This window comes from Peromyscus leucopus, chromosome 9 (assembly GCF_004664715.2).
Source record: "Peromyscus leucopus breed LL Stock chromosome 9, UCI_PerLeu_2.1, whole genome shotgun sequence".
NCBI classification, from domain to species: Eukaryota; Metazoa; Chordata; class Mammalia; order Rodentia; family Cricetidae; genus Peromyscus; species Peromyscus leucopus.
Window position 1 is genome coordinate 51,356,985 of NC_051070.1, and position 72,089 is coordinate 51,429,073.

At 41.6% G+C, this 72,089-nt stretch overlaps 1 long non-coding RNA gene and 1 pseudogene across 1 annotated transcript; both read right to left on the reverse strand.

Moving 5' to 3' along the window:
* Positions 1-29,013: 29,013 nt before the first annotated feature.
* Positions 29,014-30,156, reverse strand: LOC114698809 (annotated as a pseudogene).
* Positions 30,157-67,760: 37,604 nt separating this feature from the next.
* LOC119088574 lies at positions 67,761-68,648 on the reverse strand. Its single transcript, XR_005092244.1, has 2 exons — positions 68,408-68,648; positions 67,761-68,069 (listed from the first exon to the last, which is right to left on the reverse strand). It is a non-coding gene; the product is annotated as an uncharacterized LOC119088574 (long non-coding RNA).
* Positions 68,649-72,089: the final 3,441 nt, after the last annotated feature.

The window sequence follows — 72,089 nt, forward strand, 5'->3', positions numbered from 1 at the left end:
AACTTGCCCATATACCCACTGACCATTTGACCTTCACATGGCAGGCAGAGCGAAGAAGGCTGTTGTCAGCTGCCTCTTCTCAAGATGTGCAGCCATCTTGATGGAGGGAAGGAAAGAGAATAAACAGTCGAGGCATTTCTGCAGAAAGTTTTAAGTAAGCTAATTTTTTTTTTTAAAAAGATAAATACTGAAGGAGTATGGTAAAGTGTATTTTTCTCTTCTAAGGATGTCATGAAGAGGCTTTCTCTTCAATTGCTTCGTAATTACTAGCCTCCCTGGCAGTGAATTACCCTATATTAATTAACTTTATTTATTGCTGTTGGCAGAGTGACTGTACAGCAATTAACAACCTCCTATATTACACTCAGAAGAGAGGTAAAGAGATGCCAAACAGATTAACTTTTTTTCTTCATGTTCTACCCAGTGTCTTTCTTTTCAGGGTGTTGACCTTTGTGCTATTACTATTATGGGAATTTGGTTAGTATGGGTGGAGTTTTGAGGTCCGATAAAGGGCAAAGATGTGGGCACAGCAGCTTAGATGAGTAAAGTTCTCAATGGTAGGAGCTAAACTCCTTAATCCTTGAGGATAAAACACACGATGCTCATTGGAACAGGAAATGGGAATGACCATGGCTGCCATGATTTCTTTGCTTATATCTGTCAGTCCTTATATCTTATGTTAGTGGTGATGGCAGGAAGATCTTCCTATTTCTAATGGCTCAGATTGATGATACAAACACATTTCAGTAAGATGCCTAAGTCATCCAGTGGCACCCTCAGCTTGCCATAGCTATATAAATGCCCACAGCCTTCCTCTTGGCCCAATGCATTAGTCCAAACCCAAGTACAAGTATTATATAGAATCTTCATATCTGCTGAACTTTGCATTGCTTTGTTAAAAAGTTAAGAATCCTATTCTCTGTTTCCTTTTTTATGGATGTCTTCCTTCAGTTACCTGCTGCCAAGTGTCCTACTAAGGTATTTTGTTTTCTTGGGGAAAGGGACTCTGTCCTGAGCACCCGACTATGTGCATCTTATAAAGTACAGGTAGGTGTTTGAACTGAGCCAATTCATGACATTGATTCTATGAGCTGCCATCTGTCTCCTTCCTTGATCAGGCACACATTCATCCCTGGATCCTTTGGTACTCCTTGCCGAATATGTGTCCAGTCATTTTCATGACCTCCTAATAGTGAAGCTACTGGTTATGTGAGGCCCAGCAGCTTAGAGATCACTCTTTGTTTTTTTGCTAGTGAGTATTCTTTGTCTTCAAAAAGCCACATTATTGAATTTTTATCCTGACCAAGTGGCCATGAACTGAGTTGGCTCTGCAGACACCAGCCTTTTCTCCTGTGCTTGCTCCATTCCTGGATTCACACAGGATGGCTTTTATACTCTCAGATCTCTAATATCATGAATCTCATTAGTTCGAAGAGCACCCACACAAAAGATCGGAAAGATAGAGATGCAGAGCTGGCTTGGGCTTGAGATCTCTATAGCCGGTGTAGAATAACTAAGTAAACTGCATTTTAGACCTTTAAAATATCATCTTAGGTGGGTAGGTAGATTATTTAGTGGATAAAGCATGTGTTATACAAGTGTTGAGACCTGAATTTGAGTCTTCAGAAACCACATAAAAGACAGAGGTTATCTGAAATCCCATTGTTCCTAAACAAGATGGGAAGCATCATTTGAAAACATGTATACTCAGGCATGGACAGTTTGAACCTTAGATATTATTATTTATTGTATCTGCTATTTGACCATAGTCTTGAAGTTTAACACACAGAAAATTCTTATTTCATAGATTAGGAGTCAGAAGTCAGAAGCCCATTCTGCAGGGCTAACACTAAGATGACAAGGCCATGTTTCTTTCATACCTTGTCAACTGTGATTTTGTAAAACAATATAATGGAACAATACATTCACACAATAAGATATTGTGAAGCAATAAAAATGAACAAAATTCTACTACATGTGATGATATATGTTATATAAATATTGCTTATAATCTAAGAGACTGGAACTTTTGCTGGACCTAATAGCCAGAATTAATAATATAACATTAGGTCACTTACGACTTAAGGTTGCTATTTTACTGTGTTTTTGCTGTGTACTCAGCCTGTTTAACCTGCCTTTATGAACATAATATATGAACTAAACTTCTCATGTAATCAATGTTTATAACCTAAGCTAGTGTAGAGAAGTCGGGCTAGAAATTGACATCAGGTACACGGAACTTATGGATTCTAGACTGATGTTCCACTTGACTGTATATTGGGAATTCTGAGACACATTGGGTTCAAGAGTGTTCTCTACTTTTCTTGTTTAAGACCACAGTGGAGAGTGTTTATCTAGTAGTCAATCTTCCATCAAAGTACAATTAAGTTTTTTTCTAAAACCCATTCTCTCAGGACATTCCTAGCCATTACAACACTAAAATCCATCATCAATCTATTGTTATAGCATAAAAGACAGGAAAATGTAGAGAAAAAAGAATATATGTGTGTGTATACACATATAAAGCATAATGTATCATTTATGCATATATAAAATGCAATATACATATATAGCATATGTTATATGTACATGCATACATAGAATATATTGAAAGTACACACATACATAGCATATAATATGTGAACACATTTTAAAATTATATTCAATATAATATTTGCACACAAACATATAATGTATTATATTTGCAATACACATATATAGCATCACTTTTGAATTCTTCAATTCGTGGCAGGTGGTAAGTTTAAAACTGCATGAATTCCCCCTTTCTGACTTTAATGAGAAAATGTCCCTATTCCTACAGTTTTCGTTTGGGTTTTCTTTTCAGTCAGAGTCTTGCTATGTCACTCATGTTGGACTCAAACTCAAGGTCTCCACTTGCTAGGATTACAGATTCATGCTGCCATACCCAACTCACCCATTTCTATAGTTGAATGGTTAGTTAATATATTTTCATAATTTCAAAACTAAAGAATTTGAATATAATTTGGATTATATTCCATGAGTTTGATAAAAGTTGATTGTCAATTTTAAGTGACTACCAATTTTTAAAATTTGAACTCATCTGCTGGAATTAGATATCACTCTTGTTTAGAGAATGCCATGTGTTGCAATTGCTTGATTTTTTTTGCCTGTTGCATGATAAGACTTCATAATGGTTCATAAGCTCTGAAGAAAGATGTTTTGCATAAATAGGATAAAGACTTTAATGCTAATATATTGAAATTCCATTATTACTATTTAATATCTTTTGTCCAAAATTTTTCTTTGTTTTAATATTAGAAGGGTGACCCTTCCTATTTTAAAGTATTAATTTGACATATTGGTAGATTTCCTCTGATTTTTTTTATTGTTTCTGTCTTGTTGAGTTTTGTCTTAGATGTCTTTATAGCACCAGTATAACTTGCTTTATTGTTCAGACTAGCCTTTAAATTGTATGACTCAAGATTACACATTTTGTTTTTATTTCCAGATTTAAAAAAGCCCAGTCTTAATTTATCCCTTCATACTTGCAGCTTCCTGTCTTTCCTGGATGCCCTTCATTATATGGGCTGTATTTACATAGAATGTCGGGAACCAAAGTGATTGATCACCTTGTGCTAGATGGGAGGTCTTATAGGTACTTCAAACATTTTTCCAGGCCAATGTCATTAAAGTAATGTGGCTAAAACATCTGTGGCAACTTGATGTTTCTATTCAGGCTTTTTATATTAGCTACTATTTTTGAAACTCTATAATCTGATATTACAATTTGGAAGTTCTCAAAGAGTGTTTCCAGTTCTATACTCCTGACTTATCAAAACAACAAATGAAGAGGTCTGAGGCTTTCAGCCTCTTAGAGAGTGTGGGGCATTTCACTATTTCCATTTTCCCCCTTTTCTTTTGCAGTTTGCTAATGCAAATTTTTACTGTTTTACACTTACTAATGAAATCATAGCAATACTATCAGCTTCAATTTTAGATGCATGCACTTCTCCCCAACCAGGTTAAGGATCTTAAAACTGACTTCTCTTTTAGTGGTTAGAGGACTTAGCACTCCTCTGTCATGTAGTTGTTCCCTTCATTAGCTCTAGATTTTTTTCAACATAGTATTTACTTTCAAGTGACACTTTTTTTTTTTTTTTTCAAAAAAGGGTTTCTCTGTGTAGTTTGGGTGCCTGTCCCAGAACTTGCTCTGTAGACCAGGCTGGCCTTGAACTCAGAGAGATCTGCCTGCCTCTGCCTCCCAAGGGCTGGGATTAAAGGCATGTGCCACCACCGCCCGGCAACACTTTTTTTTAAAAACTACATATGGCCATTAATGTTTTCTAGACACATATATTTGCCAAGAAAACTTGAATGCTATAATTATTCCTTTATACATTTTCTTGACATTCTTCAAGAATGTTTAAGTTTTCCCTTTTTACCTTTTGGCTTTGTTGTTATTTTAAAAGAGAATTCTGGGACCAGTAAGATTATTCTTTCAATGACTGCTTGAATTAAAGCTCTTGGCCATGAAAAGTAAAAGATGATTCTCACAAACTTAAGAAAACAAGATTGACTGAGGGGATTATGGTACAGAATCAAAAGAAGAATTGAAATCCAGGCTTTGTGAAGGTCAGAAACTAGGATAATTACAGCTGCTTCCTGGATCTTTCTATAGAGTGAAACTATTAAAGTGGTTTACTTCGAAGACTTCTAGCAATACACTGGTTTTTGGTCAGGCATCCTTTCCTGGGAGACAGCATCATCATGGTCTCCACCACAATATCAAATGACATTGGCCCTCATTGTTCAGCCTCTGATAGGCTGTGAATCACCATGGCACCCTAGAGAACCCCCAAAGGTTAAAAAAATTTGAGAGCTGAAGGACAGCTTTAATTAGTGCCTCCTGGTGTACTGTCATCCTTAAAAATATTTTTATTAATTCTTTGAGAGTGTTATGCAATGTATTTTGATATCATTCATCCTCCATTCCTCCTCTTAACTCTTCCTCAATCCATCCTCACCTCTTTTCACAACTTTCTGTCTCTTAAAACAAAATCCACTAACTGCAGTTTGTGCTCTTCATATAATCCTGCATGTGTTACTTCCATAAGGCATGTTCACCTTATCAGAAGCTACACCATTGAAGAAAACTCTTCTTCCCCTGTAGTTTCCACAGCACCTCAGTTCCAGGTGGAAGCTTGTACACTCTTTCTCTCTGTGTACTCCAATGTTGATTGAATTGTTTATTCTGGTCCTGTGCAGGCAACCACAGCTGTGTGCTGCAATCATTTCCTGTACATAGGACATTGTTTCACATCCACTCCAGTCCTTGACCTCTGCTCCTACAATCTTTCTTCCCTGTCTCTTCTGTGATGGTTCCTGAACCTTGGGAAGAGAATGTGATATAGGTGTTCCATTTGTGGTTGAACACTCTACTGACACTTACTCTTTGCACCTTTATCAGTGTGAGTTTCTGCATTAGCCTTTGTTCACTGCACAAAGAACCTTTTCTGAAGAGATCTGAGAGTTGCACTTAATCTATGGGTAGAGATACAAATTTAGTGAGCAGTTTTATATCATGTCTATTTAAGCAAAGTAGTAGTAAGTTCATTCCTGGGACCCATGAGTTCACCAAATCTTGGCCAGACTTACAGAACCAAATAAAGGTTTCTTCCTATAGAGCAGGTCTTAAATTCAAGCAGAAGTAGTTGGTTACTCTCATAATGTTCATGCCACTATTGCACCCATGAATGTATCTTGGATCACTGATCATTATGGTAGTTCACAATTGGGTAAGACTACTGACTTTTCCTCCATCAGCTTCCATAGCACGATCTGGTACTGTGAAATCTAGCTATCAGTGAGAAAGCTTTCTGGTTATTACTAACTTGATTTTCCATGTCCTGTGACTAATGAGTGTAGTGTCTTCAACAATGGGGTCTTACTATAGTGGGGGATAAATAACAATGGCAATAGCCTGTTTTCATTTGAGGGTCTTCCAGACATCTCTGACCAACAGCCTTAGTGTATTATCCCACATCCAGTATTGGACTTTTTATTGGCCAACTAATGGCTAATGAGATGAACATAATATATTGTATAGGTTAACTATAGTTGAACTCTTTTAATGGATATATAGAGAATATATATATACCCACTCTAAGAACTGAGGAGATCTCAGACCACCAGGCTCTACCTCTGGTAGATTATCAATTTTATTACAATTTTATTTTATCTAAAGATTTCATTTGAACAAAGATCTTCTGATTCTCTCACTTGCTCTATTCTTCCATCTCTCTGCCCACTTAAGGCTCCCTCCTCATTATTCCCCTTTCCCCTTCATATCACCTGTGTTTCATCAATCCTTTTAAGATCTTCATTCTCTCCTCACCAAAGTTCCTTTTCTACTTTCCTGTATCCTACAGGTATTCCTGGTTAAATTCACAAATCTAAAAATTCAATGTATACACTGTTGGTGAGAATTAAATTTTTACAGACACGTAACAGTTCTTTAGAAAACTAGAAACTTATCTACCATCATATGATCCAACTATACTACTCCTGGCCATATACCCAAAGTACTCTACTTTCTACTACAGATCAGCTCTTCATCTTAATGTACAAACCTCAATTATATTTTCCATTTTCCTTTGTCCAAATAAAGTAACATATTCACAGATACCAAAAGGTGAGTGTTGGACTGAAGGGAACATTATTCAGCTCATTACAGTATAGAACATTAATATTAATGATACTCCAGTTTTTCTAATTTCAGTGGTTTTCCACAAATGGCCTATTTGTAGTATAGAATTGTATAAGTTACATTTGCATTGCTGTGAGCAAAATATCTGACAAATATAACGCAGGAGAAGAAAAATTTTGACTTATTATATTAGTCCATCAGAGAGGGGAAAGCATGACAATGTTCATGGTGGAGGCTCCTCACATCATAGCTCACCAGGAAACATAGAGAGTTCCAGAATCAGGGCCAGGCTGTAACTTTCAAAGGTCAGCCTCCGGTTGCCAACTTCCAGCTGGGCTCCAGTTCCTAAAGGTTCCATAGCTTCTCAAACTCCTGCCTTCTGCTGGGGAACAAAACATGAATCTGATTCAAACCATAACAAGGATCCAATCCAGTATTTCACAATTCACCCTGCTACCACACCTGTCTTCATGGATTTCTCTGCTGCAGAGTAATTTCTCAGCTCCAAGGATACATAGTCTTCTCCCCTTTATTTTTTTGTCCTTTCTAGCATTACCCATTTCTCTTTTCAATGCATCTGTCATATCTTGCTCCATTTAGGTTCTTCTGCCTCAATTTCCCCCTTTTTTTCTTTATTATGCCTGTCTGCTCTTTCAGAAAGCAAACATTTCACATCCTATTGAACATGCCAGACAGTTTTCTGGAGTCTCTTTTTTCAATCTTGCAGTAGCTGTTGTGGGAGCAATGCTCTTCCTCTGAGTGTTCTGATTTTGTTCTCAGTGAAACATTCAGATATGCTACAAAGGAGCTGCACTAGGTGTTTGCCAACAATGCACGCATCCTTCCCAACATATGTCCACAGTTCGGGTAGAAGAATCAGTTCCTTGGCTCAAGTGGTAAAAGCTCTGGGTCTCTCAATCCTAGAGAGGCTGAAGAAGAGTGAGTGTTGCCTGTCTGATGCCAGGTGGTCTTTTTGAGAGGGAACATGAGTAGATAGTTACTGCCATTGGTTCTCTATGATTGCAGAAGATCCCTAAATTTCTGTGAATAGACTCATTCTTACAGTATGTATTTATTGGTGGGGCAGTCTTTCCCTTGGTCTAAGGCTTGGGATGGGTTTATAGACTTCTGACTCTCTAAGGATGGTGCTAGTTTAGAGATGTATACCATAGTAGGAAAGAATTGAGTTCAAATTCTACCATGTGCCTTATAATGACATTTGAGCCCTAGATGGGTCATATCTATTACAATAGCCCCCAAAGATTATATTGGAACTGAAGAATTCTTATTGCTCAATGAAGCTAAAGTCATTATGAAATAATACCATAATTCAGTACTTATGGTTGTGGCGATGCTAATATAAGCAGATCTGGTGCCTTGACAGTTGTACAAAGGGCAGTGCACTTGTAAATAGGGTGGTGAGTAATGGCAGCAAACTCTTACATCATGTTTCCATAATTTTCACTTATGCTTGATTCAGTCTTATCTTGTGTCCCTTATGGCCCTAGGAAACACACACACACACACACACACACACACGCACGCACGCACGCACGCACGCACGCACACATGCATACGCACATGTGTGCACACACACATATACACATGTAGGTGTGTTTTGCACAATTCCCTGTATGTTAGTAATGCACACTCCACAATACTTATGAAACTATGAAGTCGCCTGATGATGCATTTCTGGAAGTAGCTTATTCTTAAGTAACATGGGACAGTGTTAGCTTAGCCACATGCATATATGAAAACAGAGAGGTGGCATTTTCCTCTCTGGAGCTCCAGTTCTGAATCTGTTAGCTACCTTTACTTAAAGATTGTAAAACAGCTTCCTGATGTGCAACTGATAATCATTAAATCTCACATCATGAAAGTGTATAGCTGGAATGCTTTGACATACGTGTCTCTGAAAACTGTCCCCACAATCAGGGCATGTGGACACCTACCATCTCCTCTATTGCAGCGCTTCTTTCCCACATCCGTCCTCACCTCCATCTTTGCCCCAGGCAACCACTGCTCGATTTTATGCAATTGTACATTTACTTGCATTTTCTATCATTTAATTCTGGCTATTGTCATTCACCATAATTTTGAGATTCATTCATATCACTCCAGCTCTTTACAGTACCTTCTTTTTCACAACTGAAGTCCGATTTATATTTTCGTTTTTTATATAGATAATGCTTTTCATATCACAGTTTGAGGGGGAAGAGAAGCAAATCGAGATCACAAAGGGTTCTTCTTTTACATTTTCTTCCAGAAGTTACACGGTTTTAGATTTTGCATGTAAGTCTTGTGAGCCCATTCTGTTGCTATCACAAGATGTCACAGACTGGGAAATTTGTGAAGAACAGAACTCTGTCTCTTATCCATGGTAGTGACTTTCTCATCCATTGTGCCAAGCCTTTCCTCTATGTTGCTGACTTTCCTTTCCAGGTCTCAGGTTAAATTCATTTCTTTCTCTCTTGCATCTTATTTGAGGTCATTGATTATTTTTACAATCCAATTATTATTGAAATATTTAACTAGTAATTTATCTATTTCAGTATTATTGAATTTAGGAGTTGAGAGATTATAATCTTTTGAGGGAAGTCATGTTACCTTTTCATGTTCCTCTGTGGTGTAACTTGTACATCTGTTTGTTTTAATCTCACATCTGGCTTTATTGGGGGACTTTGTTTTGGAGCAGCTACTTTTGATATAAGTGTGGGAATAGGGAAGAAATGAAATAACATAAGTGGATAGAAAAAATAGAGGAGAAACAACTTTAAATAAGTAAAAGGAAAAATAAGAATAGAGAGTTGTAGAAGAATGTTAGGTAAGATAAAAGAGCAACAAACTAAAAGTCAGATAGATGTGGGGAGAATAAAATATAAAAGTATGAAGTTTTTTTTAACAAAATGAATTTAAAATACTACAGTATAAAGAAAAGTGTGGAAATTCAGCAAAAAGAAAAGAAGAAAACACCATGAAAGGAAAGAAAACAGATTTCCCAATAATGAAAAACAATGTGCAAACAAAAGTAAATGTATGAAATAGAATTTAAAACATAGTTTATAAAGACATGAAAAAGTAAAAATATTGCTGAAAGTATCGTAAAAAGACAAAAATGATAGACAATAGGCAAAAGGAAAAAAAGGAACCAATGAAGTACTGGAGTGGCTTTGTCCTGAATCCTTGGAATGTGCCTGTCATATGCATGGTGTGGTCGAGCTGTTGAATTTGAGTACTCTTTCCTTTCCTATGGTTTATACTGCTATTAAACCTGGGTTGGATGTTGGACAACAATCTAATGCACAGGAGACTCATATTTACTTTTTAGTATCCCGTCTTTTCATTGTTTGGTCTGGGCTCTGATTAGTGTGTTAAGGCACCAATCTATTACATAAGGGCATAAGATGTACATAGGAAGGTATTTCTAATAACTAGAGTTTCCCTGAAGGCAGTGAGCTTCCTGAAGACATATTAGCATCTGTGAACAAAATTCCTATTCATGAAGACTGTGAAAGCAGCATGGTGACAATTGTTCTCTAGTCTAAAAAACTCTAGGGATAAACAGATTTTCGTTTCTGTTCTGTACACATTTAACATTCATGTAGAATCTGCTTTTCATTTCTTTCTTTTTTTTTTCCTAAAAGGTATTGATTCATCTCTTAAGCTCATAAGGTAACAAGGCAAGAAAAAAAAAGAAACTGGTGTCTCTGCTTTCGTTTTGTGCATCCTTTTTATTTTAGGTCAGAATCCTGCTTGTCCCTTTACAGGCCATATTCATCACTTGAGGTGTGTCATCCTACCCAACCTGCCTCTTCCTGCTTCAGACTGAAGGCACAGAGATAACTCAGTCTCAAACCTTCAGCTACCTGGGCTTTGAAGAATAGCCAAACCTGAATCAACAGACCAACCTTCAGAGACTGATAATTATCCACGATCGTGGGGCTGCATTGTGGAGCAGAAGCAGTCAACTTGCAGGATCTAGATTGTTCCCATCAAGTGATGACAGCATTGACAATTTCTCAGACCATGATGAAGAACCAGAACTGAGACACTCATCAACCAGACACTGCACCATAACCAGGGAAACTTACTCATACATCTCATTTATCCCCTTCCCAGTTCCTTCTCTTAAACCTAGAGCCTATGTCAGCTGCCCAAGATGAACTTGGAGTCACTGGACCTCCTTATTCGATCCTCTAATCTTGCATTATTTCATCTCCTCTGTCTGCTGTTTAGCATTTCTTGTCTTTGTAATTGGCAAATTGGCACAAGTGACTGAGCTTAGTTTGTTGGTGCTGCCAAAGCCAATGCTTTTGTCCTAAAACTTCCATTATACGAAGGAGAAAGTGAGGGAAAGGTAATCTCTGAGGTACCTCCTTAGTTTAGTGGTCAGGATGTCAGTCTCATATTTCTGATTCCTGCCATACATTTAATGGCTCCATCAGTATTTATTATCCACTCATTCTGTACAGGCACTCTATTAAAATGATAGGATAATAAAAGTCAGAGGGAAAAGTCAGATGAAAGGAAAATGTAGAAAGGTACCTCTAACCTAAGCAACTTGACATCTGCACATAGTCCTAAATTTCTGTACATATTCCACAAGGAAGATGCAGTTATATATATAATTATATAATATATATATATATAATTGCATATTAAGGACTTAACCCTCAAAAGCTTGTGATAAAATTAGAAGCAAAATTAACAAAGCAAACAGTAATATTCTATTATAAAAACTTTAAAAACTATACTATCACATGAAAAGCCCCAAAGCATTTCATGGTTGTCAACTGGATTCTGCAGAAAATTAATTTCATGAGGCTAAATGTCAATGTGTCTAGAGTGATCAGAGGAAACTCAGTGGGAAGCCTAAGTCTTGAGTTTATAGAAAGTCTCAGAATCGCATCCTCAGAGGAGGATGACAATTTCCAAACCTCCGAAGTCTTCCTTGGGAACATTCTTCTCTCCAGATAATGAGCTGCTGGGGAAGGGATGGCATTTTCCCTCGTGTTTGGTAGGACATGCTGGAGTTTAAAATAGGAGTCTCCAAGATGGTCTGTGGGTGATGTGAACAGCAACGTAAGTAGCCTTGTTATTATTAGGAACAGATCGTTTTAGGTTAGTGGATATGACTATTCTCTAAAAATGCAATGTCTGAGTCACACCATGGGCCTTTAATTTCAAGTGGTTGCCCTTCACCAACATATAAAGTCTAGCAATTCTCTAATTATGCCAAGGACTGTCTCCTACTTACAGCTGACTTGTGACCCAAAAAGAGAAAGTTGTCTTTTTGTCTTTGTATGGGCAAGTGTTTGTGTGATTCATTTCCAGGATAAGTTAAGGTAAATCAAGATCAAAGCTATCTGTCTAGTGATATTAAATGGATCCTCTTCCACAAGGGCACAATTATGTGTTCTTTTCCTAATACTGTCTAGGTGCTGAGAGACATACTGCTTTTCCAAAATAAAAATCCCCTTTGCCAATCAGCTTGTGAGAAGTCTGAAATTATACCATCATTGACTCATTTCTTTCATTTTCCCTCTCCCTAGGTTGTTTGATGTGTAAGCAAGTAATTCATGCTGAACAGCTAGTAAGAAGTCAGACCTGCATGTAATAGTTGATTTGGGGAGGGAAAGTAGAAGGTACCATGAAAGCAATATGCTACAGCCCAAGGGATCATTGATTCTCTTAGAATACACCTATTTGTGAAACATCTTAAGTTAGCCTAAGAGGGGAAAAATGCAGTGTCCAGCACAGCTCACAATCCTGAGTCTTATTATGCCCTCCCAAGGGGATGGATCATATCTCCTCCCCTGGAAAGGCAGAGGGGAGTGAAGGCTGGGACTTCTCTAGGAAATCCCCTTACTGGGAGCCTCCTTGGGCTTTCTGCAGCTAGGTCTTCCTGCTTTCCTTATTTGTGAAGAGAGTTGTACATACCTATGCCAAGTTCTCATTGAGTATGTATGTCGACATCCTCCAAAGATCAGGGACTCTGCCTTCATTATCCTTCATTATCCCACTGACTTGTAGTTAGCAGAGCAGCCAATCAGACTAACATCTTCCCCATCGGTTAAATCCTGAGAAACACAACATACCTTCACAGAGCTTAGGGAAAAGGGAGACATGAAAAAAAATGAAACAAAACAAACAAAAACCAGCAAATACTTGGAAATGGAAAAAGAAGAATATCAGGAAAAATTTTTTCTATCAAAGGAGATCATAGAAATTTTCATGCAAGCCAGGCGTTGGTGGCACACGCCTTTAATCCCAGCACTTGGGAAGCAGAGCCAGGTGGATCTTTGTGAGTTCGAGGCCAGCCTGGTCTATAGAGTGATATCCAGGAAAAGCTACACAGAGAAACCCTGTCTGGAAAAAAAAAGAAAGAAATTTTCATGCAAGTGTGTGAAAAGTCTTCAATGATACAATAATCATCTACTTCACACCATGAACGATGACTTCTGTGTAAACAATGATGGCAACCACTAATATCACAACCAGGAGAACATGGGGCCTGAGAACTGAGTGTGGCTTTCTGAAGACGGACCAGAGATTCAGTTACATGAAGGCAGCCAGAACACAGACAGAAAATAGTACAAGAGCTTCCAAGTAGCTAGAGAAGTACATCTTCAAGTGGTCCAGGCTTCTCTTTATTCCTGGAAGTCTACAAGATTAATAGGTAGTCAGATCTCAAAAGCATCTGTTCAGGAGAAACAGCACAGAAAATCTGGTGAGGATTAGAGATGGATAATATAACGGAGACAAACAAGCAGGATGACTGAGTAGGATTAAAGAATCCATAAAATGAGTTCTCATTCAGAATGAGCAGCAAATGGATGAAAGACTAAATGAAGAGATCAAAGCAAAAGATTTGTCCATGGAGTGAGATAACATGGTATGTAAAATAAAATAAAGTTATGTCTTTTAGATCAACTTGTTCTTACGAATTGTTTTTGAAGACAGTCTAGCTCTCATGGAAGGAACTCAAGGGACAAGGCAGAGACTCAATTGCTTCCAATGCTACACTCAAGTAACTTGATCCTGAACCCTACCAATAAGTTCAGATGAGGTTCTCATTGTTACTGTAGCCTCTGCCAGAATTCAACCAGGCATCATCTTGGGCAGATCTGATGAGCATCTTTGGGATTCAAAGTATGAACAGCCGCTAGACAGGAACTGACCTTTTACTGAGCCCCAAGCAGTGATAGAAGAGAGTGAATTGCATCAGCTGCCTTTCCAGAAATTGACAGATTGCTGCAGAAGCTTCTCACTGCACTGAATTGACCAGATGTCCTGAGATTATAACAACAGAGCTCATCACCAGGAGGAAAGTCAAAGATGGGTTGTTAGAAACGTCGACAATTTGAGTGGATTAAAGCAAAGGGCCATTGGAGATTTTACTGCCTAGGTCCAGTTTGGTAGCTTGGTTTCCAAGTTAAGCTTTAGAAGACAAGGTTAGAAAAGTAACTGATCATTCATAGAGGCACAAGGGTCACTAGAAATCATCCGCTTGGTACCCTGTGCTGAGTAATATTTATCAAAGTTCCTTTGACTTTCAAATGTGTGTGTACATAGACTGTCTTCTATAGGGGTCCTCAGAGCCACCCTCCTCTTTTCCAAACTTGCTTCTGGTCAAGGACTTGGGTCTTCAAGAGTAACCTCCTCACTTCAGATTGGGTTAATCTAGAGCAAGTGGACAGAGCAAAGAGACAGATGCTTTCATTCCCCCCTCCCCTTCTCTGAGCTAATTGTGTGACTCCCATACCTGGTCCTGTCAGACACAGTATTTTTCAAGTTCCAGGTTCTTCATCCCCAACCTCTTTAAGGCAGAGTAATCCCTGTTGTTTCTTCTTTTGGGTTGCTGAACATCTTCAGTGATTTTCCTAAATCCTGCCCACATCTTTGTAAATAGTTCTTACCTACAGTTCTTCTAGTCTACTTTTAAAAGCCATCTCTTTCTTAGCCTACCTTGTAGATACAACCACCATAGACCCATTTTCCAGCCCTCTCCAGAGCCTTTCCTGCCTGCTGAGCAGAGCCTTGTCCAAGGAGTGACTGTCAAGGACAAAAGGCCCAGCAAAAGCCATTCATTCATCCCTTGTTGATGCACATCTTTCTTAGCTAAATGATAAAGTACTCATATCTTACTAATAAAAGCCACTGCTGTTCATAAAGCTCTCTTCCGGTAATTTCTGAAGTGCCTTTCTCACCTATAACCTAGTCATTACCCACCCACCTCACAGAGCTGCAGGTCAGAGAGCTGAATGGAGTGACCGACAGTCCACGGTTACCAGTTGGGAAATGGGAGAAACAACATTTAAATCCCAGACCCCTGACTCCAAGCTCAGGGCCCTTTCTACCAAAATGTGCCTCTGGATTTTCACTGTCATTACACAGCTCATGGTCACCACGGTGATGGGGCTCTAGGGAGTTGACAGTTGCTGTATTACATTGATTCTTGAGAGGAGCAATGTAGAAATCAAAGGACTTCTTGCTCTTCTGAAAATCTAAAGTGTTTTTTTTTTTTTTTTTTTTAGTTTTCCTCAGCTAGACGACAAGGACAGAAGAGAGAATTTGTGAATGGAGGATAACATGAAGCAAGCAGGCAGGAACAGCAGTCATCACTGTCGTTATTTTGACTGCTGAGCATGGAGGCTCAAGAGATTAATTCTTAAAAACAACCCTATCAGGTATTGATGGTTATTTCCATTATATGGATGGATATGGAGGTTGATAATAACGCAAAGAATTTAGAAAGTCAAAAATCCAAATTTGTCTTGTTTCAAAGCCTGGAGTATTGGTCTTTGGACTTTGGCCTTCTCTACTGTGGAAGGCACAAATTGATTTAGGAAAATATTTCTTATTTGTTTTCTTTTTCTAGTACAGTCTTCAAACAATACCCAGGCTATCACAGAAGGACTGTTTCCAAGTACCAAATGGTAGCTAGTCATGACTTCCTGTGTAGGCTGAGCCAACTTCTCCCTCAGAAGCCCTTGGAGAGTTTGGAAGGAAGGGCAAGTACCACCTTTGGTTTTCTTGTCTGTAGCAAATTCTGGGCCCCTCACACTGAAAGATACCTGTTAGCACTCACAGTTGGGTTTCTGTGCATACTTGGCCTTTTCTGCTGATTAATAATTGAAAAGAGGTGGATGGTAAACCTCCTGCTAGTGATAATTACCTAATTCCTAAGGGGGAGGAGGAGCTACCTGGGGCTTTATAAATATTGAACAAGATCCTTTCATCTCTGTAAGGCTCCAAAGCCTTTGACCACATCTCAGGAAGCTGTTTTATGGTCCCCCTTTAACCTGGTGGCTATGACACCTGGAGTCACAGACTCCACCAATCAGTGTAGCAGAGTAGGGCAAAGTGTTAGCCCAGAAATGCTTTCATGGCATGGATGGTGCGTGTGTGTGCCACCACTTCTAGGCCACTGTTCTTTTCCTTCCAGAGCGAAGAGCCTGCAATCAAGAGTGTATCAACTTCTCTCTTTTTAATTGTTTAGTCTTTGTTTTCACTGCTGGGGTCACATACTCCTCCTGTTCGCAATAATACTTGGACCTGGAGCTTGTGATAAACGAGTCAGAGCAGTTAACTTCTTAAGATAAATAATTTAGCTCAATAAATAAGTGAAAGTCTACAGTGTCTTCAGCAGCTCTGGCAGCTCATTCATCTCCCGTCTCCTCAGTGTGTCAAGTTGTGCCACGCGGCTGGGACTTTCCCAGGCTGATGGCCTTTTCCTGTCCTGACACAACAAACAGCATTTTGTAAGAGAGAGATGTTTCAAGTGCTTCCTCCGTGCCTTTGCAATCACTCGGAGGAGTCATTGAAACAAGCAGCCAATTTGCAGGATAGTGCAGCAGGCAGGTGGGGAGGCTGGGCCAGCTCCAGTCCCTCCTCTGACACTGGGTGCAGGTGCCCTGGGAGAGGACAAGGTAAGAGGCAAAAAAACAGCTTGTAAGCAAGACAAATTGTAGATCGAAGAGTTTGTGGCTGGGTTGGTGTCCCAGGCTCTCCACTGGAAGTCTTGCCTGGTTACAGGAGATGGCCAGTTCAGGCTCCATATCTGTTATTGCTAGGAGTCTTAGCTAGGTCACCCTCATATATTCCTGGGAGTTTCTATTGCTCTAGGTTTTTAGCTCATCTTAGAGATGCCCCCAGATTCCAGTTGTATCTCCCAGTAATCTCTCCCTCTATCCTCCCTGACCTGATCCCTCCCGTTCCCATCCCCATTACCCCTTCCAAGACCCTCCCCCCATTCTCAGTCAATGTTCATTCTATTTCCCCTTTACAGGGCGCTTCATGCATCTCCCCCACCCCAGCCTTCCTTGTCACTTAGATTCTCTGGGTCTGTGGGTTGTAGTGTGGGCCTTCTTCACTTATGGCTAATATTTATTTATGAGTGAGAACATGCCATGTTTGTCTCTCTGGGTCTGGGTTACCTTATACGGGATGATCTTTTCTAGTTCCATCCATTTGCCAGCAAATTTCCTAATGTCATTGTTTTTGACTGCTGAGTAATACTCCGTTGTATAAATGTACCACATTTTCTTTATCCATTCTTCAGCTGAAGGGCATCTAGGTTGTTTCCAGTTTCTGGCTATTATGAATAAAGCTGCTATGCACATAGGTGTGCAAGTGTCCTTGTGGTATAGTGTCCTTTGGGTATATGCGCAGGAGTAGTATGGCTGGGTCTTGAGGTAGTTCAATTCCTAATTTTCTGAGAAACTGCCATTTTTATTTCCAAAGTGACTGTACAAGATTGCAGTGGTAGAGTGTTCCCCTTGTTCCACATCCAAGATGGCACAGAAATTGTGAGAATGACCAACTAATAACTGTTACAGTTGGAGACCCATACCACTGAGGGCCAGGACCCAGAAGTGAGATACCCCAGAGACCTAGGATAGAACCAAACATGAGTGGCAAAGAAAAAGGTCAATGAAATGATTCCTAATGATATTCTGCTGTACTCATAGATTGGTGCCTAGCCCAACTGTCATCAGAGAGGCTTCACCCAGCAACTGATGGGAACAGTTGCAGAGACTCACAGTCAAACATTAGGCAGAGCTCAGGGAAACCTACAGAAGAAGGAGAGGAAGGATTGGAGGACCCATTGATGTCAAGGGCACCACAGGAAAACCCACAGAACCAACTAACCTAGGCTCATAGGGGCTCACAGAGACTGATCTGACAGCCAGGGAGCCTGTATGGGACTGACCTAGGACCTCTGCATACATGTTACATGCATACATGTTACAGTTGTGTAACTTGGTCTTCATGTGGAACTCCTAGCAGTGAAAGCAGGGGATGTCTCTGACTCTGTTGCCTGATTTTGGGACCCATTCCTCCTGATGGATTGCCTCATCCAACTTTGGTGGAGGAGGGGGTGCCTGGTCTCAGTGCAGTTGATATGCCTTGGCTGGCTGATATCCACCTGTATCTGAAGAGAAACAGTAGAGGAGGAGTGGATGGGGGAGGGGGCTGAGAAGAGGAGAGGAGGGAAGCTTTGGTAAAAAAAAGGTTGTAAAAACAAGAAAATAAATAGTAATAATAACTAATAGGTAAGACACAGGGAGACAAGGAAGCAGGAGGAGATCTGGAGACAGAATATGAAATCCTGGGAGAAATAAGGAAGGCTAAGAGTGAGCATGCGTGCTGGCCAGGGTTTCTACAGAGAGACAAACCAATGTGAATATGATGGATGGCAGTTCTAAGCATACACACACACACACACACACACACACACAGAGAGAGAGAGAGAGAGAGAGAGAGAGAGAGAGAGAGAGAGAGAGAGAGAGAGAGAGAGAGAGAGAGATTAGGGAAATTGGCCCTCATGATTTTGACCAATGAGTTGTATAACATCTATGAGACAGAGATCTTCCAACAGTGGTGGTGCAGCTTAATCTAAGGACAAAGGCCCAAGAACTTGAAGAATCTTTACTGTCTCTTGATGTTCAAAGGGCAGAGAGCTTCTGAGGCCCAAGTGCATGATGGGTATGGGGGAGACTGTTTCAGCTCCAGTAGAAAAAGCAACTACTTTTTTCTCCTTTTCTTATTCTAACCAGCCTACCATTTGGTTGGATGGCACACATCATACTGAGATCTGGTTCATTCAGCCAAGAGCTGGTTCATTCAGCCACCTGACCAACAAGCCAGTGTCTCCCAGATAAACCTTTACAGTTGCACCCAGAATTAATATTTGATCAGTTTTCCAGACATCTCTTAATCCAGTCAAGTTGACAAGTAAAATTAACTATTTTACCCTTCATAGCAACCTGAAAAAGTAGGGCAAAGGGAAGACACCGAAGCCATGTGGAAATTAGCATCACATGAGGGCAGAGTCAGGAACCGAAGTTCAGTGTTGACTGCCTGAGGCCAGTTGCTTCCCGTTCTGATCTCTTTCTGTGTCTCTGCAATGAGGATAGAAGCCTGCTGCACAAGGGCCAACCAAGCACTTTGTGCAGGCCATCTTACTCCTTGGATACATTTGGGGGGGGGGGCACACTGGTCATCTCTTAAATTTAAGATTCCTGGGGCTCTGGCCTGGTGTATTCCATCTCTAAACCTGTCAGAGACGAGCTCAGGAACACATGTCTGTAAAAAGAGTCCCATTTGAAAAGTCCACTGCCATCCCTTCCCTACCTAATAAGGCAGTCGCTTTCCCGCTCATGCCCATCAGAGGAAAAGATGAAAGTTCTCCCAGCTGCCCTTTGAAAACCATAGAAAGGCAAGGCAGGAACAGACTGATGTCAGTTTCGGCCAGAAAATTCACCCCTACTCTGAAGAGAGCTGTTCTATCAGTGCAAAATCCAGCCGGGTGGGCACCACAATCCAATTAAAGTAATTGCTGCCTAAATGGCCCTTGAAGAAGGGACATAGTCACTGAGGGCGGGGAACAGCCTCCTTCAAGGAAACTGGATGGCTGGAAATCGCAAGAAACAATTTCTGTAGATGGAAAATGAACGCAATGAATCTGCGTGCGGCAGGAAATCTTATGAGAAAATAAGGCTTTGGGAGGATTTATTGAAAGACATAATTGCAACAAGTATATTGATTTTACATAGATAAGAAAACAAATGTTGGCAGGGATTGAATTTGGTTTATTACATTTATTTCCCCACAGAGTTAATGCATTTAAAGACATGGTTTATTTTTCAAATGGAGAAACATTGTTTTCAGAGACCTTTATTAGGTTCGTGATGATTCCCCCAACTTCCCTTTCCAGGAAAATTGGTTTGTAAATGGGGTCTGGGGGGCGGGGGAGTGTGGAAGTCCTCTCTTTCTGGGATATTCTGGTACCAGAGACTGTTGGTACTTTCCAGAAAAGGAAGAGCCACTTTCTGGATTTCCTCTTTCCTCCAGATACCCTCCTGAGAGCAGGAGGGAGGGATTGTGGCACACACCGAGCTCAGCCACAGGAACTGCAGGAAAGAGCACTGTCAACATTTAGAAACACCCCTGGAAGCAGAAACCATGGGAACTTATCTTTGGCTTCTATTCTGAAATCCCCCGGACAGCTTCTGTAGTATTGATGGGTTGAAGTTCCCAAGGATTAATTTTATGTCAGAACTTACAATTGGGCAATTATGTCATTATTGTGTTTATTCTTTCTACAACCCTATAGGGTAGTCATGATTCCTGAATTACAATCCAAATGTCCGGCCTCAGAGATTAAGAAATATGATGTGTTGATTTTCCTAATTCCAAAGTTTAAATTCTCCTCTATCCCAGCAACTGAGTTTTGGGACAAGGGGCAAGCAAAGGACTCTTCCTCTATGGTTAGAGTTCAAAGGAGCTAAGATCTATTTGATCCAACAAGGATGGCCCCTTAAGCCCATGATCCATATATACAAGTAAATCTGGGAAGAGGCAGAGAGGAAGGGACCTAGGTGTGAAGAATAGTTCCCTCCCTGTGGGACTTTGACCTTAGTTCCCAGTACTCCATCTCAATGACATCAAATGTCTTGGGCTGGTTTTTAATGGCCATTCTTATGCCTTCTTCTTCCCATTTTGACGGAGCTTAGGCATGCACACACCTACACGCACACATGTGAAGTACATGGAAATATGTCACAAGTACTTTGTAAGCATGTGGAGGAAAAAGCACAACTTTGTGAAGTTATTTCTTTCCCTCCACCTTCCTCTGGGATCCAGCCATCGAATGCAGAGCACCAGGCTTCTGTGGCAAGCACCTCTAACCCCTGAGGTAACTCACTAGCCCAGATTGTGTATTATCTTATTAAACAACTGAGACCCAAAGAAACTACAAGCTTTCCTAAACTCAGCCATTCTCCAGAAAGTTTGGGGTCAGATCCTGTGATGCTTCAGTGCTATCTCAGCCCTTCTCATAACCTTTGGGGTGATTGCAATGTGAGCTGCAAGCATTGGCCCCACCCTTCCAGAGCACACAGAACCACCTCTCAACTGTTTCTGCTCCTCTTCCTCTGATAACTTCGGCCATGTAAATTATTCAGCATTAATCCTGCTTGCTCCTAAATCTCCCTACAGCTTTCCCCGAGTAACTAATACTTGTCTTAATCACATCCGAGACACAGCTTTATATGCCACTTGCAACAACACGTTCAATTATGATTGATTGGAATTTAAGTTCTGATTTCTCTTAGAACATAATCAGTCCTGAATGGGAAATTTTTACAGTGACAATTAAAATAATGAAAGTGAACTTTAAATGACATTCAAACAGTGTCACCTGGGAGTACCTCACAACACTGCCCTCTCTGCTGCATTGTGGGAGCTCAGCTATTCAGCAGGCCTCTGCCTGGTGCTGTTGATGCCCCAGGAGTGGTTGCAAGGACTGAGGTTAACCCTTCGCTGACAGCCTTATTAAAACACGCTGCACGTTGCCCGCTGCTTAATAGTGTGTTCCTCTGGGCTGATTTCTATTTACATCTAAAAGGCATGCTAATTGTGCAAATGTGTAAACAGCCACCAAATAGCTCCACCAAGGGAAACTCTTTGCTTTGGGAATTCTGTTCTAGGAACCAGATGGAGATGAGAAAGTTCTTTATAAACAGTAGACTTTGGCCCTTTGAATACCACTGATCTGAAAAATCAGCCCAACCTTGAAGTTCCCCACCAGGCAATGGCTCCTCAAAGGGGTCCAGAAAACAAAAAAACAGTGTTTCTAGCTGGGAGCTCAATCCTCTATAGTGTCTTGTTGCTTCCATGGACATGTGCCAGGTGTGACCTTGAGCAGTACTTCTGTCTGAACTCATACACACAATGAAAGAAAACAGTACCCAATAAGGAAAGAAATTATACTAATAGCAAGACTCTTACGATGGTTTGTATTTTCTGAGAAGGGACAGCAAGATGTGTGTGCCCAGCTAGCATTAAGAGGCTTCTAAAATCTAGTTCCATCCGATTCCATCACAAGCCAATCACCCATTGCATCTTGTTATATATCAGACTTCTTTCTGTTTGGGTCTTGTTTGAAATCACAGTCTCTACCTAACCTGAAATGCCCTTGTCCCTGTGTGTTCTCACCTTCCCAGACAACCATCCTTAAGTTGAGCCTGTTGTATCCATCTTTAGGTTGTCAACATCCATGACAATGTCATGCCAGCCCTCCTATTCCTCATTGGGCAATCCTAGACATTGTATCAAATCTCACAGGTTATAAAGATGTTAACAGTAGTGTTGTATTGGAGCCAAAAGCTACCACCATACCTTGAAAATCTGCTTTATTTTTAATGAAATAACAGTCAGATAATGATAAAGATGATTAGTGAGATTGGTGAAACTTGGCAGAACATGTTTTCTTTGTGGAATCCTTCAAAGTGAGTTTGAGTTCACTCTTTTCATTTCACAGCTGAAAACCTGAAGTGCAAATGTTCTACTGTTTGGTAGCCTTGTTACAAATCATTCGTTCCTGTGTGACTGACTGTAAATAGGGACCATATTTTATACTTTGCTTGTATCTGACACAATTCTCAGGATCCTGGCCAATGTCAGTCCTAGCTCCTGTGGAAATAAATGATCTCTTCACAAATTTGAGGAGAATTCTACAAAAAGATGTTACTCCATTTTCTGTTGTAATAATAACATACTTGAAGATGAGTTGTTAATAAAAACAAAAAGGTAATTTATTTATTTGGCTCATTCTTATGAATCAGAGACATATGAAATCAACATTTGCTCAGTTTCTGGAAGGGAACTCAAGGTGAATAGGATCATATGGAGAGAAAGGGAGGAAGAGAGAGAGAGAGAGAGAGAGAGAGAGAGAGAGAGAGAGAGAGAGAGAGGGCTTGCATTAAAATATTTCACATTTATAGTAATGTACCCAGTCCTGAGAGACCTACCTTGATCCCCTAGGACAGAGCTTCTCATCCTTCCTAATGCTGTGACCCTTTAGTACAGTGGTTAGCCCCAATCATAAAATTATTTTCACTGCTACTTCATAACTGTAATTTTTCTACTGTTATCAATATTAACGTAAATATTTTTGGAGATAGAGGTTTGCCAAAGGGGTAGCAACCCACAGGTTGAGAAGCAATACCCTAGGACCTAATTTCCTCTTGTAAGACTTAATTCAGTCTTCATAGAACTAACTCAGTATTCAAGAAGACTGATCTGGTCATAAGGTAAGTGTGCTAATCACTTCTCACTAGGCGTCCCCTCTTGAAGTTATTACCCTCCACCCCCTTTCTTTCATTCTGTATTTTTGCATATGGATGATTTGCCTGCATGTATATCTGTGCATTGCATGCATGCACCACGTCTTGGAATCCTTACTGTGAGAACCAAGCTTCCAGAAGATGAAACTTTAGAGGAAGAAATTGTATGCAAACCTCAACAAGGGCCATTTGCAAAGATCTGGACATAGTTTAAGGAAATGTGCATCGAATTCCTAGGACCAGCCATCAGAAGCTCTACCAGTAATCTATTCAAAGTTCATGAACAAAGCACTTTTCAGACATTGTTAGAACACTAGAAAACTACTTGGCTCTATGCTCTTATGAAACACGTAATAATAGGTAAGGTGACAATGAATGATGGGAGAAGTATACTGAGGACACATAGGGAAGTTGTAATGACACTATTAATGTCCAATTTGTGTTTGAAATAAAGGGTCTCACAAAAAAGAAAAAGGATTTTTCATAATGGTAAATGAGCCAATTGATAAAAACACATAGTGATTCTCAGAAGGATACTTGTATAGCAAGATTCTCAAAGAATATGGGACAACAATCAATAGAACTGAATGAAGATTTAAATCCCAGCCTTAGTTGAGAATTTTATTAATCCTGTCCTATAAATTGACAGACAAATCAGGAAAATAGCAGTAAGAATAAATGTTTGAACAGTGCCATCAACCTAATTTATATTCCCTCATTATATCCCATAGTAGCTAAGCATATATTCTTTTCAAATACATGTGTGATATTTACAGAGATATGCCATGTGCTTGGCCAAAATCTTAAGACTCAGTACATTTCAAAGGACTGAAGTTACAAGCAGTATATCTTCTGGTCAAAAGAGAATTTAACTAAAATCAGGACCAGAGAAAGAAGATGCAAAACTAGAACTAATTATCTGAGTGGAGAAAGGATAACAGATGTTCACTTCAAGTATAAGGAAAGGGGCCACAAACCAACAAATACCAATAGCCTGCAAAAGACAAGAGAATGGCCTTTCTCCCAGAGCTTCTAAAATGAGTGGTGGTTTGTCAACAGCTCAACTTGAATTCAGATTCTTACATCTAGAATTTTAAGACAAATGCACATTGTCTCAAGTCTGTATTTGCAGAAATTTGTCACATGAGGAATATTAAATGAATACAGAGCAAATTAGAAAATATTTCTATTGAACAGCAATACAATTTAGTGAATATATGTATAGGATTTATCTGCTAAACTGTTTTACCTTAAAATGTCCATATTAACAATAATTAAAGACCAAAATTTCTTAAGTTTTTAATCTTAATAAGCCAGAAAACAACAAATCAAATCAAGGTATTATAAAAAGGAATTTTAAAGGTTAGCAACCATGAAGTGGAAAAAATGAGGTGGGTGGCTGTTGCGGGCTGCAGGAATATATCATAAGAACTCAGCTGGTTATGGCAAAGTCACTACCTGGAGGGATCATGGAATTCCTCCAGAGGAAGCCAAATCCCAAGGAGTTTTTGGTGTTACTTGGCTTGTTATATATCAGCTGTATTCTGTTATGAAAATCATGTGTGCCTTCATAGCTTTCCCAATTGACTTTTCCCTAAGAAGGACTAACAGTGTAGACTGAGCACTCTCTGGACATACACATTCCAGGTAATTTGGAGAACAGCCTCAGGGAAAGGCTTTCTCTGGAATCAGATATCTCCCTTGGCCACTTTCAAGGACTACAGGATACACCACCCAGGTGGACGCCCAACTGCCAAAGACTAACAATGATAACAGCCCACCTGAAAGTCTCCTGACTTAAATTCCACAAGGAGACACCACCAGGGGGCGCCCAACTTCCAAGGACTAACAAGTGATAGCAGCCCACGTACAAGTCTCCTGACTTACAGTAAATTCACAAGAGGACACCGTCTAGGCCAGGTGGACACTAAGTAATAGTTTTACACAATTTAGCTTAGGCCCTTCTTTCTTACAGCCTTACTAACTTTATAGACCTCTAACTACTTACCTAACCACTTCTAGGAATATTTAGATAAACTTCTGTGCTAACAGCTATGCTCAGCCAGAACTCCCAGTTCAAGCCTCCCTGTATCACCAGAGGCATCTAGCTGTACACAGGTTGCCTAGAGACTGAGCACACTTTCCCCCACCCTGCAGAAAAATGGCAGACAGCTTGGACAGATAGGAGCCACAGGAAAAAAGAAGACAGTTTTATTTTCTCCCATTGACCTAGCAACTTATAGATTTCTAACATCCTTTGCCAAACACATTTAAGGTTATAGTTGTGCACGTAAGACCCCTCTTCTTAGATGTTACCCATATTTAGCCTTTAGTTAATTCATTAGTCACTTCCCCTTTGGGTCACAAATGGTAATTAACTACTAGTGCCCTTCTTTGTAATTCTTATCAACCCTCCATTTGATCCTGATAGTGGACAATCACTGCCTGAGGAAGTTCAGGCTGAGTGTCCTGGGTGGAGGGGAGGATTGTGATTTTGGGGAGATATATAACTGTAAAGCAGAAGACAGGAAAGAGAAGAGAGAAGAGAATGGAAGAACGAGATGGGTAAGAACTTGAGAGGAACGAGCTGGGATGGGGAAGAACCAGAATAAAGAGCTAAGAGAGAGGACTAGAGAACGAGATGGAGGATGAGGAAGAGCCAGATGGGAAGAACAAGATGAGGAAGAGCCAGATGAGAGAGAAGGAGACAGGAGAGGAGCTGATAGGGGAAAGAACTAGATAGATGAGAACCTAGAAGGGACAGAACTAGATGAAGGAATTAAGATAGAACATAGAGGGGACAGTAGATAAATATAGAGAGAAATCAGGCAAGAAAGGAGCTAGACATGAGAACAGAACTGAAGCTGTGTTTAAAGGATGTTATGCCAGAGGAATTAAAGCGAATGGACCAAAGAACTCTGCGTGCGTAGACTGATTTACCGACCCTAAGATTCTCAGCTGGTTGATAGAGCCTTCCGCGGACCCTGGAAGGGGACTATCGAGGGGCTGGACCCCCATAGTCCTCGTTAGGTGGCAACCAAATATAGGATAAAGCAAGAAATAAAAAACTCAGTTCTTTGAGTAATGTTAAGTAATGTAGGAGCCTGGGGGTGGAGAGATGGCTCAGCTCTTAGGATCACTGGCTGCTTTTTCAGAGGACCTGAGTCCAATTGCCAGCATCTACACAGTGGCTCTCAATTATCTCCTAATTCCAGTTCCAGGGCATCTAATGATCTCTTCTGGTCTCCCCAAGCATGTAATGCAGACATATGTAGGGAAAATACTCATATCTATACAAAGTACATATGGATATTTTGTATGTGTGTATATATATGTGTATTTTGTGTGTGTGTATGTCTCTCTCTCTCTATATATATATATACATATGTGTGTGTTTATATATAAAGTATAAAAAAAGAAATGTAGGTGCTGGGGATATTGTTCAATGGTTAAGAGTGCTTGATTCTCTTGCAGAGGACCAGAGTTTGGTTCCTAGCACCTGCACAGGGTGGATCACAATCAACTGAAACTCCAGCTCCAGGAGATTTGACACCCTCTTTGGGTACTGCACTAATGTGCACATGGCCATTACACATAGACATAATAAAAAATAATAAAAAAAGGAATATAAAAGTCCCTGAGACAGATTAAAAGCTAAGTATAGTGGCTCAATTTTGTATCCTCAACATTTAGGGAGTTGGGGCAGGAGGATCACATGTTCAAGTCCCACCTAGGTTATGCAGAAAGTTTCAGTTCTTCCTGGACTGTAAAGCAAAACCCTGCCCCCCCCAAAAAAAATTCAAGTAATAATAAACAGTACCAGAAGGCTGGTCAAGAAAAACAAAAATTGGAAATAAGGGAGAAATTTCTGGAATGTGTGCTAAAGAACTTGACAACAAATACGAAATGGAAAAACTTCTTTAAAAACAAAAGTTACCAAATGGATAGAAAAAAATAGATGACCCAGATAACCTCCTATCTATTAGAAAAATTGAAGTAATAATTTAAAACCTCCCTACCATAAGACCTTATGGCCTGGCCAGCTCTTCTGTAAAATTCTATTAAATGTTTTTGCAAAGAAAAACCCATGGTGTGAAAACTCTCACAAAAGGTAGAATGGGAAACACTTCTGAGTTTGTTTTATGAGACCCACATAACCACAATCGAACTAACAAAACCTGACAAGGACCTCACCAGGAAATAAAATTAAAGAGGCATACCACTTGTGAACACGGATGAATCAAAACCCTTAACAACTGTTGAGTCCAACACCATACAAAGAAATACACCACAACAAAATGAATTTATTCTGGGGATATCCAGTTAATTTAACATTTGAAACCTAATCAATATATTGATCCTATAAGTATATAACAAAGAGAGTTCCTAAAATCATCAATGGATCTAGGAAAACACATGAACAAAGCCAAAGCTCATTCTCGAAAAATAAAGAAATAAAGCAAAACTTCTTCAATGTGATAAACAGCATGCTTGTTAAACCCACAACTCTCATTATTTTAATGGAGGGGAATTTGAAGTATAAGGTGAAGGAAAAGGTACAGCTGGCGAGATGGCTCAGCAGCTAAGGGACCGTGTGCTGCTGCTCTGGTAGAGGACCAGAGTTCATTTCCCAGCAGCTAGGTTTGGGAGTTCACAACCACCTTTAATTCCTGCTGCAAAGGATCCAACTCCCTCTTCTGGCCTTCATTAATGGGCACACATAAATAAATGAATAAATAAATAAATAAATAAATAAATAAATAAATAAATAAATAAATCCTTTTCTAAAACAAAGGCAAAGCATGGCACTCATGCTCCCCATGCCTATGACATGTAGCATTCAGTGCTATCCAATGCAATTAGGCAAGACAGGGGGACAGCATATAATCATTATTAGTGAAGAAGCAAAACTGTGTTTATTTGCAGATGCTATAAGTGTACATATAAAATTCCAAAATAGCTTTGAAACAAAATGAAAACAACTCCTGGATCTAATTCATAAATTTAGCAAAATCTGAGATTCTAAGATCAATATACAAATATGAGTGGCATTCTTAACTAACAGCAATCAGAAAAACAAAAATATTAAGAAATCAATTTCAATTATAATAGCATCAACAACACAAAACCCCTGAAAAGAATTTTGAAAAATAGGTAAGAGGTCTCTCTATAAATAACAAAGTATTGATGAAATAAATTAAGTAAAACTTAAGTAAGTGGAAAGATAGACCATGCTCATGAGTTGAAAGTTAGGACATTATAAGAAATGTCAATTCTCTTTATATGAATTTGTAGAGTCAATTATAAATGCCAAGCAGTCCTTAGAAGGTATATTTTAACTTGTTTTGGTTTGTTTATGAAGTGCTGGGAATCAAACCCAGGGTATTAGACCTGACGGGCAAGTACTCTATCATTGAACTATAGTCCCAGCCCTCAGCAAACTTTTTTTCTTTTCTATTCTCATGTGTATGGATGTTTTGCTTGCATGCCTGTCCTGGTTCCTGCAGAGGCCAGAAGATGGCGTCTGATTCCCCCAGGAACTGGAGTTACAAGCAGTTGTGAGCAGCCTTATCAGGGCTGGGAATCGAACCTGGGAACCCTGAAAGAGCAGCCAGTGTCCCCAACCCCCCCACCCCGGAAGATAAGTTTGTAATCATATTCATGTACAGAAACTTTAGCAGTGCACATTTAACCCAATTTAGTGACAAGTTCTTTGGCCTTTGCCTTTTCTAGCTTGGCAACTCAAGCCCCAGATTTAGGACCCAGGACGTTACCTACCCAGCGGTGGCAGGTCTGAAATGACTCATCATATCTGTCCTTGTAATTTGGTCCTAACAGCTTCCACCAGCTGAGCCAGAGCACCCTTGTCTTCCGAGTTAACCTGTGTGAAGGCAACAGTGGTGCATGTCTTCCTGTGGACCAGCCGCTCCAGCCTGGCCTTTCCCTTGATGATGCAGTAGGGGACCCCCATCTTTCGGCACGAGGCAGGCAGGAAGACCACCAACTCCATGGGGTCTATATCATGGGCAATTACCACCAGCTGAACTTTCCTATTCTTCACCAAGGTGGTGACTGTATTGACCCTTGCTCAAAGAATAGGGTCTCTTAGTTGGGATGTAGTTGAAGTTTTCCTGTGTCCACACAAGGCTCCTGCGTCCTTGCATTTCTGCAGCTGCTCAGACCCAAATAAACACACACAGGCTAATATTATTTAAAACTACTCAATCATTAGCTCAGATGGGCCACTAACCAGCTCTTACACTTAAACTCAGCCCATTTCTGTTAATCTAGATGTTGCCACATGTTCCGTGGCTTTACCTATGTACCTGTTACATGCTGCTCCCTGGAATTCTCTTCTCTGCTTGTCCCGCCTATACTTCCTGCCTGGCTACTGGCCAGTCAGCATTTTATTTATACAGAGCGATATCCACAGCACTGGGATGTCCCCTTTGCCAGCTGCTTTTTTCTCAGCACAGGCCAACAGCCTTTGCTTCTTTTGCCTTGTCTCTGGCCTGTACTTGTGGGCAAGCTTATGCAGCTGGGTAGCTGTTTGTCATCCAGGGCCTGGGGGAACTGGTTAATGGCAAGAGGTACTTTGAGCTGCTTTATAGAGGATGGCCCTTTGCTGCTGCAGCCTAATGTAGCCAGCGGGGCCATTTGACGAAGCTTGTGAGATCTCTTTTGGGCTGGATGTCCTGCCCAGTACCGAAAGTTCTTGGGCCTATTCTCAAACAAAAGATTCACCACCTTTTTGGCCTCCTGTTTCCTCATGACAGCAGGGGTCGGGGCCACCTTCTTTCCCTTGGCCTTCTTTCCCTTGGGCATCTTGCTCTGTTGGAGGAGAGAGAAAGTGCAGTCAGTGTTCTTAACCTCTAAGCCATCTCTCCAGCCCCAGAAAAATCTTCTTATAGAAATTAACAATCTGATTCTAAAATTTATATAAGAAATGAAAAGTAATAGCTACAGCATTCATGGAAAAGAAGAGCCTTGCTGGAAGAGAAACAACATTTTATTTTAAGGATGACGAGTAAGCTGTAATAATCATAAGGAATGCTGATTTTTGCCTAGGCAAATTGATCAGTACAATAGAAAGACCGTGTTTAAAAGGTCAAATGACTTTTTAAGCAAAAGTGAATTTAAGAATGATTGTGGTGATATTGTGTTCCCCAAAATATTGTGCACCCTAATAAACTTATCTGGGGTCAGAGAACAGAATAGCCACTGGATATAGAGGCCAGAAAATGGTGGCACACATGCCTTCAATCCCAGCATTCCAAAGGCAGAGATCCGTTCGGATCTCTGTGAGATCAAAGCCACACTGGAAACAGCCAGGCATGGAGACTCATGCCTTTAATCCCAGGAAGTGATAGCAGAAAGCAGAAAGGTATATAAGGCATGAAAACCAGGAACTGGAGCTGGTTAAGCTTTTAGGTTTCGAGCAGCAGTTCAGCTGAGAGCCATTCAGATGAGGACACAGAGGCTTCCAGTCTGAGGAAACAGGATCAGCTGAGGAATTGGCAAGGTGAGGTTAGCTGTGGCCTGCTTTTCTTCTCTGATCTGGCCTTGGGTTTGTTTTTATTAATAAGGCATTTTAAGATTCGTGTTACAAATGATTTTGAATGGGGAAAGGTAGTCTTTAAATGAATAATAGTGGATCAACTTGGTTTCTATAACAAAAAAAATTAAGTTTGACTTTTAACTAAAAATAGATAAATTATGTCTGGCCTGCAGATAATCTAAAACTGCAAAGTTCTTAAAGAAAACTTCAGGACTGTACTTTTTAAATCTGGTAACCCACAAAGATTTCTTAGATAGCTAAACTACAAAGTTTAATAGAATTCATTTTTTTTTTCTCAACAGAGGTAAGATTTTAAAAAGAAATGAAGGAAATAACTAAACTTTATGACCTCAGACAAAGAAGAAAGCGGCAGCAAAGAATAGGAGAAGAAATTAAAATATAGAGGCCTTTTGTTTAGCATTAAAATACACTGATGGGCATGAATAACAGAAATAAAATCTAACAAAAATGGGGGAAAGATAAAGACAAGCAGACTGGAGGCACGCTATTAGACAACAAACCCACATCAATGTCCAACACTTTAAGCAAAAAAGATACTACACTACATATTTGCAAATGTGGCTAGAATCAGTAGTTTGAAATGTTGAAATAGGAGCTGAGAAAATGGAAGCATCGTATATTGCTGATGTAAGAATATATTCATAAAAGTGTGTGGAATTTGTTGTGGGCATAAATCTATTCTTAGGTACATACCAAAAAAATAAATTATAAAACATATACCTACAGGAGGAATTTAAAATTTATTTATTTTTTATGTTCATTGGTGTTTTGCCATGGGTGTCAGGTCCCCTGGAACTGGAGTTACAGAGAGTTGTGAGCTGCCATGTGGGTGCTGACTTGAACCTGGGTCCTCTGGAAGACCAGCCCTCAGAAGAACTGTTTTGAGATCATGTATCCACAATGCTATTTATAGTTAATGTCCATAGTTGGAGGAAGTATAGCTGACTTGAAATATGCTCATCTAATAGAATCAACCCAGCAATTGAAAATGGATTGAGAATACACACCACAACACATGCAAATACCAGAAGCACCATATTGAATTAAAGAAGCCAGGTGCAGAAAGGAGCACCTACTTACAATACCATATTCAACAATAAACAAAATTAGCTCCTGGAAATACAATAGTGGCTTACTCTTGGGTGTACAGACAAGAGCAAAGGACTACAAAGACAAACAGATTTCTAGAGTCCTGGGAAGGCTCTGTATCTTTATTAATATTTTGTTTACACTGAGAGAGAGAAAGTGTGCAATAAGCAGGTTAAGATTCACTAAACTACATGCTTTAATAACTGTGTATTTCACTATATGTAATTATATCTTAGTAATACAAGTTCTACCCGAAGAAAAATAACAGAACAGCAATCTGAAACCGACATTTTCAGTTTCCTAATGTGAAATTAAAGCTTGAAAAAGGAAGCTGTTCCACTAAATTTACATCTTCCTCCAAGGTTTTAATTAACTATAAAACAAGACTCCCCTAAACCCAATGCCAAGCTGTCATTCAAGGATAAAGATCAAGGCTTTCACCAGAGTGGAAGGGGAAGCCAACTAAATCTCCAGGATTTCATGGAGTTGGGGTAAAGATGGTGGATCACTTGGGGATTGATTGTTCTTGGTTTCCAACTGGAGACTGAACTCTAAAGGCAAGTCTAAGTCTTAATATGAGGTAAAAGAAAGATGAGAAATCAAGAGAGTGAGGGAGTGAGACAGTCAGAGAGAGAGACAGACAGAGACAGAGAGACGGAGAGAGGCAGGGAGCACCTGACAAAGAGAGCCAAATACTGAGTTGTGGTCTTAAGTCTTAACATAGAACGTGGATGTTGCAGCTGGGAAACAAACAAAACAAAACAAAACAAAACAAAACAAAAAACAAAACTACATTGTTTACCTTTTCTTTGCTTTTTATTCCTTTTAGGTCTTCCTTAGAAGATTGGATGCCCCCCCCCACGCCATACACACTTGCTTATTCACCTAGCAATTCAAATGTCAATCTCAACTACAGAAATGTTCATAGACACTCCCAGATATAAGCACACCCACCATTGGACCACCAAGTCAACACATAAAGTAGCCATCATACTCTGTGTACCTAGGATAATAAGGGAGATACATCTGGAAGTCAACTCTCTGAAAACCTTGCACAGTATTCTGTGGTCCCTATGCATGATGGTCAGTGGGGAGAGGAAGCTGGAGGGAAAGGTGAGAAGCATATCAAAAGATTTTATACAGAACACCAAGAAAAGAGATTCAGTGAGGGGGTTTCGTTGTTCTTCCCATAGGGCTAAGAGTTGAATTCTGACCATTCCCTTTCTGTAGAACCCAGTGTTGCAAAATACATAAGTTAGTGTGGGAGGGCGGTGGTGCCTTCGATGTGGTCCATCCCCTCTGTCTCCCAGGCAACTTCATATTCAGGAAGAAATTATGAGATCAGGCACCCGGGCTAGCTCTTTCTGATTTCCTCCTCTCGGTTCTACTTTTTAAAGTTTATCTATTATTGTTATTATTAATATTCATTTTTATTATTAAGTGTGTGTGTGTGTGTGTGTGTGTGTGTGTGTGTGTGTGTGTGTGTAGACATGCACATGCCATGGCTTGTGTGCATCAGAGGATGACTTTTAGGATTTGACTTCCCATCGACTATGGGCTCCAGGGATCCAACTCAAGTCCTCAGGCATACATACCAATGTTTGCACCCACAAAACCATCTTACCACCCCTCCTCTTGGTTCTATAGCAGTCAGTCCAGTTCCATCTCCTTAGAGCCTGATCTGTGATTAGAAATTCACACTAAGGTGATAATGGGTGATAAAAAAATTTAATGGCAATCCCAAGTGTTAATGGCTATTCCCATCAACTAACTACCAGCGATATACTAGCTAATTCACTTGCAATCTATCACACTTCAGCCTATGGGAATAAAAGGTAGATATTCCAGGCTGTCTGGGGAGATATAAGGGTATCTATAGCTCAATTTCCCTAGCCAAGCCTAGTCTTGCGCTTGCCTAACATATGGCCACTACTGACCCTGTGCAAAAAGAGCATATTTCCAGCTCCTTGGTATGCTTTCGATGAAAACCTACCTGGTGGGTTTTTTTTTTTATTATTATTATTATTTTAATAACAACAGCATGGACACATTTAATGAGACCCTGTCAGGGTCACAAACACAGGTAAGTGCCATGGAAGCAGTATATAAGGAACATGCCTTGCCTTTTCATGGTTAGTGGAATTCACAACCCAACTATTTCTACTGCTCAATTAAAGAGAATATGGCACTTAGTTTATGGTGTTTAAGTACATGTATGCATGTTTGAGAAATAAGATTGGGCGGTAGTGGTGCACGCTTTTAATCCTAGCACTCAGGAGGCAGAGCAGGCAGATCTCTGTGAGTTCGAGGCCAGCCTGGGCTACAGAGTGAGTTCCAGGAAAGGCACGAAGCTACACATAGAAATCCTGTCTTGAAAAACCATAATAATAATAATAATAATAATAATAATAAATAATATCCAAATAATTGTTTGAAAATCTTATAATGGACCTTACTTGGTCAGAGATGAGCACATGGACATGGCCACATCCTTGCCTTGATGAAGATTGTTTACTGGAGAAGAAGCCCTTCCTATCATATCCAAATACAAAACATAGGCTCTGAAAAGCACGGGTGCCTGACAGGGTTTGGTAATATAAACAGTTTCTCTGAATGTAATACTTGGGGTGAGATGAGAAGGCAGCAATATGATCCTGCTGGAGCAGTGGTTCTCAGCCTTCCTGATGCTGCGACCCTTTAATACATCTCCTCACGTTGTGCTGACCCCCAACCACATAAATATTTTGTTACTACTTCATAACTGTAATTTTGCTACTGTTATGAATCATAATAAATGTATCTGAGATGCAGGATATCTGATATATGACCTCCAAAGGAGTCCCAACTCACAGGTTGAGAACCACATGTGCTAGAGGAAGGATCAAGGGGTTAGATTAGCCTCTGAGGAGGTATAAAAAAGAGGTGAGACCCTGAGGTAGGAAGGTTAAAGCATGTGTGGTTGTCTAGCGACAAATAGTCAGCCCTGAAAATATACATATAAGTAACATTATATGGACTCAACAAGTTATATTTCAGGGTATATATATAATATATATACATTATATATAATATTACATGTATCATTACATATTATAATATGATATATGATATGCGTCTAGTAACAGTTGATGAAAAAAGAGACCATACGTTTGAAGGAGAGTAGGGAGGAGTATATGGAAAGGTTTGGAGGGAAAAAAGAAATGAAAAAGTGTAGTTAAATTATAATCTCAAAAGCAAACAAATAAAAATGAAGCAAAAGAAGTCTCTGTTATCAGAGCATAGAGCAAGAAGGTGTGAAAGAAGCAGGAGGCTGCAGAAGAGATGGAGGCCAACTCTGGTGGACTATCCCAGGTCATACAAAAGCATTTTTTTTTATCACAAGAGTGAGGGAGAGCAGTTTGGCACCATGGCACACGCCTGAAATCCAAGCAGTTTGGAATGGGAGTCAGGAGGATCATGGGTTATGGGTCACCTGAACTGAGGCCTGAGATCCTGTCTCAGAATCTAAAACAAGACCAAGAGTGACGGAGAGCCGCTGAAGTCCTTCAAGCAAGGAAGTGACAAGACAGCTTACTCTAAGCATGGGCTAGTTACCTCCTTTCTGGTCATTCATCTTCAACGAACTAGGAAATTGCTACTGTATGATCTCTGAGGTTGTGTCTCTGATACTCTATGATCCTTAATCCATAGATACATCTTTTATTGGGAAATATCAGCAATTGGTGCAGATACTTCTAATTCTGGATCTTGGGACCCAGTGACTCCTGAGATGTCAAGATGACAAATGTCATGCATAGAGGGGATCTATATATAATCCAGTTGGAAATATAAAGGAATAATGTGATTCCCCATGTTCTTTCTGCCCCAGTGGCCAGCTGTGCTTCCAAGAAATACCACATTGAAAATCACAAGGAGCATAGCTAAACAACCTGTAATCAGCAAGTGAAATGACTAAATAATAAAAATTAGTTAACTACAGTTGGTCCTTAATAGCCTCAGGTCTTATATCTGCAGTTGCAACCAGATGTACATCACAAATATTTCCTTAAGAATAAACATTAACAGAAAAATAAAAACAATTCAAATAAAACAGTACAGTATAATGTCTATATATCATTGATCTTGCATAAATATAAGAAAGTATAAGTAACAAAGATGATTTGGAGCATAGGGGAGAATGTGTTTTGTCTGTATGTAAATACTACAGGATTTTGTATAAGGGGCTTGAGCAGCTGAGGAGTTACTCTCAGAAATGGCCTGGCATTAGGAGGAGCAAAAACATCATTTCCCTTTATCTTTGCCTAGCTGATTGTTCAGCCTTCTTTAATGCTGGTCTTAAGCCAACTTCTACTGTTATTCAAGCTGCTGCAAACACACAACATTTACACACAGTACATCAACACACACACACACACACACACACACACACACACACACACACACACACACACACACACACACACACAAAAACACCCCCATACCACATTTACAAATAGAGTCACATACTGAAAAAAGGCGTCATCACCACCATCACCACCACCACCACCACCACCACCACCACCACCATCATATGAACCCTATGCATTCATTCTAACACACATTGCTAAAGACATTTGAGATCACTGCTGGTACATGTCACACAGTTGATGGTCAACTGATGTTGCAAAGCATGCTCACCTTGGAGGTGGTACATTGCAGCCATTCAATATGAACCTTTGTTTATCTAGTCTCTGAAGTAGAGCTGACTTCACTCCTGGGATCATCAGAGCTCATAAGAAGACACCACAGCACTTGGCATTTGAGAAAAGCTTTCCAGGTGCTGAATAATAATAGGCTAGCATGGGCTTTTGGCCCTGGCAAGAGCACACAGTAAGTAACTGCCAATCCCTACTTCAAGTCATACTCTAACATCCAGTGAGCACTCTTAGCTCCAGAGGAAATTGAGGTGATACTAGCCGTAGCTATGAAAACAAGTGTAATTAAGTGCTTAAAGATTCCACTTTGTCTCTTCATCCTCAGAGGAAAAGGCTGGTATTTCTAGAATTCAAAACAGGAAAAGAAGAGAAAAACTCATTTTCCTCCTTATCTTTGCCCTGCTCATCTTCAGACATCTTTGATTTTGGTCTTATAAATGTGCACTTCAACCCAGCACCAGGACATGGTCAGGGCACCCACATGAACCTGGGCTGTGAGAAGGTGAGGACCTGGGATTTGGATGTAAAGTCCAAAGTCTGAGACTTGCTTCTGTAAGAAGTGTCTGTATGATCTAGAAAAGTCACTGTTTCCAAACCTCAGTTTCCCCATCCATGAAATGAGATAACAGCTTTACAATCTTTACAAGTACAGTTTTCTGTGTGAGGAAGGTCCAGTTGGATATCTTTCTCTTATGTCTCTTACCATCACTACTAAACCAGGGCAGCTGACAGCTGGCCTCTCTCAGTGCCCCCGCCTTTTCTTCCCTTCTTTTCTCTCCATGGTTTCTTCTATTTTTTAATGCTCATTTTATTCTTTTATGACTATATTTAGCTTAATGCTCTCTCAGTGCAAAAGGTCTTGAGCTGGATTGGTGTGAGCTTGGTTGGTGCCTCCTCTCCCCACCGTGGTTGAGGGTGGCCCACTGTTGACCTTGGCTCAGATCACAGACGGTTCAGTGGACTGTTTGGGAGATGGAAAAGAAAGCATATACTACATCCCAGCTGCTCCTAGCCTGTGGCTGTGAGTGGCATACCTTAGTTCTGGGGGTGGAAGTGCTAGTCCTTCTGAGGGTGGGGGTTGATGGATTCAGAGGGTGCAGGGAGCAGAGAAGTGAGACTGTCTCCTGGGAAACAGGCCTGCCACTTCCTCCTCCTCCTAGTTATTCTGCATTGTTCCTCTTGAATACCTCATCTTCTTAGGTGAGAGGCCCTAGCTGTCTCAGCCCCTCCCCCGCCTCCACTGCCACCTGCCTGTCCCCCTCTACACAAACCCTTCCCTCCAGGCAGCAGCAATCAGCTTGCACTGCACTGTCAGAGCAACTTCGGGAAGGAAATCATGTTCATAGGTTTGGAAAAAAAAAAAGAGAGAGAAAGAAAGAAGGGGGAAGCCTGGGGATAGAGAAGGAAGAGGCTCGGTGGGCCTTGGACACATAGGGAACCATTTCTCACAAGCCACTCCTAAGCTCATATGAATGGAACTTCCTAAAAAAGGACAGGTGGGTGTTGAAGATCTTTGGGACAGAATGACAAGAATGTATGTGGTAAATGCATTGATTGATGGCCTTCTGTTATTTTGTGACTATGAAAGTTCCCGTAACTACTCCCACCAAGGAACATGTGATTCAGGACCACCCCAGTTAGAGTTCATGGGCCATATTTGTTCACTTGTACCGGGCCCAGAGAAAACTATATATTCATTGGAGCATATATATATAACATCGGAATAAGGCAATGTTTTGCATTGACTGTATTGACGCTACATCCTTTGTATCATTCCAATTCATGGAAGCTGGCAGAGATCTCACAGTTTACATCCCATCAGAATCAAGCCTTCCAGGACTGGCCTCTACTTAGTCCCGCTAAGGATAGCTAGCAGTCCAACTTTGAGTAGGTTTCTCCACTGGGCTGAGTTCTAACTTCCTCTACCCACAAGATGAGACAAGCAGACTGCTAGATAGACTCATGCAGTGTCACATTCCCTGGTGGCTCTCAGATGAGCTGTAAGCTCCCTGAAATTTCATGCAATTAAAAAAAAAAAAGTGGTCTTTGTAGGTATTTAACATGTGGAGAGGTGAGGGCCTCTGGCCTCAAACCAATGTCCTACAAAGCTGTAACCTGAGAAATTGGTTGAGACTTTGAGGCAGATGAGTCATTAATATAGTTGAAACACTATTCTAAATCTGATTCATGTTCTGGGTGTCCAGCAAAGTTAAGACTGACAGCAGTCTGCTTCAGGGGGACACTAGAGGTAAATGAGGCATTCAGGTCTCAGCCATCAGCTGGCCATAGAGCTGGATACCCTGGGGGTGTGTGTGTGTGGTAAAAACCAGACAGGCAGGGGAGCTCCAGAGGTTCTGAGCACCTGCATGTTTCCTGCATACATCCATGGCATTTTGCAGGGTTAATAATGTTGATTTCTTTCACCTGTACAAGCAGGAAGACTGCATTCCTCAGGTCCCTTGGGGTTAGGTCGGGGTTATTTTTGGCCAATAGGACGTGGGCAAATAGATGTAAGATATTCCCAGGCTGCCATTCCTCCTCCTCCTCTTTCTTCTTCTTTATCGTCTCCTCCTCCTCCCCCTCCTCCTCTTCTTCTTTAATGTTTTAATTAATTTTAATTACGGTTATATGTATGTTTGTGTGTGGTTTTGTGTATTTGAGTGCAGGTGTCTGCAGAAGCTTAAAGAAGATGTTGGATCCCCTGGAGCGGGAGTCACTGGCAATGGTGACTTGCCCTGTGTGTGAGCTGGGGGCCTCTGTAAGAGCAGTATGCACTCTTAACAGCTGAGCCACCTCTCCAGCCAAGATACCTTCTTTCTTGGGGATCATCAGGTATGGCTTTCTGATCCACACGAGCAAGTGATACTGAGAAAAAAAAAAATAAGACTTCTGTGTCAAGCCACTGGGATTTCAATGTCCCTTTGTTGTCGCCAGACACTCCTGATGAATGAATTCTCAGTCTGCAGGCCTAAGAACAGAACTCTTCATACACAGCCCCACACTCTAGAAGAAGAACAGGATGGCAGTTCTCAGGGTCATAGCAGCTATTTAGCAGAGTAGCTGAAATCTAAGCAACTTGAATTTATACACTAGCTCTAAAACGTGTCAGCTGCGTGTTCTGTTAACTATCCAGTTACTTCTTGTATATAATTTTATAATGTCACCGTCTTATTTAGTGATTACTTCCCACTAATGCTTTCAAAACTGCTTAGCTTACGTTGTATTTGTTACTTCCTGTGGATCTAGGATCAGCCTGCTAGATCTGGTCCTGCTCTGAGGTTGAGACGGTAGCTCTTCTCATTTTGCACGAGTCGCTCCCAGGTTTTGGTGTTAACTGGCCACGGGCTTATTGAGGCCTCTGGTAGTAATAACTGAACTGCAGGTTTGTTCTAGATGGTCCAAGCTTGTTTGCACTGCAGTGGCAGAATTCCCAAGGGCAGGATACAAGGTTGGCTTGGAAACATCACATCATGTTGTTCACATTGTGGGATGAAAGTAAATCATACGGAAAAACAGAGTTCATCTATGATTATCATTATTGGTATTGGGAGGAGGAGGAATCTTGTGAAATAAGAGGATAAAGGGAGTCTATGATTATTAAAGTCATTATTATAGCTAAACTTTCACTGCTGCTGCAAAGATTAAATATGTTCAAACATGTAAAACATTTAGAATAGTGTGTCCTGTACATTTTAAGGCCTCATTTCCTCTTACTGTGTCAACGTCTTCATACCCAGGCACGAACACCTCACCAGATGGTGATCATGCTTCCCACTGTGATGAGGCTTGGGTCACCATTCTTACCCTTCCTCGACTGTGACCCAGTGACCTTCAAACACAACAGTAAAATCCTCATACCCCTTTGGTTTGTGTGCTCTACCCTGAATCTGAAGGAAGACACCTTCCTAAAGCTCCCTCTTAGTTCATCACATAGTTGAGCTACTTCACTAGGGTTTCCTCCATGTGTTCCTCCTTGTATTATAAGGTGAGTCTCTGTCTAAACCCTGTCAGAAATAAGCAGTTTTCCCACACATCTCCTGTGACTCCTTTTGTGGCTCCACCTGATGGATGTGATGATCAACACACACACACACACAAAAAAAAACTGAAATGAAACACACATGTAGTGTATAGTCTGCACATCACAGTAACAACACATACAAAAACAGCTCTCATTTTAACTAGAATAAGAGATAATTAATTCTGGAGCCACTTCAAGTGACCATGGTCCAGGAACACATGTTTAAGTTACTCCAAATTCCATCTTTCAATGTGGAAGCAGTTTCAAGACATATTATAGTTTTACAGAATAACCACAAAAAATAAAGTCTTGCCAAGGCAAGTCTAAAATACATGGTGAGTAGCCCAGAGGGGCAGTTACAGCAAGATGGGAGAAGTTTTTCTAAAGGTTGATGATGTTGTCTGATTCTCAGTTTTGGGGCTGGTGGAATCTAGTAGCAGGCTAAGTTAATAGATTTCAAAAGGTTATTATCTATTAGTCACAGGATGTTAGTTCTGACACAGAGGTGGCCCAGATATGGTTGTTCCAAGGGCTGAATACAGTCCAAGATTAGCTCCTGACCTTTGATATTCCCATCTTTGCACATTACTTCTGTTTTAACCAATCAGTCTTTCAGACACAGGCTCTTCTCAGGAATACTTTTCAGGAATGCTCAGTGAGCCGTAAGTGCTTAATGTGTGTACACAATCAAGTTCAATACTACCTTCTCTTTACACTCTTAATTGACAAGAAGTATTGACCAGTTTCTATGTACACGGCTCAGCAGTTTACACACTTCAGACTCATACCACACTAAGATATAGGTTTTAAAGCTTGGTAGATACTTGTGCAAATTATCAGGTACCCAGTCACAAAACCAGGTTCAGACTAAACACATGTTCCTAGTCCTGAGGTGAAGAGCTCCTAGAGGCTTTGAAAGAACTTCTTGTGGTATTTATGTATGGATAGGACTTCAGATTCCAGTGTCACATTCAGTGGTAGTTCAATTGATACTGTTTGTCATCCCTGTAATAGGGCATGGGGAATACTAGATGAAGCCAGCTCTCTTATTGCTAAGGGATGAGAGCCATGACTAGCCTGGATGTGGGTTTAGAACTCTGCATAACTCTGTTGTATTAAAGCTGATGTGGGCCTTGCCTCTTTGGTTTTGTCAATGGCTTGGCTGTGTCTTCAACTGCATAATGAACGCCAGAGAGGTGCAGGTATACATCAGGAATATTATTTCAATACTCTGGAGGTATTTGAAAGTGAAACCATGATATCAAAGCACATCAACATGGGTCAGGTATTGGTGAAATTATTAAGGCCACTCCACGTAGTTAAAAGGGAGGTTTATTTTGTGGGGTAACTTACAAGTGAAGGGATAGGTAACAGGGTCTGGTAAAGGTGTGACACAGTCCAATGGTGTTCTTTGGAGCACTCTGTTTGGTCTAGCTCCAGCATCCAGGGTCCAGGAACCAAGAGAGCCTGAGCATCTGGATCTCGGGTCTTCAGCATCTTCTCTCAGTCCCACCTTGTAGGCATGACCATTACCGAAGCCTCAATAGGGGTTAGAACTTCCAGGTCAAAGCTGGAATGGCTACCCACTACAGTCAGGTAGGTCAGGATTTACAAAATTTCTGCCTGGAAATTTCTTCACTTCCTAGTTTCTTGTGAGCACTAGAGAATGGTCAAGAAGTTCCCGGCCTTGCTTCATCCATCAATCCTGCCATGCTCTTGCTAAATTCATGCTATTGGATTCTGCTTTCATCACTCCTAAGGCATTTCTCCTCAAGGGAACAATATAGAGGTCACATGTAAACCCAGCAGAAAATAATGCTGTGACTAGGGAACAAACTTTGCCTTGGAAACAGGAATCAGAATGACCACATAATTGATCTAGAACTATGAGGTCATCACTGGCCAGGGTTCTCAACTACATGGTCAGAAAGCCTGCATAAGTTTTCTGGTCTTTGGATACCACACACTGACTTATTGTGCCATCCTGTGCTCTATCAGGCTCAGCCCCAGATGCTGGTCTTTCCAGCTGCCACATCATTACCACTTTGATTTTCCCTTTTAATGGTACAAATTATTTCTAGACAAATAGCAGCTCAGAGCTGAGTCTGTTTTGACCAACCACCAGGTCTTTGGATAACTTAATTACAGTGTTTGGTGGCCTTAGGGATCGTCCCTGTTCTCTCTAATTCTAACTTTTCTCATTGTGATGACAGAGATTCTTCTATCTGGGTCAGGAGCATCCCTCAAAGGTCTGTGTTTAAAAGGTTTTGTTCCTACCTTGCCACTACTAGTAAGTGGTGCTAAATCCATAGAGGGTTGGGCTAGTGAGAGGTCCTTAGATATGAACTTAAAGGGGATTGTGGCATTCTGGTCTACTTTGCTTTCTGGTTGTCTTGGAAACATGTGCTCTACCAACCAGTCCTTCTGCCTTACATTACCTTGCTACTGGCCCACAGCTATGAGGCCAAGTGATCATGGATGTAAGCTTCAAGGCTGTGAGCCAACACAAACATTTTCTCTTTCTGTACATGTTATCTCGGGTATATTGTTCCAACAAAAATCTGCCTGATGAAGATTTGAACCAAGGATAAGATGGGAATTTTTCTCATTTTGTAAAAATAAAAAATGATGGTTCTTTCAAGTGACTCCTCTGAGAGTGATGTCTGTCAGTGCTTTCCCATGATGTTAGAAATCTCATTCACCAGCTGATAAAGAGCCACAAGGTTTGGGAGTTTCTGTCCATAGTCAATTGGTCTCACTGTTTGAAGGCACGTGGTGAAAGGGGGTTCATCACAGTGGAGCAAAGGCAATCACACCATGACCATAGACAAAGAAAGAAAAGGAAGGAAGGAAGGAAGGAAGGGGAGGAGTTTGGGGTTCTACAATCTCTCTCAAGAGCATACCTATATAGGCAGAAGGCTTCCCAACAGACCCTACCTCTTCAAGTTTCTACCTCTTCCCAGTAGCACCATGCCAGGGAGTAAAATGCTAATACCTGGGAATTCAGGTGGGCAAGCATTAAATATGATGATTTATATAAAACACCCAATGCTTTTTGTATAATTAAAACAATTAGTTTAACAGATGTTCAATACTGTCTTAAGGACTTCACACAGTATCTCATAGAATTGGAGTCTGGTAGGAGCCTTGATAACTGGGTTTTACCTAGAAGGGTGAGACAAAGAGATACTATGTACATCCTCCCAAGGTGACAGGGCTAGTAGAGTAAGATGAGGAGTGAGGACTGATATTTCTAAACAAATGCTTCCTCCATGCAGGAATCTACCTGACCAACAGTTTTAACTACCCACGTTAGGCTTAGTGAAAGTATATGAACCTGGAAGTCAGGCCTGGATGTAATCCAACTCCTGCTCAACATCGGGCACGCCCCCTTTCCTTCCTACTCCTTGTAGTCCCTGGCTGCTAAATGAAATGATGCTAGCACCGTGAGTCTCTGGAACAGCTCCGTCTTCCCACCACTCTGTTGTGCCTCTACCAGCATTTCCTTGCTCTGACCACAGAGCTATTCCATACATAGAAGGTTGGGATTTTTCCTCCTGCTCAGGACCTCAGGACTGCATGGAGAGCTTTAACTCCGGAGAGAAAAGGAAACAGTGGCTGGGGATTCATTCCTGGCCCTCCACTGGTCCCTAATGCTCCTTTTTGGTTTTTCCACCTGTTACAGAGCCCTGGCCTTTCTTTCTGCTTTCCACACCTTCATCAGTGACATCTCTCCCATTGACAAGGATTCTGAAATCATTAGAAAGGGATGCAGGGTCTCACAGACATGCAGAGGCCACAGGAGAAATCAATCTTGTATAGAATGCGACACCAAGGCTCAAGGTGCCTGTATAATTAAATGCTGGAGTCAAAAAGGAGGTTTCCTTTGGTCAAGGGTCATTCTGATCCCAGATAGTCCCAGCCCAGCCTGTGCTTACTCTCTAGCTTCTTCTCCTAAAAGGAATATATTGGTTGCTTTCTCGATGTGGCCAGGATTCAGAACCTGGAATCTCAATCTTTCCAGAAAAAAGAAATCTATTAAAGCACCCACTGCATCCAGAATTGAGCAATCAGTTGCTCAGAATCCACGATCAGTTCTTTGTCTCTTGGTGATAGAGTGCTTCCTTCGAGTATTTTCCTCATGTTCCCTTCATGCTTCAGAGCTCCTGGAGTTCTGCCGGAGACTCAGCTATCAGAAACTCTGATCACTACCGCAGCTCCACCCTCTGTAAGCCTCCAGCCCTGAATCTGTATCGTCCAGCTCCCAGCCACTGTGAGAGGACAACTCAGCTCCTCTAGAGAGTACAGTGAGACCAAAGAGATTTCATGGCACCCTCATCAGTTCCATCTCCCACATCAGCCAACTCAGAATCATTAGCATAGCATTAGCCTAACAGACATGTAGATGATACAGGAGAAATAAACCTTGCACAGAAATACAGTGCCAAGGTTCAACATGCCTGCAGATGCTCGAACAAAGAAGGAGGTTTCCTCTGATCTTTCTGATCCCACATCAGTTTCAGGTCAGCCTGTCTTAGTTGGAGATGCTTAGTGTGATGGGAAGCTGCACCGTTTGCCTGAATCTGTCCAAACTTGTATCTCACAGAGATGTTGGCTGTAGATGAGCACCAGGTGATATCAAAATCATCAACCATCAGAAATACTCAATCACTGGACAAGCCTCAGTGAAACATTTCACTATTAGGATAAGAATTTGTACCATATCAAGCTGATAATAGAAAAAAAAATAAATAAAAACGGGAAAAAGAAAACAAACAAAAACAAAACAACAACAAAAAATCATCAACCAGACTCCTTTCTCAATCCCTGCTCCTGAGTACATGTGCTTCAGAGATGTCACTGGCTTTCTTCATTTGTTTATGCATAATCTGTGCCAGTATGAGGCTGACTTCTGGCTAGCTCTCTCAGTTTCCCATTCTCCTCTTGTTGTACACTTAGCCTTCTTCTCCCACGTTGGCTTTGGTTTCTGACATTCTGTGGTATCCCCACGTGAATTTCCCAAGACTTTCCCATGTGGAAAACTCTGGAGTTGCCAAGGAAGTTCAAGAGTGGGGGACCCCAATAGGATTTTTCTAGTATCCACCCCACCCAGCTTCACTAACCAAATTATTGAGTACTGACTTAAGACATGAGAGGAGATAACAGTTAATGAGCTTTGACTCCTGGCCTCATGAACAAGAGAGACACTAAGAATGTTTGAAGACAGGGAGAGCAAGCTATGCAATCAAGTGTGGAAGGGTTCTGGGAGGTTGGCTTATATGCACCAAGAGTAGAAGAGCAGAGAATACAAAATGCAAGCAACTCTTGCGGGCTGTGCTTTATAAGATTGTGTGTGTGCCCATGCGTGTGAGTATATGTGCATATCTTGGGAAGGAGCTGATTTCTATGATGGTGAATTCTGAGGGTCAAGTCAAGTATTGAAAAAACCCCAAAAGTTTATTATATCAGTCTGTTGCTGATGCATTGCAAGGTGTGGCTAAAGACATCTATTGCTTACTTGAATCTATACCATCTGTAGTGGGGCTGAGGGATAGCTGAATTGCACTGGCTTCTGCTGGGTTCTGTCTCTGCTGTCTATCATCTTGCTTGAGGCCATTTGTTAGATGACACATGTTCCCAAAGTGAAGGTAGAGGCACAATAGAGTAAGTGGGGACCTAGAAAAGATAAGGGCACGGGGAGTGGTGGGGAATTGGAAATGACAATTCAGTTCATATTCAGGTGCACTATCTTTATTTAGGTACCTATTCTCACCCCATTCTAGACCAGCACTCCCCTCCCAACTATCCTATTCATTGGGTTTTTGCCTAGGACAGTGGGTTATGGTAGCCTTAGATTAAACCAGTATAAATCAGAGAACAAGTGTGCTCCTGGGGTCTTTCCAGATGGGTCTTCAGGGGTGCTCCTCTTTCCAGGAAGGCCTGAACACAATCTATCTACAAGACTGGTAGGCAAATGGAAGCTGAACATGGCCTGTGGCTGTGGTAGGGGTTGGGGTAGGTGTACATTCTAGGTTCTCCTTACCTCTAACTGACAATATCTTGGCAGGAAAGTGATTTTAGTTCACTTAAGTCTCCTTTGATCCTGTAAAGTGGAATAAGAAAATCTCACTCAATTGTCTCAGCTTCAGGGACAAAAATTTAGTATCCCATATCTTCCCTATCTCTTCCTGTTTTGACTATCAATACTGATTTGCATTTCTAGTAGAAATTCCTGCAGTCTGCTTGCAGTGTGATATATTTTTGGCTGTCTGGCTTCTGAATGTCTTCCCTATATTCAGAGCATCTCCTGTAATAAGTGCTGTGATCTGAGTGTGTCCCCTACCCAAACCCATGTGCTAGAAACTAATTCCTCTGTGAGGCAGTATGGGGGAGTGGGGCATCTTGCAGGTGTGTGTATCATGAGGAAGAAGTCTTTATGAATAAGCCTTTCTCTTAGCAATGGATAGACTAGCTGCTGTGGGAATTTGGCCCATGTGTACCTACCTGCTTGTCTTTCAGTTTCCTATTAAAACATAAAGCATAATGAGGCCTTTAGCAGATGTGTCTTGCCCAGTTATGGTCTTCCTAGATAGTAGAACTGAGGAATGAATTAACCTTTTAACCTTTTTTCTTTATAAATTACCTAGTCTTACATCTTCCATTATAGCAACCGAGTACCTATAGTCCCAGTACTTAGGAGGTGAAGGCAGAAGGGTCAAGAGTCCAAGGCCAGAAGCTGGGGAAAATGGCTGTTAGTGAAGTGTCTGCCCTACCCTCTACTACCCAAACTGAAAAGACCAGACATATTCCTGGACTTCTTAGAAATAAGATTTGGGAATCTGATTCATGCTTGGCTGACCATGTGAACCCGCTGCGGACTCTCCTGTGAGCAACTTCAAACAGAAAGGGCAGGGGACAGATGTTCTGGGAAGTTGTGGCTACAGCAGCAGCAAGCAGCAACTCTCTAGTACAACGCCACGACACCCAGCGTCCGGTGGAGCCAGGCACCCTGCATATCTCTGAGCAAAAATGCCAGTAGATGTCTGTATTTGTGACTCTTTGGGCTCTTGTGTTACTCTGCTACTTCACTTTCCTCTAGACTGTTTTTCTGATTTTGGTTTTCATCGAATTCCTGACAAATAGGTTTTTCTGTGAATAAATTCCATTCATGCTTAGTGAGTTTCAGTTGCCTGAAACCAAGGACTCTGAGCAATGTGTGTTCTTTTCTATTATCTCATCAGTCCCTCTAGAATGTTCACCTGTAGAGGAGAGGACTTGAAACCCACACTTCACCATCTGGAAAGAATCCAGGAAGACAGGAGTATGGCCAGCTGCTTGTTCCTTGCACAATTATTTTTAACCACCATTTCAAAAGCACACTTGAGATGCCAACTGGAAGTAGCTTTCTCTGCCTCCCCTCAGAATCAAACATCTCCAGGTGGATTTACCCCCTCAGATAACCGAGGACTCCCCAGGGAGAAGTCAGCTTGCAGCTGCTTTCTGCCCACTTTGGTCAAGTGAGACATCCAAACTCTTCAAGTGATCACAATGGAACACTTGAGCTTAATCCAACCACAACAAATGTCCATCTCACTGCTCTTTCTAACATGAGGCTGCCCTCCTGATGGGAGAACTGTTTGGGTCACCAATAGAGATGGCTGAAAAGGAGCAATAATTCATTGGGTTCCTTGTCCCTATCCTGTGCTTTCTAGGAGGAACTATGACCCCTAAAGATGCTACCCTGTCATTGCTCAGGACCAGGGCCCTTGGAGGGAAGGAAGGCCTGGAGGAGGTCAGGAAGGTCAGAGGCAGATCTGAGACTATATGGGGTAAATAACCACTTCTCATATGATTCCATGTCCTCAGAACAAGGACTTCCCCCATTTATCTCGAGGCTCTATAGTCTGTATTTGTTATTTTCATTGCTGTGATTTAAAACAAGGTGCCACTGGCATTTTGGATGGGACGATTCATTCTGCAGGACTACCCTCTGCACAGTAAAACATTTAATATCCTTGCAGTCACCTCATTTGATGATAGTAACTCAGGCAGCCCTTGTGACAACCAGTAAATTCTCCACCATTTCTTTCTCTATGTCCCCAGGGGTAGTTACCACCTCCAGTTGAAAGCTAGTGCATTAAGGCCTTTGAAGGAGACTTTATTCAAAGCAAATAGTGTGTGGAACACTTCGAGGTTTTGCTAACTATTAATTCTGAATCTTAATTGAGTCTGCTAGGCTCTCTGAAATGGAAAACAGGATCCTTTCCTTAAAGGGGTATTGAAGAAGTTAGCTAGGAATAAAATTCTCAGATCATAGTTTACTCCACAGACAGGCTCCCATGAGGTGAGAAGACACAAGATGGATAGATTGATAGCAAGAAACATACAGCTCCCTATGTTATAAAGCTTTATAGGGGCTCTGGAGAGGGCAGAGGGCCTAGATGGGGAATGAAAAGTATGGGGGATTGCTGTCTTCTCTCAAACCCTTGCTAAGGTTCCCTGGGTAATTGATGTACAAAGACTTCAGGGCTGTAGAAGTCTGGTCACCAGCAAAGACCTAAGGAGAGTCATGTGCAGGTGATGTAAGATAGCCAGAATAATATCATCCAAACCTCAGCAAGAAAAATCCAGGAGAGTCAACCCTCCTGTACAACTGAACATCTAAATTTCCAAATACCCAGGGCAATGTAGAAGATTTGGTTTTGCAACAGTTTACTGAGTGTGGGGGTCCATTCACAGATGGAAAAAACAAAGCTGGACCAGTGTCCTCAGATGTCTCACTCACCATGGCGTAACCAGGTATGTGAGCAAAGCATTGCACGTTGGGGAAGAGGAGAAAGGACCATTGCACTAGAGAGGCAGAAGGAATGGGATCCGCCGGGCAAAGCCTTCAGAGAAGTGTTCCTAATGAAGAGATGCCCGTCGAAGGAGCATCAGGGCTGTCAGATCCAGAAGGGAGTTCTATGAAGAAAGTATTTGCCATTACATCAAGAGCATGATTTGTCTTGGGGCAGTGGAAAAGAATGAGGTGTTTGGGAAACAAAGCTTGGTTCTTGTTTATTACTTAAATTCTTACGCGTTTCATTTTGATCACATCAGTGAGGCCTGCATCACTATCAGCTGCTGATACTCCACCTCTAGGACACCTTGCCTAGAAGGTCATAAAACAGGCTTGTTCTCTCCTTTATGTACAGTCAGCCTGGCTACTGACTTCCTCATACAAAGCATCCTCCAGCAAATATTGGCCAGGGCAGGTCAGAACCAACACTGTCCTTCTCACTAGGGATGCTCCCTATGGAACCTATGTGAAGAAAGGCAGCTCAGCAGGTGTAGGAGGAGATCAGTTCTTCCACATATGGTCTCCTTATGTCCATGAGTAACACAAAAATAACAATAGTTCTTGTTAATCAGGAATGTGTCAGCCCTGGTAGTTCTGACAGCCACTGGGTGAGTTGAACTTCATTTCAATCTATATCTAAAACTCAAACCAGTCAACCTTGAGTGAAGCTGTTATAAGTTTAATGTGTGTCCTCCCTGAATCCTTGTGTTGAAACCCATCATCAATAAGATGGTATCAGGAGGCAAAGCCTTTGGGAAGTGGTTAGACGGTGAGACTGCTGCCCTTGTGAATAGGATTAGTGTTATTTTATTTTTAAAATCCACATAGAAAGATTAGGGACATGCTTCAGTGGGTAAGAGCACTTGCTGTGCAGGCATGAGAGCATGAATTCACTTGTACAATCCCCGTGTAAAAGGCCAGGTGCAGCTGCGTCTACCTGCGACCCAGGGGCTATGGAAGGGACTAGAGCTCTCTGGCTACCAGCCTGGCTCCTGACTCAGTGATATAGCTCATCAAAAGGAGATGAAGTGAAGAGTTATAAGTCAGGACACCGGGCATTCCCCTCTGACCTCTATGCTTGCTTTTGATGCTCAGCATATGGTGTCTTTTTTTTGTTTTTTTGTTTTTTTTTTTTTTTCATAGTAGCAAGAGAAGCTGACAAGGCAAAGCCCCGGACAAAGCAGTGTGAGTTGAGAGGTCCCCCAGTATCTAGCAACAAAATCGATATTCAACTCCAGGCCCTAGGTCACTGCTCTGTGTCATCAGACAAATTCCCAGGCCACCTCCTTCCACTTACAGGCCCTTCCAAATCTCCCAGATTTAAAAACAAAACACAAAAAAACAAAAAACAAACAAACAAACAAAAAACAAAACTGGAAAGCTAAAATTCTAAAACTTAATTTGCAGCTTAGTGTACGGTGGGAGATGATAGGCAAGGCCAAGTCTAGCCCCAAGTATAGCCATCCGATGGGGAAGGGAAGCTTCCCTGGAGAAGGCTGGTAGACAAAGGCAGCCCATGGGTGCAACCTTTCTGTGTCTCCAGGGAGGCCTCAGGAAGCTCTTCCTTCCTAATTATCCTTCGATAATGAATGAATACAATGGCAAATGTTATTAGAATAATTTATTGTTCATCAAGAATAAGGGATGACTAGAGTAATTCCCTATTAGTATTCACAAGTCCCCTTCCTCAAGGCGCTTCTTCCACCTCGGGCTCCCAGTGCTCCCATTCAGGGAAAGAGAGCCCATTTTGTGGCACCAGCCCACAGTCAGCATGCTATTAGGGAAGAGGAGTTATTGGCTGTGTAATTAACTATGTAATTAACTCAGATCTCCTAATGCAATCAGCATCTAATCTAATAGGAAGGTGTAATTAAATTGCGTCCTTAATCCCTGGGAAAATCTCTGGATTTGGGTGTGAGAATCAACCTGGCAGGGTGCCCCAGGTCTCCATTATCTTCAATTAGACAATTAATTGATATTCAAGTTACCTTTCTCATTCAAACCTAATTGAATTTCTCCGACTCCCCATGAGGTGTAATGTGTTTATCAAGACGCTTTCTCTCCATTCACAGCCTAAGGAACTCACAGAGAAGTGGTCATCACCTGTCTTCCTCCAACACTTCCCAGAATATTAGAGGCAGCCAGTGGCCCCTTTAAGAGATTGGTTGGCATTTTGCTTTCTCCTTGCTGCCTTTGTAAATCTACACAGTGGAGCTGGATACAGAGCGGGTCAGTCTGTGACTGATGAGTTTTCCCTCCTTGTTGCCCCAGAGTCGGAGAGTAGCTGCCAACATCTCCATTTTGCTTTTTGGCTCCTTTGATTCAGCAGTGGTCCCCGAATCCTGGCTTTGTCCCTGTGGACCTGCAACCTCCCAACAGCTTTCCTCCATCTTCTCCATCTTCGTACCTGCCTCCCGCCCCAGAATTAGACTATGGAGAGCTAAGGACTTGACCTGACCCGTGTGATTTTGCCAATCACCTTTGCCCTACAAAAATCAAAGCTCACTCCTACAACCCTAACAATGTTCTCATGCTTCCACTGGGTCCCAGGCAATCTGGAGCTAGAGCTGAGGGGACACTGAGGCAGGCGTGGGACACAGTGGAGAAGGATGTAGAGACCCAGGAAGGAGTAGACAAGAAGTAATGAGAAACACAGGGATAGGACAGAAAGGGAGTGGAGAGAGAAGAATGGATGGAACCAGACTGGGAAATAAAAATGAGAGAGAGGGAAATAAAAGAAGTCAAACTGGACTGAGATGGGAGCTGAGAGGAACTAATAAAGTAATAGAGCTGTCCTCAAGGACTCAGTGCCAGCCAGGGGCAAGCAGGCACCAGGGAGTACCAGCCTTTGGGGGAAGATCTTGTGAAAGGCAGGAATAGCAAACCAGCCCCAGCTGAAATAAGCTTGGATGGCACTGCACACCTGATAGGCTAATCTGAAATGAGAATCTCAGGGGAGGTGCTGCAGAGCTCAAAGGGGCTGCTTTTACAGGTTTTTTTTTTTTTTTTTTTTTTTTTTTTTTTTTTTTTTTTAAGGAAACAAAAATGAAACTTTCCTCTCTGCCTTCAGAAGTTTAAGGAAAGTAGCAATTCCGGGTCATCACTAGCCATTATCTCCTGTGGTAATCAGCTTAAATAAAGTCTATTATGGGAGCTGCCTGCTCCCCGACAGCAGCAGTGTGTGTTGGACCCACAGAGCTCCATGTGGGGAACACACTGGAAATTGCTTGCCTGCTTAAAGGGCCGTCTGTTCTCTAGCGGGAGAGAGGAAGAGAAAAGTGAAAGTCCAAGGGTACAGAGCAGAAGGAGTCTGCAGGCCCAGTGCTAGGTGAGCTGGGTAGGGCAGAGGGCATCTAAGGACCTAGGAAGAAACTGATCAAGATGAGTGAGGTGAGGCTGGAAGGAGCTTGGCCAAACTCTGTCATAGCATCACCAGCTAGCTGGATGAAGCTGGGGATGGGTACCTGATATCACGTATCTAAGAGACAGATTGGGTAACTTGGGGTTACCAGGGATATCTCCCACTTGCCTCTTATACTAGTGATAATGTCTATACTGCTTGTACTTTGATCATACAATGATCTTTTCTTGTGGTCCATTAAAACAATGGTATTCTTACAAGGGACTTCCAAGTCTTGTGTCACTGAAGTGTAGTACAGTCTTCAGCAAAGAGGATGTGTTTCTACCTGCACCAGAATTGGGGTACAGAAATTATTCTGTGCATGTCTGATAGGTGGAAAAAACGAACCCACAAAGGCTAGGAGAGAGTCAGGCCATCTATGTGTTTTTTCATTTGGCTATCCTACAAATATCACCAAATAAGTAGGCTCCCTTTGCTCTGTTTTATCCATGCAGAAGCTGAGAACCAAAGGGGTTGGAGGTGACTGGGCTAAAGCCAGGGCAGGTTAGTGTTGACTGTACTCAGTTCCCAGGCAAACTACAGAGGAGACACTAAGCCCACCTCACCCCGTACCCCACCAAGAACAGCATTAGGATAAAAGCTCCTCACTGTCCACTTCTGATCCAGCCTCAAGTGACCATGACTGGGGGTCCCAGGAGGGGCCTCTCTTCTCTTCCACTTTTTGCTTTGTGAAGTTGCAAAGTGTTTGCTAGACAGTGGTTCATAAGACAGCTCTAACTTCAATCCCTTCAAAGTAGTAAGTGGAAATGTGGTAAACAAGGAAACTTGACTAGGCCCCACACTAACGTTAGTATTTTTCCTCATTAATAAGTTGGGAGACCTTGGGCAACTCTTTGAACCCCTGAGAGCTTCTAGCTTCCAAAGGTATAAAACCGAGACTATATGTGCTTTTCTCACCCTACAGGATCCTTCCAAGGCTCAAACGCAATGCATAGGACAAACCTTTGAATACCCAGATGCTTTTCACTTTGTATCTTTAGATGTAGTCATATTCATTAGGCTTAAAGACTCAAACTCAAGATGAGAAGTCACTAGCAACCTAAAGGAAAGACTCTGTCTTGGCCAACTGTTTACAGTTTACCCTAATGGGTAGCCATTTGTTTGTTTTAAGCAAAAGATTTGGGTCTCAGTAAAGATATTCATGGCTTTCAGGACATGAAAATGTACTGTGGATGTCACAAGTTAGTTTGAATTTCACTCCAGGGAGCTCAGCTCAGTAAACACTTTCATGTGTAAGCAGCACCCTTAATCAAACCAGTGAATCTTAACCTAACCTTCACAGTAAACGTATAAATAGAACCCTGATTAAATAATTGTTATTTTCTTGCTGAGAATCTCAGTCGGGATCCTGTCTTTAGTGTAATATGTTATGCAAATGTTACATACAGAGTGTGTAGGGTTCCTCTGCGACCAGCAGACTGTGTCTTTGATTACACCAACACAGTGCTGGGAATCAAAGACTGGGGTCCCATCTTTGTTCTTCCAGGGAGTAGCTGTATGACCTTGAGAAAGTCAATCTCCTAGAGCCTCTAAGTCCTCACCTTGCATAGAAAGGCTTGAAGATCAATAAGTTGTAGTCAGCTAGTGCCCCTCCTCCAACCATGGAGTCCAAGTTTTTTTTTTTTTAAAATGGCTACTAATCTGCATGTATTACATGATAATTAATTCATTTCCCCAAGTCTAAAAATCAAAGGCATTTATAAATGGTAGCCAGAGATTCTGATCAGACTTTATGTAATCAGAGTTAACACATGGAACTGAGATAATTTCAACCAGAAGAAAAGATGTGCTTATTATGTGGCCTCCCAAAGAACAGAGGGGAAGAATGCACTGGACATTTTTGCATCTGTGACCACTCCCCAGAACCAGCACGACTTGTGCCTAACCCCTGAGGTTCGTATATTGAGAGGTATCCAAAGTGTTCCTCTAAAGTCCAAGCCAGTCACTTAAAGCTCTTGTATATCTCTGAGCTAGCATCCATTCATTCTAGGAATTCAGAGAGCTGTGACACCAGGAATCCTGAGGTTTGCACCCTTAGTTGAAGAACAGGCACCAAGAGGTGGATTTAAAGTATTTTAATCAACAGTAGTTGGTAGGGTGAAGGGAAGTCTTCAAGTGGTGACATGAATCCAGAGAGCCTTTCAGGCCACCCAAAAGCCTTTACTCTGAGCAGGATATAGGCATAGTAGTAATTTTAGTGCTTGGGTATAATGAACTAACATGCTTTTACTTGAGTTTCGAAAAGATCAAGTGTTTAAAAGAATTGAAAATACCTGAAAGAAGCCAGGTTGGGGGCTGGGAGACTAGTCAGGGAAGCTGCTGTAGGGACCTAGTGGAGCCAGTACAGTGGTTTAAACAAAGAAGGGGATTATGGGAGTGGGGAAAACCATTGATTTCTGAATACTGAGTTCTCTGAACCTGCTGATAGACTAGCTGTGGGGAGCAAAGGAAAACCAAATTTTGGAAGCCATGTGTGCTTCTTGTCCTCTAAAGTGATAATGGCATTGGTAGATATGTCCCATGTGTGATGGAGAACTTCACAGAAAGCTCCATGATTTATGAGTGTGTAGACATTCTCCTGATCTTAAGAGAACTCACTTAAAATAATCTTTGAGAAAGTCAAGTAAATGTAAACTCATGAAGAGTGTCATGAGCCAGGCAGTGGTGGCACATGCCTTTAATCCCAGCACTCAGGAGGCAGAGACTAGCAGATCTCTGTGAGTTCGAGGCCAGCCTGTGCTACCAAGTGAGTTCCAGGAAAGGCACAAAGCTACACAGAGAACCCTGTCTCGAAAAACCAAAAAAAAAAAAAAAAAAAAAAAAAAAAAAAAAAAAGAAAAAGAAAAAGAAAAAGAAAAAAGAATGTCATGAGACATTGTGTCTCACTTTGCAAGAACTGGTGGGAAGAGCTCACCTTTTTGGCAGCACAGTGGAGTATGGAAGTCAGAGGGGTTAGTCCTCTACCCCTAGCCAGATTGCTTAAAGTGGAAGGGAGGTATTGTCCTTCTTCACACTTTTGCTTGCATACCCTTGCAATGCCTTTGATTCCATTCATTCTAGATATGCGTAGAAAGTGAATTGACCCTGGGAACCTCCTGTTGGTGAAACCATACTTGGAAAAACTAAGCCCCTTGCTTATAAGGAAAAAAAAAAAGATCTCAGCTCTCCACTGAAAATAGAGAAGTAACTGATTCAAACTATCAAATACACAACTAAGCTACCATAAAGTCCTTTTTTAGACCATGGCAAGATGTCAATCAAGAGAAGATTAGGTCACACCTGATCTTTGCCAAGACAATTCTACAGAACCCTGGGCTTATTCAAGTACTACTAATAGGTGTTAGCTGAAAACTATTGTATAATGAATGTATGTTCAAGTTTGAGAGTGCTAGGCAGAAAGGGACTCATTAATTTTCTTTCTGAATCTTTGGTATTCCTAGTAAAGATAGTTGAATATGCAGAATTTGCAAGGTATTTAGAGAGATGGAGCTCTATTTCATTCACCCAAATAATAACTCACCCTGGGAAATGCACATCTGTGCTCAAGAACAATATTAGGACTAAAAAATTGTAATGATCATTAAAAGAAGGAACATTTGCTATCTGGGATGAATGGTTGGCAGCTCTTGCCTGGAGGTAGATGAACAGACAAGACAATATCACCAGCTAGCAGTTTTATGCTTCTGTTCCATTAGATTAAATTCAACAGACTTTTGAGCTACAGTGAAAGGACAGACCAGAGATCTGGCTTAGATTTTATACAAGTTACTTTTCTCTTTGCTGGACCAAACTCTGCCAAAAGCTAATTGAGGAAGGAAAGGTTCATTGGACTCAGAGCTCAAGGATTCAGTCCACCACGGCAGGAAATCCATGGTAGCAGGAACTCGATGCCTTGGTCACATTGCATCTGCTGTCTGGAAGCAAAGCAATGAATGTGAGGAAGCTTTGTCAGACTGTCTTGTCTCCATGATCTCCTTGCCACAGTGAACTCCTCCACCAATCACAGTCGTATCTATGCAGTTTTGTTAGTAGCAACTGTAATTTGTGTGGCCACTGTGGGAGTGTTCTGCTTGGGCATTTTGATATATTTGTCATAGGGAAACTTCAAAGCCATTCAAGTTGCTTCAAGAAAAAAATTGTGAAGATCCATTAGAAGACATCTTTGTTACTTTTCTTTTGTTGCTGTGAAGAGACACCATGACAAAGACAACTCATATAGAAGAAAGACTTTAATAGGGGCTTAACATTTCAGAGGGTGGGTCCATAGCCATCATGGCAGGGAATGGCAGCAGGCAGGCAGGAATGGTGCTGGAGCAGCAGCTGAGAGCTTGCATGTTGAGACAACAACCATGAAGAGAAGAGGAGAGAGAGAGAGACAGAGACAGTGAGAGAGAGAGACAGACAGAGACAGAGAGGGACACAGATAGAGAGACACAGAGAGAATACTAACTGGAAGGGGATGGGCTTTTGAAATTGCAAAACTCTCCAAAACTAATAAACCTCCTCCAACAAGACTGTACCTCCTAATCCTTCCCAAACAGTTACACCAACTAGGACCAAGCATTCAAACATATGAAACTATGTGTGTGTGGGGGGCATCCTTATTCAAACCTCCACATAAGATAAATTCAAAGGACAGTGAGGTACTACAGTTGAGGTCATAGTATGAGCTAATGCCGAGGCCACGTGGTTAATACTTAGGTGGAAAAATTAGAACGGAGACTGCAGTGTACTGGGGATCGGGGCATCGGTTCTTGAAAAAGTGATACAACTGAGTTGTTCAAAGGCTTGACAGGGCCATCCCATCTTGTTGAGGAAAGGACCTTTGTTTGACATCTGTGGCATCTTAATGGAGATAATTAAGAATTTAATGTTAATTTTTCAATTTCTATAAATCTTAAATACTTTATTGATTCAGCTTGCAACATACACATGCATACACACTTTTCCACACACATACACCACATTTATGTAATTCATGTAAATAGATGCAAGAGACCATGTAAAGCGAGGCTGCTAGACTCCCATGCTTCTGTTCCATATTATTGCATATTGGAGTTTCTCACACTGTCTTCTGTAAGTACTTGAAGTGTTTTTAGCCAAATTAGTGATTAATGCAATTGTAGTCAACATTACATTTTGCTTTGGTTTTTGTTTTGCTTTATTTCTTTTTAATTTAATTCCATGTATACCGTACTCCCTATCCCATTAGGATTTTAATACTAGGAAGCCTAAAGAGAATACAGAAACTGAATAATCTGAAATGCATATGACTAACTTTGTTATCTATAATCCTCACTTAAATTTCTGTGCTCATCAAAAACTTTCTTACTGGATAGAATTTATATAAGTGGATAAATGATATTTAAACTCATAAATAAATACCTATACCAAAATATTATTTTCTCTCTGTTTTATGTGTTAAGACTCCACATTTGATTTTTATGTGGGAGGAAAGATTTTTTTTTTTTGCTGGAAAATAAAAGTTAAGAAATTACTGCAATAGACCACATTTATTTTCCAATACTTGCTACTGATTCAGTGGATGGAAAGGCAGGAGGGAAAAGGTAAAGACGCTAAAACAAGTGCCCAGCACAAAGGTGCCATCAAAAAAGGGAGAGAAAGGATGAGGAGGAAGCAGGGAGACATACTACTCTTTCTAGATTCCTTGAACAGTCTCACAATGGATTGTTTTTGGGATTTCAACAGACAGCATTGAATTCTCCCATTGGATTGCACTGTCTTATGATGTCATAAAGAGAACATGCCTAGCTGTTTTGCCAGTGCATATGCACACACATGCAATCACAGCCTGAATCTGCATTCCTGTGATAACCTTCAAAGGTAATCAATGGCAGTTCATGTGCCTTTGTGTCAAGACCACACCAAGTCGTGACTATTTGGAAATGGTGGAGACAGGGCTTTGTGGAGAATGGTTCCATGTAATTAGTATTTTAATAAATTTTGCATATGATATTTGAGAAGGTTTTCAAAAAAGCACAATTGCGCCATTTTAGAGCAACCCTGAGACAGCATGGAAGTATTCTTCCCATTCTACAGGTGAAAAAGAATTGCAAACGACGGTGCAGACAGCATGTCTACACTGAGCCTAAAAACAGCAAATTTTGAGCCAGAAAGATAAGACTTCAGTTTTCAGTGCTGCACCTCCTTCTCATTGCATTGGGCAAGTTGTTAACCCCTCTGAACCCCACTTTATCTGCAAAATAGGATTAAAATGCATAGTTATCAATTGTAGCACAGAGGGAGATCAAATCTCCAATAGCCATTCAGTTCTCTGTGTAGAGCAAAGGACAGGCTGGAATTGGATAAAGCTGTGTATGCCTCCAATCCATTATGCTCATCTTTCCCATATTTCTAGATTAAATGTCACTGCCATGAGGGACTTCTTGGGAGGATTAACGGATATAAATTCTTATGTAAGCTGACCTATCGTAGGAACTTACTAAATGGGAGATAATACAATTATACAGTAGTACAATAATAAGTGAACAAAGTAATCATAACAATATTTCTCATTTTATGAAGAATTATGAGGAACACCAAAATCACACAAAACCATCTCATTTCCTCAACAGTCATGGGATTTTCTGCTTAATGTTCTATGTTACACATATGGGGAAAATGAGGCTCAATCTTACCCTTCTGTTACTGTTCGAAGAAACGTCCCCCACAGGCTCATATATTTGAAGACTTGGTCTTCAGATGTCACTACTGCTTTGGGAGGTTCTGGAATCCATAGAAGGTTGGGTGCAGCTGGAAAAAGTAGGTCACTGGGAAACAGGCCTCAGGGGCTGTAGCCTAGCCTGGGTCTAGCCTGATCTTTTCGCCTCTTGGTCCATCACAGTGTAAGTCAGCCATTGAATGCTCTAGTAAACGTGGATCTGTTTCCTGATGTCCCTTCCCTGCCATGGATTGTGTCCTCTCAAACCATGAGGCAAAGTAAGTCTTTCTCTCCTTAGGTTGTTTCTTGTTGGGTGTTCATTTGGTCCCAAAGATGAGAGAAGTAACTAACATGCCTTTCCTTTGGGGGTAAGCTACAGGCCACAGCTCATGGCCAGAAGGTCTACACAGACTCTTGAAAGAGGAAAGAACAGCATGGGCGGGAAGGAGGGGGCATTTTGGTGGAGGATACTGCAGAAGCAAAGCCCTGAGGACAATAGTGAGATCCACAAGTGAGGAGAATGAGGGAGGACCCTGACTTGGCTAGAGAATAAGGAAACTAACCAGGAGCTGTGGACAGGAGACATGTCCCAGGAAGAGCGCAGGTGCTGAGAGCTGGACGGAGGTCCCAGTCTCTATCTGACGAGCACTAGGGAGCCACTGCAGGTTCCTGAACAGAGAGATGTCTTAATGAAAAGGATAGTTTATGAACAAGTAGAGGGAAAGAATTTCAGATAAAGGATTGGAGGATAAAGAGGCTGAAATGATGTCAGCAAGTTAGAGAGGGATTGCATTATTGGAAACCTGGGGTGAGGGCAGGGACTGGACCACTCAGTGACCTGCAGATGAACCAAGGGAAGCAGATGCCGGAAGAGGAGGGCAGGAGCCTCAGGCCCTGCAGAGTAGTGACAAGCATCCAGTGCGAGGCAACACCGTTCACTCCACCTGGAGAGCTGCATTGAGGAAGGCTTGGAAATGTTCACCTTAGAGAATGCAATCTCTGTTAGTTTATGCAAATGTTTGATTTCCCCATCTCTTACAAAGGAAAGACTTATAATTTGCACAATAGTCTTATTAATATCTAGGGCCTGGGAAAACAAAAGTGATGTTTAAACTTCAGGCTTTTAAATCTTCCAATTTACACCGCTCTGTGCCTCACTAAATTCTCCGCACTCAAGACCGTTTGATGTTGAGCAAGCTCTCTCCACACTCCCTTCCTCTTGATAAAACATTAAATCAGTGGATTTCCCACCCCACCCTTCCCTTTTGCTCTCTAAAGATGAGTTTTTCTGGTAACTGAAATTCTGTTTAAATATGTAGAGTTCCGAAGGGAGCAACGGCTGCGGTAGTGATATTTCAAATCGTTAGACGTTGTGACTTTAGGCTGTAAAATAGACACCTATTAAAGTACATAATTCAAAATGCTGTATCACATGGGTAAGGGGCAGAGACAGATGTGGGAAGATTAACTGGAGACTGAGGCCAGGCTTGACTTGTGTGACAGGCTCTATTGTGTGACAAGCCATTCAGGTCCCCTTCAAATGAAACATAGAGGCAAGAAGAAGGCATATCTGTTGTTAACAATTTTTTCTGGGTTATAAATACTGTATTGAGCCCTGTGCTGGTGTTGTTGTTGTTGGTGGTGGTGGTGGTGGTGTGTGTGTGTGTAAAACATACAGGGGTGAATATGACATGGTTTCTCCTTTTGAGGAACAGCTTCCCAGTCCAGTGTTTCTTCACCTTTACTTCTTCTCTGTTTTCATGCTCTAATGCTAGAACCATCTTAACTTTGTAGCATTAATCGTCTCCCCACTGTAGCGTGTGCAGACCTTGGGCATCCTCTGTATTTGCTTACATTTTTTAACCGCAAAAGGTGCTTTCTGTTCTCTCTCTCTCCAATCAGTCCTTCCCTCCTCAGGAGACATTGTTCCTGCAGAAAATGCATGCTGCCCTTGGAGCGGAAATAAATAGGTGTTTATTTCACTTGCTGTATTGGAGATAAGCACAGAAGCACAAGGAAGTGCAGAGGATGTCTAGAGGATTAAAAAAACATGTTCCCATCCTGTCCCAGAACCTGTGAATGTTATGCATTTAATATCATAACCAAATGTCTTAAACAAAACTAAATTCCATTGTACATTTATTTAAATTAAGGCTCCAAAGATGAGGGCATCCTGGATTGTCCTGGCTGATTTAATGACAAATGTCCTTACAAGAGACACTGGAAAGACCTCCATGAGAAGACAGAGATAAACACTGTATTGATGCAGCCTTGGGCCAAAGAGTGTTTGGAGCCCTACGGAGCTGAAGGAGGGAGGAATGGTTCTCCTCTTGGAAGGGAGCCTAGTCTTACTGACACTTTGATTTCAGACTTCTGTCCCATAGAATTACAAGAGAATACATTTCTGTCATCCAAGCCACTGAATTTGTGATAATTGATTACAGTCACTCTGGGCAATGACCACAGTGTGGAATGGCAACTCAGCCGGAGAGTGAGGACAGCACTGTGGGAGATAACTCAGCTGCATCTCTATAGAATGGACTTTGGCTGGCAGAGGCAAAGATGTGTATGGTTTGAAGAACAGCACTTGAATACAGGATACAGGTAAGGAGTAGGAACAGAAGGGACCCTGAGCATCTCAGTAGTACTGTGGGTCCTAAGCTAGCCTTGTTTATCCCAGTCTCTCCCACAGGATCCTTCCTCCGGCTTGCATCAGTCTTACTCTAGCCTTGATCAGGCATAGGTAAAGACCTAACATTCCAAGGCACAAAACAGAAGAGTAAATGCAGCTGGACCTATCAATCACCTGGCCAACAGACCATCCATCAGGAAGGTGGGTTCACTTTAAACCACACTAAAGACATAGGTGTAGCATGAATCTTCAAAGTTCTTATTAATAAAATCAAACCTGAGGTGAGTTATTGGGGTCAATGCTGGTAGATCAGAGAGACAGAACAAGCCACAGCTATCTCACCTCACCAGTTCCTCAGCTGGTCCTGTTTCCTCAGACTGGAAGCTTCTGTGTCCTCATCCCAATGGCTCTCAGCTGAACTGCTGCTCAAAAGCCTGAAGCTTAACCAGCCAAATGCTTAACTAGCCAAATGCTTAACCAGCCAAATGCTTCTAGTTTCTGGTCCTCATGCCTTATATATCTTTCTGCTTTCTACCACCACTCTCTGGGATTAAAGGCTGGCTTTCTGGGATTAAAGGCGTGTGTCACCATGCTTGGCTATTTCCAATGTGGCCTTGAACTCACAGAGATCCCAGATGGATTTCTACCCCTGAAATGCTAGGATTAAAGGCGTGTGCTATCACTGCCTAACTAGTGGCTTCTCTGTTCTCTGACCCCAGATAAGTTTATTAAGGTACACAATATTTTTGGGAACACAATACCACCACACATAGGAGGAATAATTCCCTTCATGAAATAATGTACTCTTCCTTCCCAGCATTAACATCCCCTAGCACATTGTAAGTCTGCCCACTTTTCTGAATTACTCAGAATGGCAAAACTTGACTTTTTTTCATTTTTTTCTGTTCTCATCATGCTTTCTCTAATACTTTGGGATTCCTTAATCTTCTGAAACTCCCCCCCCTGCATTCTTGCCACACAGTCACTTGTCTGCCATATGGCTGACCTCATGCCTAACTCAAACGGCATGGCTTTCTCCTTCCCATCTTCACTGGTCTTCCTCCTCCAGGCAGCTGCCAAGATTTACAGCTCACTTGTTTGGGGATTTTTTTTTTTTAACTCTCACAAAATTCCTCAAGCTTCCTGTTTCCTCAGCATTCCTCAAAATTCCTGATTCCATTCTTAAATTATTTCATTATTGAGACTGAGAGCCCTAAGGGGGACGTCAGTTTCCCTAGTAACTAGAATAGGCTAGTCTAATCCCACCAATTATCTTCACCCCTCACACAGTTATAGTGATTTTCACTACTCATAAAGTACAGGTTCCTTAGGCATACATTCAGATGCTTCCAGAGTCTTTGCCTACTCATGACAAGCAGACTGCTGAGGTGTTCCCAGGGTTCTTTGCCTCCTGGTATTCACATTCTATGTAGTCTTCTCCCTTTGACTACAAAGATGGCCCAGTAATAGTCTTTGAATACACAGAACAGAGCAAAAATGATGGAAGATTACATGTGTGATGTGAAAAGAGCTTTGGCCTCCATACTGCTGGTGTTTCTTTTCTTTCTTTCTCATCTGCTCCCTCTAATAGAGACAGGTGCTGTCTTATAAACTGGCCTGTGTTGAGGTTTATGTGGCATGGAACTGAGGAAGAGGCAAACTAATGCTTAGTGAGAAAGAGAACCCTGCCTACAGTCACACAGCTGAGCCCCAGAGCAGATGACTCACCAGTGGATCCTGGCAACGACACAGCCCTGGCTGATGCCATCACAGCAGCTTTGTAAGACACAAAGGCAGAAAACCGAGGCATCAGCCGTGGTAGACCAGTTCTCCTGACTACAGAAGCTTGAAGTGATAACAATTTTATCTTAGAAGCTAAATTTTGGGGTGATTTATTATGGAGGAATTAATAACTAATATAGATCATTTTCAATTTCACATCTCAGCCACTTATACCTCCACACCTTATATTCCTATCACAGTGAACTAGCTTGTCTTTAACACACACACACCTGTCTAGAATATTGTATGCATCACTCCTTTTGTTCCAAATGCTCTCTCCTTCTTTCATACCTGATAGCAGTGTGCAATTTTGTCCACTAATCCATCTGTAATACCACAGCTGTTCAAATGCCTGCCCAAATGCGTGCCTCCTTTTGCCAGTCAGACAGTCCACTTTGTGCCTCCCAACAGTCCATATACATTTGGCTTAGAGCACTGTTGTATGTTGCTGTTTACTGATGAAGGTGCTCCTTTGTCTAACCAATTCCCAGCTCCCCTCATATATAGAGAAATTTCCTGAGAAGACAGAGCTCTGTCCTCATCTTCTGCCTCTAATACCTTACAAAGTGATCTGGGCATATCCACAGTTTCTATATTTTTCAATAAATCAACTTCAAAAATAGCCATTGGTGAATTAAGCCCTTGAATTAGTTGTGCCACATGTAAAGCAGCAGCAACAATAGTAAAATTATTAATATGGTATAATAATATGTAATAACAAAATAACAATAACAATAGTAAAATTAATAGTATGGTACAGTAATGGTAATAACAAAATAATGATAATAAGAATGTAATAGTGATACTACTAATAAAGTGTTATTATTAGGATTAGTGCTTCCATGAGCCAGGCTCTGAGGTGAATAGATTTGCATACACTACCTGTTAACCTCATGTTATCTCGTAGGGCAGGAAATTGTACCCATTTCACATAAACTTGGGGTGGGTGGAAAAATGTTGTTTAAAGTCTCAGGACTTACAGTGGGGAAGGAAGACAGTCCTAGATCTGGTCAGTTCTTTTTCCACTACAAACTTTAAATAAAGGTCCCTAAGATAAAATTAGGGAGGATGACTAGATGGATGTCCCTTTTGAATGGGGCTGATTTCTTCAGAAATTATTCCTTCAGAGAATATCATGTAAATCCTCCAGGTACTGGTGTGGTAATGGTGGTGGTGGTGTGTGTAAAGGTGTTACTTTCCCCCAAGTAAAAGAGAAGAGAATGAGTCAAGAAAAGATGATCAATACCCATGTGGCAGGGAAAGCCACAGGACAAGCCCAACTTCTGTTAGGAAAATGCTCTCCCAGGGCCTGAAGTTGAGCAGCAGATCCAATTAGCTAGTTGATATATGGATATATGCAGGTTGGGGCACTGCTAAAATGGGTTGCACTTGGCTTTGAGAATTTTGATGAACCTTTAAAATTCAATGGACACTATCCTAGAATTAAACTAAGTGGGTTTCACTGTACAATGGAAAGTGTGGCTCTTCCCTCCCCTAGCCAACCCACTAAACATCACTTCTGCCTCTATTCTCATTTCCAGTAGTCGATGGTTCGCCACAACCACCCTTGGGAAAGCCTTCCTCTATGACCCTCTGCTACTTTGGTTCTGCACAGCATCTGTCCAGGGAAATGAGTAGATACAGGATAACTCGAGAGGGAAGTTTTATTTTAGCGAATTAAAAAAAAAAATTGTGACATCAGACTCAGGTCCACCAATTAGAGCCCTCCATCCAGACTATCACACTCAGAAATCAGGGCCATGGGAAACAGCAACGCTTTCTTCTTGTGTGGCATGGTACCATTACATATTAATATGAAATGATATTTCAAATTACCAAGCAGGATGGAGGAAGCAGTTATGCCATTCACCTGCAAACCTGTGTTCTTTTACAAAATCATCCCTTATCTCTCTCCCTTCCCTCCAGGAGCAGTGCAATTGAAAGGCAGACTTCTTTTAGGGGCTGAGTACACATTGAGAATTAGCATCTCAAACACACCCAATAAGCTGAATTGGAATTAGAAGAATCCCAACTCTGACATCTATTGGCTGTGCTAAATTGAGGTTAATGTGGTCCAGTCCTTCCCGGTTTAAACAAAGATATGGAAATGCATATCTTCTAGTCCCTATCCCTTGGGTCCATAAGGCATGTCTCTTCTACGGTGAAAATAAAAACAATATAAAGAAAAGGAGAAAAAATAAAAGAAAGAAAGGAAGGAAAAGATCCCAAACACGTTAGTGAGATATATATGTATATTTGCTGATATATAACTTAATAAAAGTTTATGGACCCAGGATAAGGAAGCCACTCTGAACAGATACACTGGGACTGAAATATGGTCCAATTAAGTCTGTAACAGGGTGAGCTTTACTTTGAACATTCTCCAAGTCGAAATGAAAGCTCTGCAGAACAGATAAATCAGGCAACATAAAATAAAAAACGCTGATCTGGCACAGCTCCCAAAAGAAGCTAGGGGGAGGTAGGTAGGCTGGAGGGACTAGTCAGGGTTGCTTGGGAGGTGTGGAAAAGGAGGCTGGGAAAGGATTCAGCCAGTCCTTTCCATTGGATGCTCAAACAGTTGCAGTTCCTGTGACTGTAAATAAACCACAGATATTTAAGCCATTGCAATTAATGCCTTCTGTGACAGCTATTTATCTATTTGAAGGGATGGCAAGACCTGTCTGCTGCAATTAAGCTGTTTGCTAGTAGTGCCTTCAAACACACAGTGCCTTTAGCCAAACAGTCATTTGTAGTTTATGGACACATTTCTTACTGAAGGAGAGATTTGGTAGGAAAAATTGCTGTACCCTCACACCCTACACACACACACACACACACACACACACACACAGAGAGAGAGAAGAGAGAGAGAGAGAGAGAGAGAGAGAGAGAGAGAGAGAGAGAGAGAGAGAGAAGAGAGATCAGGGCACAATTCAGCCTCAGCTCCTGCAGTGAGCCCAGGAAGGCTCACTGAGTTGTGTTGGCTTTTAGGAAAATGCAAAGCATTCTTCTGGAATTAATGACAGGAGCTGACCAACATAGCGTGAGGGTCTTGGTTGGGGACCCTTAGGCCTAGGTTTACACTTCTGCATTGTCTCTTTTTATCTGTGGGCTCAGGGTTAATTCAGATCCTGGATGCCAACTAGAAAACGGAACACTTGGCACTACAGAGAGGTCTCAGGTAGTAAAGAGCTCACTGCACAAGCAGAAAGACCTGAGTTCAGATCCTCAGTGTTTGGGTAAAAAGCTGGTGAGGAGCCACGAGGATCCTCCGAGATCACTGTCCAACCTGTGTGGACCCCAGGTTCAGTGAGAGATGCTATCTCAAAAATTAAGGATGGACAACTGCTGAGTAAGATACCTGACTCCAACCTCTGGCTTCCACCCACATGTGCACACATGTACAAGTGCATATGCAAGTGCTACGCTCACACAGGTACACATAGCACACAACTTGAACACCCACTGTATGCAATGGCTGAGATGATCATGGTTCAATGGCAGAACAAAGAGAAGTATTGCCAGGCACATAGTAGGGTGTCAAGTTGTTTTGATTTCTTAGCTCAACCTTCTTCCCTTGTTGAAGGGAAATCATAGCCACTGTATTTCAGCAGAGTTGTTTTTATTTTTACATCTTTCAGAATATACAATGGCTTACTTGCTGGAAATATTGTATAGTTTCTGCGAGACAGTATATTGGAAGCAGGTGTCTTTTATTTTGCTCATAATAAGCAACCTTGGGCTGCTACCTCATCCCTTGAAGCCTCATTTTGCTCTTGTGTAAAATGTCAGTAAGAATAGCAGGAATAGGGCTGGGGAGCAAGTGAGTAAAGCATGTGTTGCATCAGTTTCAGTACGGAGTTTGGATCCCCAGCACCAATGTAAAACCTGAACATGTTTGTAAATTCAGTGTTGGGGTGGAGGACAGCATCAGTGACAGGCAGGTCCCAAAAGCTTCTTAGCCACTCTAGCCAAGTGGGCAAGCTCCAGATTCAATCAGAGATGCTGTTTTAAAAACAGAAAGTGGAAAGTGACCAAGGAACACATCCAAAGTTCACTTCAGACCTCCACATATACAAAAACATGCCCCTATACATAACAGAGATAGAGGAGAAGGGAGGGGAGGGGAGAGGTGAGGGGAGAGAGAGATGGAGAGAGACACACACAAAGAGAGGAATAACATATTCCACCTAAAATTGTTATGACCATCCAGTATGATCTTCCATGACTGGATCAGGCAGGTGAGTATCCAATTATAATCAGAAATACTGGTCATTTTCCCTTTGCAAGGAAAGCCTCTAAGCCTCAAAGAAGTTGAATCTTCTTCCCCAAATGTCAGATACCTTGTAGCCAAGGGAGAGCTCTCCTTGGTCTCTCACTGTTCCCCCGAAATTTCTCTTGCCTTCTGATGGAGTGGATATCTTCAAGGGGGGAGGGGTCTGTCTGCTTCATTGATGAGTCATCTGGAGTCTCCTGAAGTATCTGGAGATATCGGTGAACTTTATAGAAGTATGCTGTGCGGGGCAAATCTGAGGGGGTTGTTGTCCTTTGTAGAGAAGGGAAGTAACCTTTGTTAGGATCCGAGTGCTGAGTGAGGGGCCTTTATCTCTGGGATACCTGGTGATTTCTCTCTTTTTGCTTTTTCCCTGGCATCATTCTGCAGGAAGACAACTCTTGTCTTCTGTATTATTGGGGGACAGTCAAAGTCACTGGCACTTGGTATCCTCTCCCAGAGTTGGCTGTAGTATAGTCTGTACTTGCCTGTACTACAGGGTTCTGTTCACTGATGGCGTCATCTTGCCGCCATGAGAGACTATCTTTGAGCTTTGGGGAAGGGTTTGACAGTGAAGCTGGATGTCAGGGACACATTGGACACAGGGATCTTTCTGTGGCTTACCATATGTCTTTGTGGCTTTACCTCTCTCCAAGGTTGGGTAGAATGTCAAAATCCATCTTGGTGGATCCTAAACCTGATTGGGAAATTAGAGGGACTGTGCTAAACAGCAATCTTTTAGGGCTCTATTCTGCTAAACTAGCCCTGCTACTTTTGAGTAGATTCAAGTAGAATTAAAGTTGGAAGTGGGGCCATCTTGTGGGGGGGAGGAAGGCTTCTAGTCCTATCAATCCTGTCCCATGAAAGACTCCCATGATGCAGCTAGGTCTTCCAGAGTCTCAGTTTGGAAAATCTGGCTTTCCTCACGTCCTACACTCCTGCTTATGATTCTGATGGGTTGTATCGAAGCAACTCCCTTGAAGTACCAGATGCCACTTTTATGATGTGATGGACAGATATAGGAAATGAAAGATCTAAACTAGTTCTCAAGATCCTTCCACCTCTACTGAAAATCCACAGTTCCATCAAGGTTTTCAAGTTTCATTGGGAGAGTCCCTGATAACATCTAAGGTCCGCAGGAGTGGTTTGACATTATCCTTAAGCCCTGGTCTTCTTTGGAAGGGTATGAGTCCTTACAAGAACTGGGCATAGGATGAGAAGAAGACTAGTCCATGAGGGAAGAAATAGGTAATATAGAAAGTCATTAGCTTCCCTGGTTTATAGCTTGTTTCAGGAACAGCCTTGGGAGTGGAGCTGTTACCACTCAAAGAGTTGAATTTTTTCTTAGCATCTACTGGGTGCTAAGTTATCTGATTTTGTCTTTAAAGACATCTTTATAATAGCCAGTGCTCATCTTCATCACTGATCCACTGTCAAATAAAATCTGTAAGGGTAGCGAAGTTATATTCATTGATACATCCCTAGCATCTAAAACTGTCTGTCTCTCTCTCATCAATATTTATTGAATGAATAAGAATATTCTAAGTCTATTTTACCAATGAGCAGTTCAGCTGAGTCCCATACATCTTTATTGATTGTCCCAGGTGACTTGACTGGCTAATAGCAGAAACAGGATTCAAAGCAAAACTCCTCAGTTCTAAAGTCCATGTTTATCCATGAATATTTGTTCATAATACTGCTTCTGCATGTGCCCACCACAGAGCAGGGGCTGGGGTTTCATATGTCCACCCTTCAGGTCGAGTGGGTCATAACTGACCCAGCTTGGTGAAATAGAATGGGCTCTAGACTGGCACTTTTGGAGCTCTGAGTTGTTATTTCTCAGAGGTACAATCTGCATGTGAAATGTGTTCTCATGGGCTCGTACATTTCCACACTGAGACCCACTTGATGCTGCTAATTTGGAAGGTTGTAGAACATTTAGGAAGTAGAACCAAGCTGGAGGAAGTAAATCACTGAAGATGGAGACAGACATTGAAGTCTACAAGCAGGTCCTTGCTCTGGTTGGGGCCTCTCTTCTTAACTGATGACTCCATGTTATCAGCTACTTCACATTCTGGCTACTTGGTATGATGAAGCATAGCCCATCCCAAACATACCTGTCTTCCCTTAAATTGTTCTGCCACCGATTTGTCACAGAAGCAAGGGAAGTCACTAAGACAGGTGTATCTCACACAGTTCTGGACCATGAATTTCAACACTGTCTAGTGGGAGCTTGCAATGGCTTCCCCACCAGCTTCATAGGGAAGCAATGAGGTGAAATCGACCAGTTGAGAAGCTAGGAAGCCACAGACACATGCAAAGGAAAATTGTTCCCCACAAAGCAGCATCCCCAGTAAAGAGAAAGGTGAACTGTTATCACCTTGTTCTCACCGCGGTAATCGGCCAAGCTAATTCTGCTCCACTCTGCACCTCCTTCCCTCTCCACTTCTCCAAGAAAAGGAGATTATTTTTAATTACATTCTTACACTGGATTAATGAGTCTCCACAGTAAGTTAATGAGCAGGACACCACACCAGGAGACAACATGTCTGATCGCTTCCAGAGATTTTCCTTGAAGCTTTCTCCTGCCCAGACCTTTGCCAAAGAACCACTGCTGAGGAAGCAAGAGGCTGCCAGCAATTTCTGAGGTGTGGCATTTAGGATGCCAAGCATATGGCCACTTCAAAAAGCCTGCTGGGAAGGGGTGGCCTGGAGTTTGTTACTTGTAACCAAGTGACCCATGTCTCCCTTAACAATTACCATGTAAGAAAAGGGGACGATCTTACTTCTCTGGGCTCTTTGTTATCATTGCTACTCCTATGCCACCCTACAGAAAACTTTGTTGATGTTTAATTTTGCTGAGCGCCATCTTTGGTGGTTTTCACAACACCCACTTCTCTGTATCCCCTTCCCTTCACACAGGCCTTCTCTTCCTGGTCATTGTACTTTCTATTCACATATGTATATCTGGTCCTATTGCAGATAGTAGATTCTCAGCATACTTGGGCGTCCCTGAATCAGAGAATGAATGACTGATTAAAGAACTAGGGAATAAGCGAAAAACTTCCTGACTGAAGTCAAGGCCCCACATTTGTGTCTATTGAAAAGCTTTCCTTGTGGCTGCGAGGCTCATTGTAGCTATCAAGAGAGCCTAGACTTTTCAGCAGGAATATGTATCCACACATTTTTTTAGTTGCTCACACAACAGAAATGTTTTTATCACCCTTGCCACAGATACATGAGGATTTAACGATTCTGAATTATAACGCAGACCCAGCCTAACTAGAACTCCACCGTGCTTCTGTTGCACCACCTTGGAGTCCTCTAGGTTTCCGGGGAAGATGTTGAGAAACACTGAAAATCTTCAAGAACATTTTCTTGTCTGACCTTGAAGTAGTAAAGACTCACTTTTCATTGGCTAGAAGTACAAGGTACCACCTCACCTGAAGAAGCTAACTCCCAAAAGAGACAAGTACCAGGGTCTTCCTGGACTTTGTAGCCAGTTGAATGGTCCTAAGTCCTTCATCTATGTCTAGTCAGAAGTCACTGTACCTGTCCTGTCCAGCTGCACAGGGTCAAATCATCCTTCAACCCTGTGGTGGGTAATCTTGATTGTCAACATGGTGGGATCTGGAAGTAACTAAGACGCAAGCATCTGGATGGCTCTGTGAATGCATTTCTAGAAGGTTCTAAGTGAAGGGAGAAAAGCATTCCCATTAGCACCCTCTAGCAGGTGGCCCAGATATAAAGAG